We start from the raw sequence: 70,833 nt of genomic DNA, 5'->3' as shown, positions 1-70,833 counted from the left end.
TTTCAGAGTAGCAGCCGTGTTAGTCTGTATTCGCAAAAAGAAAAGGAGTACTTGTGGCACCTTAGAGACTAACCAATTTATTTGAGCATAAGCTTTCGTGAGCTACAGCTCACTTCATCGGATGCTGTAGCTCACGAAAGCTTATGCTCAAATAAATGTTAGTCTCTAAGGTGCCAGAAGTCCTCGTTTTTTTTTTGCGAATACAGACTAACACGGCTGCTACTCTGAAACATGAAGTATGAAACTATTAATAGCGAATCTTTAAGTGAGGGGTCTGGTTGATTGCAGCATCGTACACCAAGTCTTTTTGCCTTCATTTCAAAAGTGGTGCGTGTGCGTGCTCTCTCTCTCTCTTTAAACATTGAGCTAGCAATTATTGTGTAAAGCTAGGGAACAAGTCACAGGTACTAGTACCTCAGTGTAGCCAGCTGAAGTCAACCTAAATCCTGCCACCTGGGTTTGCCACTAATAACTACACCTAGGTAACAAGTATCGGGTAGCCGTGTTAGTCTTCATCCACAAAAACGAAAGGTGTCCGGTGGCACCTTAAAGACTAACAGATTTATTTGACCATTAGCTTTCATGGGTAAAAACCCCACAGGTCACAGGACTGCATGGGGAGGGGAATCTGGTAAGTTAATGTTTGAATGTAAAATATCCCCGAGATACATGGGTTACTGCTGCTGAACAGTACACTGTAGGAGGAAGAGAGAAACTCGACTTCTCTATTCTGTGGGGACTGGTTACATGGCTGGCTGCTAATGCAAACTTGGGGGTAATGTATGAACTAACTCATGGGGTCTGTCACGTGGGGCTAGAGCTGATTAAATTGAATGGGGAAGGCAGGAAGTCATTTCAGTTCTTCCTGGCCTGAATGCCTCGGGCAGTTAACTAATTAACAACATCAAGAGAGCTTTGGTGATGGGAGACTCGCAGTCTGACAGATAATGACCTGCATTGTGTGTGTGAGCCAGGAGAGTTTGAGTCACATTAAGCATTTTAAAAAAAGAAAAGGAGGACTTGTGGCACCTTAGAGACTAACAATTTTATTTGAGCATAAGCTTTCTTGATATAAATACATATAACATGTTTTCTATGTATATAAATCTCTCCACTGTGTCTTCCACTGAATGCATCTGATGAAGTGAGCTGTAGCTCATGAAAGCTTATGCTCAAATAAAATTTAGTCTCTAAGGTGCCACAAGTCCTCCTTTTCTTTTTGTGAATACAGACTAACAGGGCTGCTACTCTGAAACCTGTCATTAAGCATTTAAAAAGCTTTCAGAGCGAGCTACCAAACAGCCTGGGGCTCACTACTCCAGCGGGCCATTGTCACAGTGGATTTTCCAGCAGGGGCTTAAGAGTTAGATGGAACAATTTTTAGCAGAAATCAGTAAATCTAGTCATGAGCTAAATAGCTGGAAATGGCTCCAAGATGTCTGAGGCATGAGTGCTCATGATTCTGGTTCCTGACTTGACCTTGACCAGTTTGTCTTAAATGAACTGATAGGCTAGCTACTAGAGGCACTTAACAGACTGATGTGGTTGACAGCTGGCCATATAAAATTTGGGGGTTCTTTGGCAAGTGTGAAAAATCGGGATGGGATAATAGGCACCTATATAAGACAAAGCCCCGAATATCGGGACAGTCCCTATAAAATCGGGACATCTGGTCACCCTGTTCTTAACACCTGGAGATACTGATGAGTTCAAAGTCTGTCCTTGTCAGAGTGAAGGTGTGGATTCAGCATGGAGCTGTGGTGGTGGGGTTACTTTAGAATTGGTATACAATTTTACAAGTGTGCATTCTATAAGAATGCTTCCTACAATGGGTGAGTAACACAGCTGCTACTCTGAAACCTGTTACTTCTACATTTTCATTGGTAGGTGAAGTATTGTGTGTTGGCAGCATTTCCCATCAATACCTACTCGGACAACTCACATCTGCTCTAACTGCATTAGTGTAAAGATCTCTCCTGGCAAACTGGAGAGAGATATTATGTAAGACCGGAGGTCAGGTGATGCCTAATTGCCATTCCTGCTGTAGTCATGAGTCATGGGCAGAGCCACAGCCTGTTCCCTGAATAGCAATCCTGCCTTGTCCATTACAGCAATTTGCTTTCTGCTTGGTAACTTAATATAGTACTTCTGCAGTCGCTTACTGACCAAACCATTCAGTGTCGTGTTTTGTTTAAAAAAATAAACAAAACAAAGGTGTGTTTAATGTTAGGCAAAATCCATAAGTCTGACTTAAAATGAGGTAAATGTTTTACAGTGCCTGTTAGCATTTCAGGGTCTTGATTTCAAAAGTGAATTTGTGCAATGAAAGATACAAGCACAAATGGCTGGTAAGTGTGCGGACTTAAGTTGCTGCCATTCAAATGGCAGAATATCCCTTGTGACAGGAAAGCTGAAAGGCCAGGACCGTTTCTGACGCTCTCCTCATACCCACTCCAGGATACTGAAAAGCCAGATTAACTACTGGTTGTATCTGACTGGTTTTAAATGATCACAAATGTCCCACTTTTGCTGCATATCAAAAGAAGACTTTGCAACTTACAGACTTGTTTGACTTTTTAAGGAGCACTTTGTTTAACTTGCAAAAGGTGAAGCTCTTTCTGTGAAGACCCAGCGTCCTATCTGGGTTCAAAGTGTGAACTACTTAAGGACTTGTCTACACTGGAAAACTGCCTGGGATAGCTTCCTGTGTGGACACTATTTTGGAATACAGTATGAGTGACTCCTACTCCAGAACTGAGTGTCCAAGCAAGGAGCTGTTCTGGAGTAGCTGTTCCAGTCAGTTTCCCCATGTAAACAAGCCCTCTCCATTCACCTTCTGTGGTTGAGCAGAATAGCCCCCCGGTAGTCCAGCAGCTGGCTTGGAGGTGATGATGCAGAGTCCCGAGCAGCAAGATGAGTGGTACTGAGAGGAGACGTTAGCTGAGCCCGAAATCTGCCAATGTTTCTTGTTGCACTGAGAACTTTTTTGGGAGACAGGTACTCCCTCTTCTTGCTCCTGGCTCACTGCTTGTCTCTTTAAATCTGCTCCTTTTGCATTTGTCCTTGGTAAAAAGAAAAGGAGTACTTGTGGCACCTTAGAGACTAACAATTTTATTCATCGGATGAAGTGAGCTGTAGCTCACGAAAGCTTATGCTTAAATAAATTTGTTAGTCTCTAAGGTGCCACAAGTACTCCTTTTCTTTTTGTGAATACAGACTAACACGGCTGCTACTCTGAAACCTGTCCTTGGTAAACTTCAGCTACCCCTCCCCCATCAGCTCTCCCTGGCTCTAGCAGTGAAGTGCCTTTTCTAAGCAACCAATTTACTGTAATTGCTGTGCTCACTGATTATAGCACAAAGTGCACCTTGCAGGGGAAGTTTGGTTTTTGGCTAAAAATATTCCGTGCTTAACTTCTTACTAGCGTCACGTCCCTCTTTATAAGACAAATCCCCGCTCTGCTTTTCCCCACTCTCCTGTTGGTAGAGCAGAGGTGGGAGAGTCCCCCAAATTGCTGATGTCGGTCAGGCCCTGTGACACTGCTCAGATGCAGGTCTACCATCCCAGTAGGGCAGCAAACTCTGAGCTCTCTGCAGTTTGGCCTTGCGAAGTATAACGCCTCTGGCAACTGCTTCTTGCTGTGAAATCTGCAGAAATGTTGTAAGCAAAAACTGGAGGAGAGATTTCTTCCCCTTGCATGTAGTCTGAGTGTCCGTGTGCTCCTGGGTTCACTGGGCAGCATATTCTCTTCCCTTTTCAATCCCCCTGTTCCATGCTTCTCACCTGACATTTCTGAGATGTAAGAAAGTGGGTGATTCAGTCCCAACTATAACGTATGCTTCCTGCTTGTCAGCATCAGGAAACTAGTGGACACAGGGAGCTTATTCGAGACTCTGCTTACCAAATAGCAAGAAACAAGATGCTGTCTACATTGTGTTCAGGTTACACCTTCAGCCTCCTGGAATATCACCTGCCCTGAATGAATAGGGGTTTAGCTACTACACCAAACGCTGATATTCAGGGCTAGCGAAGAAGTGGAACATAGTCCTTAATATCCTTTGAGCTGCAGAATCCTACACCAGTATGTAACCTTTGTTAAAGGCAAACACACAAACTTCTAGCCTCTGTGATTGTGAACAAATCCTTGAATGCACACAGCACAACCTCTGGATGCAGGCAGCCTGAAACAATTGCTCTGAGAGGTTAAGTCTGAAACCTCAATAGGGCAACTACTAAAGTTAACCTTGGTGTTCCTCCTGCTCCCTAGTTGTCAAACTCTTCCTACACCTTTTATATTGATATAAAATTCTGCAGTATGTCCACAACTTACTTTGTGGGTGGGGGCGGGAAAAGGGGAGCAACGTGAAATGGAATTTGATATGAAAAGAACACAGCGGAGAGGGTGCTGTTCGAGTTTTGAATTGAATTCCATATGAAAACAATTTGCAAATGAAGCTGCCGCTGAAGTCAGGTGCTCCAGAACACTGGGCTGGCTTGCTGTGCACTACACAGGACTCTGGTGACAGTTTGTCCTGAATTGCTTGTGGCTCTGCATGGATTGCAGTCAAAGTCAATAATAGGTGGCTGGAGAGAGGACAAGCATTAGTTGCCAAAACCCTGCCAAACTGACTTTTGGCATCTTTGTCCTGATGAAGAAGTGGGCAGCACAGGTGGTCCTGTTCTGGAGTTCTAGCCTCTGACCTGCTCTTCCCCTGCAACTGGTTCTCTGGCTAGTAGGACCATTTGTTTTCTCTTGAGAACCTAATGATACCAACCATCCTGTAAATGGTCCAGGATACTGAATGTGAGAAGCCTTTAATGGAGCAGGGCAGATGGCCTTCTTTTTGCTAGTTAAATGATGCTTTGAGCACTGACTTTAGGGCAAGGCCTCAAGGACAAGTTGATGGTGACTGGAGTGGCACAACAGCCACCTGCTCTTCTCCCCCCCCCTCCCCCGTTTTGGGTTTGTATGACCCTGAAATCTCAGAGTCACAGCTCCTTCAAGCTGTTTGCACTGCTTCAGTAGCACAAAGGGGCTTCATGCAGCAGCTAACTAGCCTCATCTAGGGCCTAGCCTAACCTACTGGCTGCAGGGGGTGTCCTGGTATGTGTGTCAGGTATAGGCTGGGAGCCAGGCCACTGATCCTAGTTAGCAGAGTGGTATTTTCAAGACTCTTGTCGGTCAGTGTAAGTTAGAGCACTCCCAAGGCTGCTCTAAACTGTTCAGGTGGCCAGTTTGGCCCCAGCAGCCTCCCAAGGTTGGGAGGAGGAATGTGAAAGCCACCAATACCTCCTTTCCAGGAGGCCTCTGGCCCTGCTCTTGTGCTTCTGGGGATTTGTGAATATTGACATCAGGTGGATTTTGATTTAAATCACATTGATTTTAAATCACTAGTCAGGAAGACTCGATTTAATCATGGGTTTCTACATAAAAGTGCATTCTTGTTGGTTGTTATAACCTTAATACATATTCTTCACCATTCAGAGATAGATGTGGGTTTCATTTTTAGAAGGTACACACTATACATTTTTAAACAGTGATTTATTCTGAAAACTTTTCAGATGAGTTTTACAGATATATCAGAAAATGAAGGATTGTTTGGTTATTTAAAAACATTTTTGCTGTTAACAAGCATGTTATCTCTGGAGAGACGCATCCACAGTTTGAGAAACTGCAAAACTAAGCATCTCTGACGGTATCTTTTTAGACTGAGTACAGAGTCCCATTGGGTAGATAGAAAATTTAACCTAAATAAGTGTTTGTAATTTAAACCTCTCAGGGATTTCTGTATGCCTTTGGGATGGTCTGGTTGGCTCTTACAGGAGCAGGTATGGTTAGTCTGTCTGTCCAATTGCTGCTAGACAGTATCTGTGTACCTAGGGCAGAGGTGGGCAAACTATGGCCTGTGGGCCACATCCGGCTTGTGGGACCGTCCTGAGCTCCCGGCCAGGAAGGCTAGCCCCCGGCCCCTTCCCTGCTGTTACTCCTCCCCGCAGCCTGAGCGCACTGCGCGGGCAGTGCACTGGGCGGCACGCTCATGCAGGGCAGCATGCCAACGTGTCTGGCTCTGGCATGGTAAGGGGGTGGGGACTCCCAGGGTGGCAGTCAGGGGACAGGGAGCAGGGGGCAGTTGGATGGGTCAGTGGTTTCATAGATATTAAGGTCAGAAGGGACCATTCTGATCATCTAGTCTGACCTCCTGCACAGCGCAGGCCACAGAATCTCACCCACCCACTCCTACGGTTCTGGGGGGGCAGTCAGGGGACGGAGCAGGGGGTGGTCGGATGGGGTGGAAGTTTTGTGGGGAGGCAGTCAGGGGACGGGGAACAGGGGTGGTTGGATAGGGCATGGGAGTCCCAGGGGGCGGGGGTGTGGATAGGGGTTGGGACAGTTGGGACAGGGAGTGTGGGGGGGAGTTTGGATAGGGGGTGGGGTCCCAGGTTAGGGGCGGGGGTCTCAGGAGGGGGCGGTCAGGGGACAAGGAGTGGGGGGTTAGATGGGTCAGGGAGTCTGAAGGGGGCAGACGGGGTGGGGGCCAGGCTGTTTGGGGAGGCACAGCCTTCCCTACCCAGCCCTCCATATAGTTTTGCACTCCTGATATGGCCCTCGGGCCAAAAAGTTTGCCTGCCCTTGACCTAGTGAATCGAGTGCATTGCAGGGAGCCAGGAATTTCTTGGGGCTTATCTACCCTGGTACTTTACAGTGCTGCAACTTTCTTGCTCAGGGGTGTGAGAAAACAACATCCCGCTGAGCACTGCAAGTTTCAGTGCTGTAATGTGCCAGTGTAGGCAGTGCCCCAGCGCTGGGAGGCGCGCCTCTCGCGGAAGTAGGTGTCTTTAGAGTTCTGCGCCATGACCGCACAAGGCAGGTCAGAGCTGCCGTGGCAGTGCTTTAATGTTGCCAGTAAAGACGTGCCCTTCTAAACCCCGGTTCTTGACTCAGTTGCTCTTTGGCCTTGAGCAAATCTCTTAAAGCAAATCTCTTGAGCAAATCTCTTAACTGCTCTGCCTGAGTTTCCCTATGTCTAAGATTTACTTCATTTAGGGAGGGTGTGGCACTGTTAGTGTATTTACCCTTAACATTATGAGGAATAAGTAATTTGTCAGAAGTGAATGTGACAGTTCAGAGATTAATTGGAGCTCTTGCTCTGTGTGTGTGTTTAACTGGTATGTCTTCGGGCATGGCTACACTGGAAAGTTCAAAGCGCTGCTGTGGGAGTGCTCCCGCGGCAGTGCTTTGAAGTGCAAGTGTGGTTGCACGCGAGCGCTGGGAAAGAGCTCTCCCAGTGCTCCTGGTACTCCACCTCCACGAGGGGATTAGCTCCCAGTGCTCGGAGCATGTCTACACTAGCGTTTTAAAGCGCTCAGACTTGCTGCGCTCAGGGGGTGATTTTTCACCTCCCTGAGCCAGCAAGTTAGAGCCCTATAAAATGTAAGTATAGACGAGCCCTTAGTATTGCTGGAATCTCTGCTAACTAGCTCAGATATGCATGATTGTGCTGTCATACTGACAAATGGATTTGCTTCCCAGTAATACTCCATATGGAGAGCGAGACTTTGACTTGTGTAAAATACACTCTCTGCATGTGCAAACACCTCCGCTTTGGGTAGCGAACTACAGAATTTGGAGAATGATTTTAATTACGAAATTGACAACATCCCGATTTTGGAGTCACTTCAGACGTATTCTGTAAATCTCCCTGAAAAGCTTTTTTTTCCCTCTTGAGATCATACATTGAGTAGGCTGTAAGATTTCTATTGTGCAAGAACAGGAGAAACCAAATCTGACCAGGCATGCCCTAGGAAGTGAAGTGGGAGTGTTCCTGAAACTGTCTACTCCACAGGCTCCCAGAGATGCTCTCCCTCCAGGGTGTGGCTGAGAGTATGACTTTGGGATGACTAGCACTGGCTTTAGTGCTGGTTGAGGTTTTTGAGCAGAATTGCATATGCATCAACAGTACTGGATTCGGAGAGATTTAGAGAGCTAACTGCTTCTCAAGGTACAGAATGACAGTTAGCACTTAACCTCCCCTTTATACTCGCGTCTTTACAGATATGTGAAGAAGTAAGGGGTGTATTACGTCATGCACTGATGGTACATTCAAAGCTTGCTCTGGATGGTTCTGAAGCCCCCTTTGTGCTCACAACCGCATCCATGTTGACTGAAAGGCCTGGGAGCTGACCTCCTTTAGCTCTCCCACAATGGGAGTGGCATAGGCAGCAGCACTGCATGCTTCCTTATCTTGCTGATGCTCAGCTTTCAAAGGTGCCATCGCATTGTTCTTAACCAGATTCAGCCGGTCTAGGTACAGGAGGGAGAAGGGATAGAAGGAAGAATGACGTTATTGAGGATCCAGCCGAACTCAGAAGCTGTAGGGTTTTTGGTTTTGGCTGTGCCTGCTTCATCCCTGCTTCTGTCTCATGTCCTTTTCCACACAAGAGCTGCTGCTAGTGTGCATTTCTTCTCCAGTATCCCAGCCCCATCGGACCTCAGTGGCCAGAGGAGGAGGGGGTAATTGGAAGAAGCTGGTACTCAAGTGCTCCGTAACCCCTTTGACCTTTCTCTGGAGAGTCGAGATGCTAGCATTTAGAGTTCAGGGCTTGTCTTGGGAGCATGCAAAGAAGTCATGAAATCCAGAGTTTATTTGTACAGAGAGAATATAGAAAAGACACCACACGATACCAAGAGATTTTGTAATGTCTGAAAGCCCATGTGGTAAATCTGCAGTATCTAATTCTTGCTGTCATGTGTGAATCGCTTGCAAAGAACCGAGAGAAAACAGTTCAGACTAGTGACCTTCTGTAAATTTCTTCTTTCTTGTTGGATATTTGTAAACTGAAACTTTAATTATGGTCTGGGATAGAACCACCAGATAAGGACTAGATGTCCTAGTTAATACGTTGTATTACTCATTAATGTTTCATGAAGGCATAGGATAGCATGCATAGTGTATGTGGTGACATGAATGGAGATAATTCATAAAGGACACCTACACCTTAGCTGTGAGACTTGCTGTTGGGTTGGGCAGAAAGCTGGGGGAATCAGGATTCTTTTTAAAAAAAATAAAATAAAATAAATGAATCTTATTTAGTTTCTTCAGTAATTTTGCCTAGACTAGCTATTTTGTTCTATGTAGCACACTTCTTACCTGCACATAGTGCTCCCAAAAAGTTCAGTGTCAACACAGCTATCTCCTGAATCTCCTTTTTCAAGGAAAAGGGTAGCAATACTGTGTATTCCTCAGGCAACCAGTTATAACAGCCTGTTATCCACTCCTGTACCCGATGTAGAATGCATGGCTATGATGTTCTTATACATCTTGTTTGTTCCAGTTAGTATAAGTTAGAGCTGCCTTTAGACTACTCTAACGTGAATAGTGGGACTGCCCTGGTGCACAGCCAGCCCAAGATCAAGGGAGTACAAAAAGGTAGTTTTAAAGCCACCTTTGTATTTCTCTTGTCCTTTCCCCAACTTGTGCTGTGTGCTCCTCAGCTGCAGTTGAGACCAGATGACTCATTTTCCTGGCTGAAGTATTTTTGTTAATAAAATGCAATGAAAATCTGTTGGCAGAGTATTTTAATCTTCAGAATGACCACTGATTCTTTACCACTGTAAATTCTTCAGTCACCTGAGTTTTATTCAGGTGGAGTAATCTCCCCTGCTAGCATGGGAGGGGGAGGGGAATGGATCGCCCTCTAAAAGAGGGGATTAATAAAAGCAATTTCTTAACATGAATAGTGTATAAAACCTGCCTCACTTATCCTTGATGGTGGTTGTATTTCTGTGCATCAAGTCATTGTAATAAAAAATGCTTGCTTGGTAGCTTGCCTTTTGCTTGTGATGTCTGATGTGAAGCCTGCCTGTAGTAGTATAGGACAAACAGCATGGGTTTGTTCTTTAAAAGTAGCTGGACTTTTTAGTAATATATTTATTACAAAGTACAGAGGCCAGTTTTGAACTGCGTACACTCGTAAGGTTCTGGAGAGGCAGTGATAGAAGTGGCTGTTGTGGATGTGGGAGAAATGTGCCACTTTTTTGTAAATGTTTTGCAGTGTAATGCTAGCTTCTCAGGAAGAGTATTTTAAATTGTAGTATTCGGACAGCATGTTCTCATTTGCTGGCAGGAAGTGTTGTAACTTGCTGTTTAGAATTGCAATTGTAAGAGGAATGCTGGATTTCCAGATTAACTTTCTGGGCGTGGGTCTGGGTGAGGTGCCATTAGTCCCGGGACTATGCAAGAGAGCAGGATTGCTCTCCTCTCAGAACAGGAGGAGGAAAGGTAAGGATGTCTTATTCCGTGAGCCAGCGTTATAACCTCAGCTTGCGTTTACTACATTTCCTGGTAGCCCTGGATGCTGGTAGTTTGTATATGAATTTGTGCATGTTTGAGAGAGATACCTTTCCCTTATTTTTTGTAGTAGCTTCTGATGCTTTAGCCAGATATGCAAAGCGAGTAGCTTTAGCTGAAGAAAACCAAATCCTAGCAAACATGGTTTTCATCTGTGCTCCTGATCAAATGTCACTGTATGTTAGCTGTGTCTCTTGTTTGTTTTGGAGTGCTGTGATGTAAATATAATTCCATGTTCATTAGTTGTCTTTGTTAGAGAGTAGAGTGACTAGACACAACTTTTTTAAACTAGCTGGTCTGTGGTCCTCCCTTCCACCCTCCCTCGCAAGCACTTACTGTAGTTTAATAATTTTAAATGGCTTTCTGCAATGTTGAAATGCTAGTACCATTTAAGCTTGCATTCCACTGTAACTTCCTGAAAGGTGCTAAACATTTAGCGCTGGTAGCTCTATGCATCTGCTCCTATATATGAAGGATCTAAGCAAGAAGAACAAGTTTTGAGGGAGTATCTGGGAATACTATTGGCTCTGGAGTCCAAATGCTCTTTTTCAGAGGATTACAGCAAACTGAAGTCAGTACCCCTCTGATAATTTGTTTAAATACACATTGCTGGCATGATATGAAACAGTGCTTTAGTGAATGGAAGGCATCTGGCATTGTAGGTTAGGAAGTGTTGATGTCTGAGGCTGAAATACACTAATCTTCCATAGAAGTTTCTTAGTGAAAAATAGCCCTGTGGCTTATTTGAAAGCCATAATAGACTAGTTATAAATAAAAAGAAAAGGGGTACTTGTGGCACCTTAGAAACTAAATTTTTTTTTCTTTTTGCGGATACAGACTATCATGGCTGCTACTCTGAAACCTGTAGTTATAAATACTTAAACAGAAGCTGTCACTTTGCTAATGGTGCCTGTCAAGGTTCCTTCCCCACTCTGAACTCCAGGGTACAGATCTGGGGACCTGCATGAAAACCCCCTAAGCTTATTTTTACCAGCTTAGGTTAAAACTTCCCCAAGGTACAAACTATTTTACCTTTTGCCCTTGGACTTTATTGCTGTCACCATCAAGTATCTAACAAATAAATATATAACGGGGAAAGAGCCCGCTTGGAAACGTCTTACCCCACAAACCCGACACCCCCTTCCCTGGGGAAGGCTTGATTAAAAATCCTCACCAATTTGCATAGGTGACCACAGACCCAAACCCTTGAATCTTAAGAACAATGAAAAAGCAATCAGGTTCTTAAAAGAAGAATTTTAATTGAAGAAAAAAGTAAAAGAATCACCTCTGTAAAATCAGGATGGTAAATACCTTACAGGGTAATCAGATTCAAAACAGAGAATCCCTCTAGGCAAAACTTTAAGTTACGAGAAGACACAAACACAGGAATATAGATTCCATTCAGCACAGCTTATTTTCTCAGCCATTTAAACAAAACAGAATCTAACGCATCTCTAGCTACATTACTTACTAAGTTCTCAGACTCCATTCCTGTTCTGTCCCTGGCAAAAGCATCACACAGACAGACCCAGACCCTGTGTTTCTCCCCCCTCCAGCTTTGAAAGTATCTTGTCTCCTCATTGGTCATTTTGGACAGGTGCCAGCGAAGTTATCCTGGCTTCTTAACCCTTTACAGGTGAAAGGGTTTTTCCTCTGACCAGGAGGCATTTTAAAGGTGTTTACCCTTCCCTTTATATTTGAGTGCCATTTTCAGTTGCAGCTAGCAAGAGCTGTTAAGAGTAACAAGAAGGGTTTCTTCAGGTATGTTAGCAACAAAAAGAAAGTCAAGGAAAGTGTGGGCCCCTTATTGAATGAGGGAGTCAACCTAGTGACAGAGCATGTGGAAAAAGCTAATGAACTCAATGCTTTGTTTGCCTCTGTCTTCACGAACAAGGTCAGCTCCGAGACTACAGCACTGGGCAGCACAGGATGGGGAGGAGGTGACCAGCCCTCTGTGGAGAAAGAAGTGGTTCAGGACTATTTAGAAAAGCTGGACGAGCACAAGTCCATGGGGCCGGACGCGCTGCATCCAAGAGTGCTAAAGGAGTTGGCGGATGTGATTGCAGAGCCATTGGCCATTAACTTTGAAAACTCATGGCGATTGGGGAAGGTCCCGGATGACTGGGCAAAGGCTAATGTAGTGCCCACCTTTATAAAAGGGAAGAAGGAAGATCCGGGGAACTACAGGCCAGTCAGCCTCACCTCAGTCCCTGGAAAAATCATGGAGCAGGTCCTCAAGGAATCAATCCTGAAGCACTAAGAGGAGAGGGAAGTGATCAGGAACAGTCAGCGTGGATTCACCAAGGGCAAGTCATTCCTGACTAACCTAATTGCCTTCTATGACAAAATAACTGGCTCTATGGATGAGGGGAAAGCAGTGGACGTATTATTCCTTGACTTTAGCAAAGCTTTTGATACGGTCTCCCACAACATTCTTGCCAGCAGGTTAAAGTAGTATGGGCTGGATGAATGGACTATAAGGTGGATAGAAAGCTGGCTAGATTGTCGGGCTCAACGGCTTCATGTCTAGTTGGCAGCTGGTATCAAGTGGATTGCCCCAAGAGTCGGTCCTGGGGCTGGTTTTGTTCAATATCTTCATTAATGATCTGGAGGATGGTGTGGATTGCACCCTCAGCAAGTTTGCAGATGACACTAAACTGGGAGGAGAGGTAGATATGCTGGAGGGTAGGGAAAGGATACAGAGGGACGTGGACTAATAAGAGGATCGGGCCAAAAGCAATCTGATGAGGTTCAACAAGGACAAGTGCAGAGTCCTGCACTCAGGACGGAAGAATCCCATGCACCACTACAGACTAGGGACCGAATGGCTTGGCAGCAGTTCTGCAGAAAAGGATCTAGAGGTTACAGTGGACGAGAAGCTGGATATGAGTCAACAGTATGCCCTTGTTGCCAAGAAGGCCAATGGCATTTTGGGATGTATAAATAGGGGCATTGCCAGCAGATCGAGGGACGTGATCGTTCCCCTCTATTCAACATTGGTGAGGCCTTATCTGGAGTACTGTGTCCAGTTTTGGGCCCCACACTACAAGAAGGATGTGGAAAAATTGGGAAAACATCCATCGGAGAGCAACAAAACTGATTACGGGACTGGAGCGCATGACTTATGAGGAGAGGCTGAGGGAACTGGGATTGTTTAGTCTGCGGAAGAGAAGAATGAGGGGGGATTTGATAGCTGCTTTCAACTATCTGAAAGGGGGTTCCAGAGAGGATGGATCTAGATTGTTCTCAGTGGTAGCAGATGACAGAACAAGGAGTAATGGTCTCCAGTTGCAGTGGGGGAGGTTTTAGGTTGGATATTAGGAAAAACTTTTTCACTGGGAGGGTGGTGAAACACTGGAATGCGTTACCTAGAGAGGTGGTGGAATCTCCTTCCTTCGAGGGTTTTAAGGTCAGGCTTGACAAAGCCCTGGCTGGGATGATTTAGTTGGGGATTGGTCTTGCTTTGAGCAGGGGGTTGGACTAGATGACCTCCTGAGGTCCCTTCCAACCCTGATATTCTATGATTACCTGCAGATGTGGTGGATGCTCTGTCAATTGAGGCTTTTAAAGTTAGAGCAGCTCTCCTCGAGGCATGCAGCTGGAAGTTATGGGTTTGATGCAGCAATCACTGGGTGAAATTCTCTGGCTTGTGTTATATAGGAGGTTAGACTAGGTCATAATGGTTCCTTTTAGCCATAATATCCATTAACTTCTGGTGCATATCACAAAGGTTCACAGCTGCCTCTCTTCTCTGCAGCAGCAGAGCTTGGCTGATCTTGCCTTGGGCATGACTGTGTTGGCAAGTATATTCCCTTGGCTCCCTGTGCCTTTCCTCCTTTTTGTAATTAATTTACTCTAGGGAGGAGAGTGGAACGCCCTGCTGTCTTCAAGGAAAACTTAATTTCACTACAGCAGATACAAATTTAATTTCACAAAGGTTTGCAATCTTTTTGGGAGGGGGGAAAGGCTGGCACAGTTTTTCTGCTATTCAGTACTTCAGTCTAACCTTTTTTTTTAATCTGCTTCGATTAAAGATTCTGTCTCCTCCTTAATAGCCTCTCTACAGTAAAGGAGCATTGTTGCTCTTTCAGTATTGTCCTCCCCGCCACTAATCTTGAGAGGATTACAAAGAAGTGCTCAGTTGTGTGTGGTTGGGTTTTTGTTTTTGTTTTTTAGAGGAACCATCCTAGGAAACTCTTCAATGCAGGGCAAGAAGTTATTTCTCTTTTTGCTTTCATTAGTTCTTTCTGGTACCAAGGGGAGAGAATTCTTTCTATTGACTGAATGGTCTCTTCCCTCAAAATCAAGTTCTTGTTTTCCTCCCATATCTAATCTATGCCCTTTTGATCAGCGTCTCTCTCTAGTAAGGAAAGCTGTCAGCTGAAATTCTTCTTGGTTATGATGCTGGTCTCTTGGGTTTCACAGTGGCTTGTTTCTAATTCAGGAATGTATTCAGTGTGAGGTGTTTTTCTGTTAAAATGTATTGTTTGTAATCTGCATAATGGGTACAAATCTCTGATATGGTGGCATTTCGTTCCTGGCTTTACAGCTTGAAGACTGCTTCTGTTTGACTCTCAAATTGATCAGATGTTTGGAAAAATGCTTGGAGAGTATTTCTATATTTCTGAAGAGGGTTACACAAATGGAGACATGAAAGCAGTTGCTGAAACTTGCTGTAGTCTAACTCCTTTATGGGTCAGGAATGGAACAACACTCAGTTATGACTTAAATAAGCTTGTTTGCAGGGATGGGGTAAACAGTGTCTATATGTAAAGCGCCTAAGGGCTTGTGTATGTTGTGCCACAGTGTGCTCAACAAGGCTGAGCATTCAAGAGAGAGCACGACACATTAGAGCCATGGCCCGGTCTAGACCGTGCTGGCACAAACTGGAAGATGTCTAGTGAACATTAACGTAGCCCTGTGGGATCTCTGCGTTGGAGAGAACATGCTCCGAAGTATGGATAAATAAAATCAAGACCTCTTGGGTTCAACCCATTGTGTTTGCATGTGAGTGTAACCCACAGGCTGGTCAGTTCCCCCTTGTGCCCCCGTTCAGAAAATAAGAGTTACAGCCCCCAGCTAGAGAGCCTGGCTCAGTCTCAGAAGACTCATGTTTCTTGCTCTGGAGTTTCCTGGTGTTGTGCTCTCTAGAATTACATCGGAGGAGCAGTGCTTAGTCTGGCTTCTTGTGAGCCTTTGCAGAGGCAAATTTCCTATCTAGAGACCAGGCCGTGCTAGGGTATGTTTTTGTGGCAGCTCTGGGGGTGGGATGGGGAGGACAGGATTGGGGGAGGCAGTGTCCTCTCATTCCATAGCCATAAAGAATAAGTTCCCTGTACACTGAATGCTGGCCAGGTCAAACTGGGGAATCTCCAGGGAAGAGCAGCTGCTTGGAATCCAAAGGGTCAGGAAATGCTTAGGCTCTGATGCGAGGGGGCCAGAGGCTTCTGGGAGCAGGCAATGTAGTCTGACTCACCTTTGTCAAGGAGGGAAGTGCCTGTATCACACAGCATCTGGAGGCCCTGCTGTGCTCGGTGTTCTCCGTACACTTAGTCAGAGAGGCTTCCTGCTCGAACAGTTTCCATTCCAGACAGATGCTGGGAGGAAGGAAACGCTCTGCCCACAGAGGGAGAATGAGACTTGCCTAAGGTGCCATAGTGAGTGTATGCTAGACCCAGCACCTGTTGAATACCAGCGCCTTAACGACAAGAACATCCTTTCCCTCTCTCCTCCCTTCCCACACTTCACCTGAGAAAGGAGCTGAAACCTGGTGAGATCAGGTGTTATAAATTCCAGACAGAATCAATGGTTTGTCTCCCCACCACACACACAGCTATGGGAGATGTCTTGAAATGAGCACCTGCTCCTTGCAGCACACGAAGCAATTATTTGCAGTGTCATGAGTCCAGTTAACAGGAAAGACTGCCACTGTATTTTCACAGTTGATATGAATAATTCTTCTTGTAATCAGGTATCAAGGAAACCAATTTATTTTTCAGATGGCCCATGCATTAATGCGGGAGTGGCTCCTTTGCTAAAATATAGATGTTAGCTAAACTATAATGTTTTGGAAATAGTTGGCAAGCAGGTCTCTTAAGATTGAGTTAGAGCAATAGTTTAACTGGCTTCTGCTGCATGCTATACAGATTCTGAATATTTTGTTTATAATGAAGTTTTTGGAATATGATCGTCCTACCACTTAACATACTAGATTTATTTACAGTTAGCAAATGATGATCTAACCTATTCATTCTATCTTCCAGTTATTTGTGGAAACAGCTCCCTTCCTTTCAAGGTAGCACTGTCTGTACAGTCCGTACAGAACCCTTTTCTCTATTCTTCCCCAGTGCAGGTGTTCTGTTGAAGGGCTTGTCTACACGACAGGTTATGTCAGTATAGTTTGTCGCTCGGGGTGTGAATAAGCCACCCCCGGCATGATGCAAGTTATACTGAGCTAAGCCCCGCTTGCAGGCGGGGAGTCATGATGCCGACAGGAAAGAGCACTCCTCACCAGATAGGCTCCAGTGGCTCAGCGGTGCTGCTGCGGCATGTGGCCCCTGCTTCAGCTCCTGCTTGGGTGGGCGGTGGTGGGAAGCTGTAGATGCTGTTGCCGTGTGTCTGTCTCTCCACTTCCCTGCTTCGCCTCCTCTTATGCAGATTGATTTCTGTCCCCTGGTCCAGGCTGGTCTCTGGGTTTAACTTTTCAAGGGGTTAGCATGAGTCTTAATAAACAGGGCTGTAATTGGTTCCTGCATAGTCAGCTTCCGCCGTCTCTCTAGCACGCTCCTGTCCCTCTGCCACCAGGGTGGGAAAATTATCTGCATGCTGTTACCAGAGGGGCCTGCTGATAGGAAACGAAGAGAGCTTTTACTGGGAGGCCAAATCCCCGGGGGGTGGCTGGCAATCTGGATCTGGCTGTCCCAAGGACTGAGTCTAACAGATGCAGCCAGAGTCTCTTTACCTTTGAGGATTCCTACCTGACAGTGCTTCATCCTCCCCTTTCTTTCCAGGAAGGGCCAGAGATGTGGTGGTGCCATCTGTAAGGCAGGAGGTGATGAGGTAATACCGGGACACGTATCTGTAGCCCCAGTCTTCATTTTTGAACAACTGCTGCTTACCCCTAGGTGCAGCCTCCTTGCTCTCAGTGTGCCAGGTGAATTCCCCCAGGAGAGTTTCTGCTACTCCACGTTTGGAGTGAGCAGGGTCCTGTCCTGCATTGCGTGTCGGAGGTAGAGCACACAGCACTGCCCAACCTTCTCTCCTTAACCTCACTCTGTTTTCCATCTCTGCCAACCAGATAAATAGCTGCTGTGAAGCTACAGATTGCATGCAGCAGGTGTGACTGATCTCTCCTCCGACTTCCCTGCCTCTGACAACAGCACAGTGGGGGTGTTAGGTAGGCTCTGTGGCTACGTTCCCAGTAGTAATTGTGCTTTTAACATGAGCTTTATTAACTACTTAATTGCTCAGGTTGGGATTTCCTGCCAACATGCTAATGCTAAATGTCTCTATGCCTAATGGCTTGAGTTTCACAATCTCCAGCACTGGACCAACCTTGCTGATTGTATAGCCAATGGATATAGCTGTACGTTGGCACAGCTTGCTTGTGTTATAGAAATCTTTGAGTAATAGGAACTGTCTGAGCCCTTCCTAGAATAAGTGGTGGCAAGTCTGCCCCCAGCCTGGGTTTTCTCCAAGACAGCATGGAGAAGCCAACACTCCTTCTTGACCAGCTCCCCAAAGTGAGGATTCTGGACTTACCCAATCAGCTTTTTGTTTTTATCTCCTGGGGATAAGTTTGCATGGGGAGTTCCCAGGAACATCTGAAAAAGCCTGTTTGCAGCTCACACCCAAGAGGGCTTGGGGGATTCCACCCTTTGGTCTCCATCCCTCCATCTCATACTGCCCCAAACAAATCCTTGTTCTTGAAGGAGCCTCAGTGCCTCCACTTCAACACTGCAAAAATCTCTCCTGGGTGGAAAAGCAAGCTCTGGTAGAAACATCCCAGCAAGAGTTATTTCCATAATCCCCGGCTGCTGGGGGAAAGTGTCTGCATGGTGGAACTCCTGCAGCGCTCTGTCCCACAGTGACGTGTCTCCAGATCCTGCCGTGATCCTCTGGCAGGGCTTGCCGCGACCAACTCCAAACTGTAGTTCAACTCCCCCGATGAGTTCGGCAGATCCCCCGGATCTAGCGCTATGGTGCCGGGAGCAAAATATCTTCAGTCTACGTGCAAATCGGCAGAGCAGCAACAGAGCATGCCTCTGCCTCTCGGTGTGCTTGTCTTCAACGGTTTGCCAGCTGCACCCTGGCAGGGTTCATGGAAAGGTGAGGTTTGTCAACATGCTCTCGGTGACCTTATTGGATTTGATTCTCCTCTGGATGCTCCCTGCCCGTGTGTCCCCCACACCACTTTCACCTGTGTGCCTCTTGGGGCACGTCTACACTGCAGTAAAAGACCTGCAGCATGGTGTGGCGTGGCACATCACAGCAGGCCTTTGTTGGCTGACTTGAACTGTGGCTGTGGGGCTAGACACTGGGGCAGAAGCACAGGATATGAAACCCCATGACCCAGGCTCCAGCCCATGCCTGAATGTCTAGGCTGCTATCTTTAGCACTGCAGCCCAAGCCCTATGAGCATGAGTCAACTGAGCTTGGCCCTGAGACTGGTGCCGGGTGTTTTATTGCCGGGTGTTTTATTGCAGGGTAGGCATACCTATGGAGAGCTCTGGGAGTCCCTGCATATCTGGCTGGAGACAAAAGCTCCATGTAAACAAATCCAAGTACTTTTATTCCCATTGTGAGAGTACTTCCTAGTTCCAGGAAGCAGGAAAATTGGGAGTGGGTGAAGGGGGAGGGAGACAGTTGGGACAAACAATGGGATTTTTTTTAAAGTTTATAAATTGTCCCATAAACCAAGTTCTAATTGACATTAAATCAGAGTTAACCATCTGAGCCACTGCAGAAACAGGGAGCAGTGGATTTAAAAAATACAGATAAGCGTGGAATTCAATTTAGAGCTGGCTCAGCATCTTTAGAAGAAACTTCAAATGGTCCCGTGCTGCTCCGAGGTCCCTTCTGACCTTGAAACCTGTAATGACTACTCTGTTGTTCCTTTCCTTAATGGGCTCACAGGGAAAAGAGGACTGCCTGCATTGGCCGCAAGATGCTCGCAATAGCTAGGTGTTGGAAGGATGATATTTTTAGCAGTAAACATTGATTTCACTGAACACACAGATGCGCGCACACATACACAAAAAAACATTTCCACTGATAGCAATTTTACAGATGGGCAAAGTAAGAGCAGTGCTGCTTGGGAACTTTGAGTTGGATTTAAGAATATATACTTGCTATATTTTGACATGTGATGTTTACAGATTGTTTTAATGGTTTCAAAGCTTTAACTCTTTGAATCTTAAAATCTGTCATTAAATAACTAATGGACACACACACCCCCGCCCCAATTTCCTGCAACTGTGAAAATTTTAAATTGATAATGCTGAAATAAACATTAATGTACACAATTTAAAAAAATATATAAATTTGAACACTTCCAGCTCTAACTAGTGCTGGTAGAAAACATCAGAAATGAAGGTAACTATAATAAAATCTCATGCTTCAGAGCTTTGGCCGATTGCCTGCAGGGGTCAGGAAGGAATGTTTCTCCCTGATGCACAGTTGGGTACATGCATTTGATTTTCTCACCTTCCTCTGAAGCATCAGAGATTGGCCACAGATGGACATAAGATATGAGGTGGGGTGGGTCAGCACTCTGAGGCAGTACAGAAATCCTTTTTAGATGCCCAACTGGTGTCTTGCTCATATGCTCGGGGACATACCAAGTGGGGGCCTGCAGGGATCAGTTCTGGGTCCGGTTCTGTTAAATCTCTTTCATTTATTTAGATAATGGCATACAGAGTACACTTATAAAGTTTGCGGACAATACCAAGCTGGGAGGGGTTACAAGTGCTTTGGAGAATGGGATTAAAATTCAAAATGATCTGGAGAAATGGTCTGAAGTAATTAGGGTGAAATTCAATAAGGACAAATGCAAAGTACTCTATTTAGGAAGGAACAATCAGTTGCTCACATACAAAATCGCAAAAAGAAAAGGAGTACTTGTGGCACCTTAGAGACTAACAAATTTATTAGAGCATAAGCTTTCGTGAGCTACAGCTCACTTCATCCGATGAAGTGAGCTGTAGCTCACGAAAGCTTATGCTCTAATAAATTTGTTAGTCTCTAAGGTGCCACAAGTACTCCTTTTCTTTTTGCGAATACAGACTAACACGGCTGCTACTCTGAAAAAAAATCGGAAATGACTTCCTAGGAAGGAGGACTGCAGAAAGGGATCTGGGGGTCCTAGTGGATCACAAGCTAAATGTGAGTCAACAATGTAACACTGTTACAAAAAGTGTATTAGCAGGAGTCTTGTAAGCAAGACATGAGAAGTAATTCTTCCGCTCTAGTCCACTCTGATTATATGACCTCTGAGGGAAGATTGAAAAAACTGGATTTGGTCTAGTTTGTAGAAGAGAAGACTGGTGGGGACATATCAGTTTTCAAGTACATAAGAGGTTGTTACAAGGAGGAGGGTGGTGAATTGTTCTTGTTAACCTGAGGGTAGGACAAGAAGCAGTGGGCTTAAATTGCAGCCAGGGAGGTTTAGGTTGGACATTAGGAAAAAAAACTTGCTAACTGTCAGGGTGGTTAAGCACTGGAATAAATTGCTTGGGGAGGTTGTGGAATCTCCATCATTGGAGGTTTTTAAGAGCAGGTTGGGCAAACACCTGTCAGGGATGGTCTAGATAATACTTAGTCCTGCCATGAGTACAGGGGTCTGGACTGGATGACCTCTTGAGGGTCCCTTCCAGTTCTATGAATCTGTGATTCTATACTGACCAACAGATTTGGGGTTGGGAAGGAATTTCCCCCCATGTTGGATTGGCAGAGGCCTGGGAGATTTTTGCCTTCCTCCGCAAGATGGGGTGCGGGTTGCCTGAGGGGATCATCTGGGCATTTCTTACCTAATGAGTTCTCTGCCATGGCAGGGGACTCAGCTGTTGGTGGTAGCTTTGTCTTTCCTGTTCTCTGCCCGTGACACAGCAGGTCATTCTTCTGACACCTGATCTGCTTTAGTCTAACTAAACTCATTGGACTAAACTTAGGGGTAACTGGGTGAAATTTAATGGCTTGTGATATACAGGAGCTCAGATCAGATGGTTCCTTCTGGTCTTAAGCTCTACAAAACTTCATTTGGGAACAGAGCTGAAATTCATAGACCTGAAACTTAACGTGCACTATCTAATGCAAGCAGAATTTTGTTTCTCTGATAATACTCTAGGGATTGTTTAAAGCACTTCCAAACAACGAAGGGCCAGAAGTACAGTGACTGTAAGCAAAGCTGTACCTGCACAAGAATGAGTGCTTGCTTAACGCTTCGACACAAGAACCAATCACAGAGGAAATGCTAGTCAGGTCGCCAGAAACTTTTCCCATTTACACATGGACAAATGCAAGATTTCAGCCTGCAGCTGACCCTGTCCCTGGAGAGTCCATGTCACTGAACATAAGAATGGCCAGACTGGGTCAGACCAAAGGGTCCATCTAGCCCAGTATACTGTCTTCCAGCAGTGGCCAGTGCCAGGTGCCCCAGAGGGACTGAACAGAACAGACCACTGGTTTTCCTTTCCCCAAAGCTAATAGTTCAGTTTCTCTTTACGTGCCAGCAGCCTAGGACCTTTGAGTAATCCTGCAGTAACAAATGAATGTGCCCCTGCCAAGGCAGGGAAAGGATTTGGTAAACAAGGAAACACACTGTAGGCTTCAGACTTCCAAATAGCGATACCAAGAATGAGAGGACAGGTCACATAGGTTTTCATGTGCTGGCAACGGCTCGCTGACCGCCTCTGGTGTCTGGGGAAACGAGCGTCTGATCAATCGCATGTGCAGGGCAGAGCTCCACGCTCTCATGGCAGGATCGATCTTGTTGGCAATAAAACCCCAGAGAATTCTCTCCGGCTGGACCTGAATCAAAGGAATCTGTGGAGCCTTTGCAAGTCTGTGCTGGAATTGCTGGCAGCCAGGGGGCAAACTCTCCCCACCCTCTGAGTCTGCAAACATGGCATTTAACCTCTGGCCCAAAGCAACAGCCACCTCCCCAGAGATGTCATCTTCTACTAGGCCTCTTCGCACAGCACCCAACCTCTGTCTGTGATTGAGTTCCTCACACACCTGGCTCCTTTTTAGCTGAGAGGAATAGAAAAACCGAGCTTTCAACTTGCATCAAATACTCAGCTCTTTTCCATGTCTGTACATGTGTGTGGATGGTAGCATCAGTGCTGGCTTTTCTGACCTAGTATGGCCATACGAGGGGTAAGCTGAACCCCACGGCAGGAGGCTTGAAAGCCTCAGAGATGTGACATTTCATTGCTGGGGAAGGGAGAGAAGCCTTCTCAAACTGCTCTGTGGAAAGGCCTTTTGCCCCAGATGGTTGAAAAGACCATGTGACCATCCAGGCCTGAGCAGCCCTCTCTCTAGAGTTTCCGAGGAGATGGGGAAGAAGGCAGAGCAATGCCCCATCATCCTTGCCACGTGGAGAGAAGCTTCTGGAAAGGGCCTGTGCTCCTCCGAGAAGATGGAGGTACGGGAGGCGGTGTAAGTCGCAGCAGGAAACGCAGCGGCTAAGGCTGGGAGCTGAGGGGAAGGCTTTCTGCAATGGCTGAGCAGCAGGGATGCCTAACAAATTAATGGCAGCTTTTACTGACGCCAAGCATGAGTGAAAGGGCAGAGGGGGAGAAGCAGTGCAGGGAGTCGCTGGGTTACAAAACTGGAAAGGGCCGTAGTCCATTACCATGCAGCTGACTAATGAAGAAAGAGGGGTGTGGAACCAGCTGGCATGCTGTCTATGCGGTCACACATTCAGGGTTGAAGTGCACTAATGAGTTTGCTAATATGGTCTAATTTTTTTTAATGTATGTTTGTTTGTTTTGTTTTTCTTGTGGAAACCACCAGACAACTCAAAATCACAAGTCTCATTAGCAACATGCTGCTCTCTTCTCAGAGAGCTATTGCTCTTAGATGAGTCTCATTGTATGGGGCGGGAGAAGGTGCATGTTCCTTCCTTACTGCTTGTTTACGCTTTAAAATCTCTCTCCATGTTTGCTTACTGGAGTAAATGGGTAAATGCTGGCTTCCTGCTAGTTTTTACCCTGAGGTACTAAGATGACGGGGCACGTTTAGGAATACTGGAGTTGCCTGGCTTTTAAACTAGCCTATAGATGCTAAGAAGGCAAATTCCACAAGAAGCAGTTAGAACTTGCTTTTCACCTAGAGCCGGAAGTGTTTAACGTGGGCTGTCAGGACGTACGTTGTTGCCTTGTACTAGAATCTCAACATTACAATGTTGTGCAGAAATTTTAGTATTGCAGAACTTTTAAACTTCTGATATTAGCTCCTTGCCTTAGCCCAAAACGGTTAGCAGGCTTTTCTAAATCCTGCTGTGCCACAGATCCAGGCACGCCCAAAGCTGAGCCATTTGTTTTTAAACGGGGCGTGCACATTTTCACGTGGCTAGTGGCATAATGCTGCCTGGAACTTCCAGCTGTCGTAGGAGTGGCTTGTCCTGTTGGGGAACTGTTTGGCCATAGGTTCCTCCAGCTTGGTGGAGGATTCCTATTTCCTAGGTTAAGTCGCAACCTTAAAACTTTGGGGGGGGGGTGTGGTTCTGTATCCCATGTGCTCAGTGAAAGCTGGTGACTAATCACTCGTGAATCATGCTAATGGTCTCTAGTAGTTCAGCCGTGAAAATCAGAACTGATCTCTCCACTGTGGCTTTTGGTGAATCACCATCATCCAGGAGGACAGGGGCCCCGTTGCCAAGCTCCAGCCCCACCTGACCCAGCCCACCCTGGCTCTCCCACACTTGCTGTGCCTGGTGCTGTCTTTTGCATTGGAACTGTGATGGCTGTTGCCCCTCCCTCCACCTGCAAACCATCCCTGCCCACAGATATCGCTCTCTTCCCATCCCCTTCAGAGAGAGCTAGGGTCCCATTCTCCCCCTCGTGCTCTCCCTGCCTCCATAAACCTGATTTTGACCCTTCAGGGAAAGTCGGGGCTGTGGCCGGGTAGATCTGCTATGCCCATCCTGACAAGGTCAGGCAGACCTGCCTTACTGCTGCTCCTGCCCTCCCCAGGAATGTCTGTATGCAGTAGCCACTGTCCTTTAAAGACTCCTCCTAACCCAGAGCCTGAGGCAAAGGGCCCCTGGATCCTGGCTGTGGGGGTGCTGTATGGAGGGGTGGCCCCACAGCCTGTCCCCCCCACTGCAGGGAAGATTCTGACTGGGAGGTGGCTGGAAGGAAGGGCAGGCTTAACTTTCTGATCCCCTGCAGGTGCTAGTGAGGAGAGGGCCGGACCGGACTGCTCTCCCTCGAACAGCTGGGAGGTGTAGCAGGCAAGCTAGCAAGCTCAGGTGGCGTGTGAGGGGATAGGGGTGAGCTTGGGAGTGTGAGGAGGGGGCTTCTGAGTGAGCGTAGCCTGTCTAATCAAACCAGTCAGACCGACCTGGCTTCAGAGGGTCAACCTGAGTCTAGCCGATTTCCCAGGGCTCTAGCTAGCTACGGTGAAGAGCAGGGCTCTGAGGGGGTGTTTGCTGGAGCAGCAAGGAGTGTTAAATAGCTCTTCAAGACCAGGCCAGGTGTTTAACAGCTGTGAATACAAATCCCAGGGTACCTTTGACCTTGTGTGGCTAATGCCATAACTCCCTGGCTCAGTGTCTGGTGCATTTAGAAGTGGTACACTGTTTGACACAGAGTTTTTTGACCCAGTGAACATCTGGGGAGTGACTTGGCACGGCACCAAGTGGCAAAGTCATAATGGGGCAGCGGTAGGAGGTACTGGTCTGCCAACTCCTGGCTTGTATTCTGTTGCCTTGGCCCCGACGTGCCGTAGAAAGGCATGCTCTCTCCGGGCCTTCCGTCTCCAGCTGGGGAGGGCTGCTTAGGCCGGAGTAGTTCCGTTTGCTTTCTCCCGTTCTGGACGATTGTGCTAATGATGTAGATGAACCTGGAAAAGCATGTGAACCAGTCACTCCTTGATCTGCACAAGCTGGCAACTGACAAGAATGACCCTCATTTGTGTGACTTCATTGAAACTCACGAACTAACTGACTCCTGTATTTTCCATCTGCAGATCCTGAAACCGCTCTATAGCACAAGTCTCCGTCGGGCCACAGTCTGCTCCTACGCAGCCCTGGCTGGGACATTGACCCCAACAGAAATATAACTCGGTAGGTAAGACTAGCATGGCAACTGGGGAAAGAGAAGACTAAAGTGGGGGGGAGGGAGGGAACGAACAGGAGTGGGGGGAGTGCCCCAGCAGACAGGGCACTGTACTGGAACTCTGGAGGAGCTCGATTTTAGCCCCACCTCTGCTGCGTTCTATCCCTACATCTGTGACTGGCTTTGTGCCAGCAGGCAGGTCACCACTCTGCCTCAGTTTCCCTGCCGTTAAAGCGGGGATGGGGCCTCACTGGTAATTTGCCTTGCGCAGTACAGATGAAAAGCGCCGCACAAAAGCTAGACGTTCACTCTGATTTGCGGGGCTGTCTCACATAAAGGACTTCCCTTGCTGCCCCGTGCTCATGCTGTGTCTGCTGTGTGCAAGTACTCTGCCAGGTCGGGTTAGATGGCCAGCTCACATGCTCTGACTCTGATTAGCAGAGCCTTCTATTCGTGTCTTCGCTGCCTCGGAGGGGGGTGGGATTGAGCTAAAAAGAAGCTCAACTAATGTGCATTAGCTATTAATTAATTCGCTGTCCTGCTGTGCAGCTTTAATGGGGCTCTTTCACCTCTTACTGGGAGAGGTCAGCACTGTACCTTTGCCCACAGATGACCTCTCCTACCTATCACATGGTAAAAATGCCAATTTTCTCTCTCTCTCAAATCCTTGTGCAGACGTGGCACCGTTAGGCATTCGTTTACCCCACTGTCCAACGCGCCCTTTGGGCAGTGTAGACACAGCTTCAAACACTGAACGTTTGATCGTTCAGGCAGATGCATGGCCAAGCCCAAACCGTGTCCTCATCCAGAGTGCTTTCTACGCTCCCTCACTTGGAGGTCGCAGGAGCTGGCATTTCAGGTGTAGTGTCAGTCCCAAGCATGCTGTAAAAGTTTGCTTTTACTGTGTCTGGCCTTTATCTGGCTAGGTCTGAAGTGTCCGGAAAAATAGCCTACCCCTTCTTTGTGCTGGGGTTTGTCTGGTGCCTGCAGGACACCTCTTCTCTGGTATACCATGAGGCAAAATGCACCATAACTGCAGGTAAGGGTGTGAGGTCCAGGGGACTCTGTCTAGCTGGTGACAGCTTGGAAGGGAGCCCACTGTATTATATTCCATAGCGCCAGTGGGACAAACTCTAGTGTCACGGGCAACTCGTATTCTATTTAGGTAGTGTAGCTGAGAATGCAAGGCAAGTGCTGATGACCAAGCCCCAAGAGCAGCAGACTTTCTGCTGATGTAACGCAAAGAGGGTACAGCAGTCTTCCCCATCCCTCTGCGTTCGAAGCAAATATACTGGTGACTTCTAGCTCACTAAATGTGGGCTGAATTACACCCAGATGAGAACCTTGCAAAGCCACACTCATCCAAAGGGCTAGTTCCTGCAGAGTTTTTGGGGCTATGGTTTGGTAGAGCAGTTAAAACTAGCTTCAAATACACTTCCAGTCAAATGACTTCTATAAATTCTAAAACAAGCTTGGTGCAACCTGAATGGAATTTGCAGGGACATTGTCAGCTTGCAACCAAGATAGAGATTTTAACTTGACAAGGAAACTCAGACGTGGGTGTGGCACTTAAAGCTTACTTTCAAAAGCTGTCTTCTGTTGATGGACCACTAATTGCTTCAGATGCAGTTAGTTTTTTTTATAGGTACTGTCCAGAGCATCAAAACTGTACAAACAATCAAGACTTTAGCAGTGGTTTTATTCAACGCTATTTGTAACAAGACCAAGTATCAGGGGGTAGCTGTGTTAGTCTGTATCCACAAAACAATGAGGAGTCCGGTGGCACCTTAAAGACGAACAGATTTATTTGGGCATAAGCTTTCGTGGGTAAAAACCCCACTTCTTCAGATGCATCAAGACCAAGTATTTGCAGCTTAATTCTTTGGTTCAAATTCCCCTCTCAAGTACCTAAACACTCCCTTGTCAGCACACGTATAAAGAACAACCTGTTTTTCGTGTAGTTTTCTTCCTCTCCTGTCGTCATAAGACCCACAGAAATGACTGTTTCTCCTAAAGCATCAGTGACATTGAACATATGCAGTATTGAGTAGCTGTCCCTTACATGCAGCCCCTAAGATCACATAACAGTAGCTAAAAGATTTTCATTCAGATGTAAGTTGTCGACATTCTTTTTGAATACTAACGTGGTTACATTACAAACCTCTCAAAGTGCTTTTTAAGGAAAGTCTTAGCAGAACCTTACAGTGGTAGAGCTGTACAAATAAAAGGAAAAGGGAAGGATGGTAATTCAAGGTAGGAAGTCTCCTAAATCTACAGTAATTTACAAGAAAACTTCTGTTTATGCAGAATAAAACCTGAAGCTTTTTCAAGCAATAAATCTGCACCCTATTAGAGTTTCTGGCATTCTCACTTCTGAGAGTACTCTGTGTTTGCTCCCTCAAATTCAAGATTCACTGTCTGCTGAAGCTCCTGTTCCTTTAATGAGTACAGTGTGGCAGGTCAAACACTCAGCTTTCCGGGCTGTGCTTGCCAGCTGAATGACCTTGTTGTGATGTTTATAGAATTTCAGCTACATGTGTAATCAGTACATCCAGGAATATATTAAATTTATACTTCAAATCAACTGGAGGTAAACGTATATTAGCCACAGCACAGGTAAACACCAGCAGCCTGTGAGTTCACTCTGAGAAACAACTCCCAATCTCTGGGGAAAAAGCTCAAGTAAAAGTTTAATAGCCAAATGAAATCTCAGTCTGATGTGTACAGACTAGACAGCCAGAGAGCCATTACATGCATTGAACAGGAGATTGACAAACCCTCAGTCTTTGCTGACTGTTTGGCATTGATATTAAAGCTTGCTGAAGTTTGGATGACATCTTGCCATAGCATTTGCCCCTGTCACTGTGCTGTACTTTCCCCCTATTTCCTATAGTCCAATTACTGACCTCACTGAGTGCTGCCGTTGATGCAAGCGGCATCATAGATTCCTAGAATATCAGGATTGGAAGGGACCTCAGGAGGTCATCTAGTCCAATGCCCTGCTCAAAGCAGGACCAAAAGCCCAACTAAATCATCCCAACCAGGGCTTTGTCAAGCCTGACCTTAAAAACCTCAAAGGAAGGAGATTCCACCACCTCCCTAGATAACAACAAATTCCAGTGCTTCACCACCCTCCCAGTGAAAAAGTTTTTCCTAATATCCAACCTAAACCTCCCCCACTGTAACTTGAGACCATCACTCCTTGTTCTGTCATCTGCTACCACTGAGAGCAGTCTATATCCATCCTCTTTGGAACCCCCTTTCAGGTAGTTGAAAGCAGCTATCAAATCCCCCCTCATTCTTCTCTTCTGCAGACTAAACAATCCCAGTTCCCTCAGCCTCTCCTCATAAGTCATGTGTTCCAGTCATTCCTAATCATTTTTGTTGCCCTCCGCTGGACGCTTTCCAATTTTTCCACATCCTCCTTGTAGTGTGGGGCAAAAACTGGACACAGTTCTCCAGATGAGACCTCACCAATGTCGAATAGAGGGGAATGTTCACATCCCTCAATCTGCTGGCAATGCAGTCAGTTGCCCTGCTTTTTACCTCGACCTCATCCCCATCTGAAACAGTGAAGACACGGATGGCAATGCCCCTACTTATACAGCCCAAAATGCCATTAGCCGCCTTGGCAACAAGGGCACACTGTTGACAAGTATCCAGCTTCTCGTCCACTGTAACCCCTAGGTCCTTTTCTGCAGAACTGCTGCCGAGCCGTTCGGTCCCTAGTCTGTAGCGGTGCATGGGATTCTTCCGTCCTAAGTGCAGGACTCTGCACTTGTCCTTGTTGAACCTTATCAGATTTCTTTTGGCCCAATCCTCTAATTTGTGTAGGTCCCTCTGTATCCTATCCCTATCGTCCAGTGTATCTCTCCTCCCAGTTTAGTGTCATCTGCAAACTTGCTGAGGGTGCAATCCATACCATCCTCCAGATCATTAATGAAGATATTGAACAAAACTGGCCTGAGGACCGACCCTTGGGGCACTCCACTTGATACTAGCTGCCAACTAGACATGGAGCTATTGATCGCTACCCATTGAGCCCGACAATCTAGCCAGCTTTCTATCCACCTTATCGTCCATTCATCCAGCCCATACTACTTTAACCTGCTGGCAAGAATACTGTGGGAGACAGTGTCAAAAACTTTGCTAAAGACAAGGAATAACGTTCACTGCTTTCCCCTCATCCACAGAGCCAGTTATCTTGTCATAGAAGGCAATTAGATTAGTCAGGCATGACTTGCCCTTGGTGAATCCATGCTGACTGTTCCTGATCACTTTCCTCTCCTCAAAGTGCTTCAGAATTGATTCCTTGAGCACCTGCTCCATGATTTTTCCAGGGACTGAGGTGTGGATGACTGGCCTGTAGTTCTCTGGATCCTCCTCCTTTCCTTTTTTAAAAGATGGGCACTACATTAGCCTTTTTGCAGTCATCCGGAACCTCCCCTAATCACCATGAGTTTTCAAAGATAATGGCCAATGACTCTGCAATCACATCTGCCAACTCCTTTAGCACTCTCAGATGCAGCGCGTCCAGCCCCATGGACTTGTGCTCATCCAGCTTTTTGAAATAGTCCTGAACCACGTCTTTCTCCACAGAGGGCTGGTCACCTCCTCCCCATGCTGTGCTGCCCATTACAGCGGTCTAGGAGCTGACCTTGTTTGTGAAGACCCAGGCAAAAAAGCATTGAGTACATTAGTTTTTTCCACATTCTCTGTCACTAGGTTGCCTCCCTCATTCAGTAAGAGGCCCACGCTTTCCTTGACTTGCTTCTTGTTGCTAACACACCTGAAGAAACCCTTCTTGTTACTCTTAACATCTCTTGCTAGCTGCAATTCCAGGTGTGATTTGGCCTTCCTGACTTCACTCCTGCATGCCTGAGCAATATTTTTATACTCTTCCCTGGTCATTTGTCCAATCTTCCACTTCTTGTAAGCTTCTTTTTTGTGTTTAAGATCAGCAAGGATTTCACTGTTAAGCCAAGCTGGTCGCCTGCCATATTTACTATTCTTTCTACACATCGGGATGGTTTGTTCCTGTAACCTCAATAAGGATTCCTTAAAATTCAGCCAGCTCTCCTGGACTCCTTTCCCCCTCATGTTGTTCTCCCAAGGGATCCTGCCCATCAGCTCCCTGAGGGAGTCAGTCTGCTTTTCTGAAGTCCAGGGTCCGTATTCTGGTGCTCTCCTTTGTTCCTTGTGTCAGGATCCTGAACTCGACCATCATGGTCACTGCTTCCCAGGTTCCCATCCACTTTTGCTTCCACTACTAATTCTTCCCAGTTTGTGAGCAGCATGTCAAGAAGTGTTCTGCCCCTAGTTGGTTCCTCCAGTGCTTGCACCAGGAAATTGTCCCCTTTACACTTTCCAAAAACTTCCTGGATTATCTGTGCACCGCTGTATTGCTCTCCCAGCAGATATCAGGGTGATTGAAGTCTCCCATGAGAACCAGGGCCTGCGATCTAGTAACTTGCATGAGTTGCCGGAAGAAAGCCTCGTCCACCTCATCCCCCCTGGTTCGGTGGTCTATAGCAGACTCCCACTAGATATCACCCTTTTTGCTCACACTTCTAAACTTAATCCAGAGACACTCAGGTTTTTCTGCAGTGTCATACTGGAGCTCTGAGCAGTCATGCTGCTCTCTTGCATACAGTGCAACTTCCCCCACTTTTTCTGCCCTGCCTGTCTTTCCTGAACAGTTTATATCCATCCATGACAGTACTCCAGTCATGTGAGTTATCCCACCAAGTCTCTGTTCCAATCGCATCATAATTTCTTGACTGTGCCAGGACTTCCGGTTCTCCCTGCTTGTTTCCCAGGCTTCTTGCATTTGTGTATAGGCACTTAAGATAACTCGCTGATCATCTCGCTTTCTCAGCATGAGGCAGGAGCCCTCCTGCTCGTGCCTCCTCCCGGTAACCCACATCCCCATTTAATTCCGGGCTTTGGTCTCCTTCCCCCAGTGAATCTAGTTTAAAGCTCTCCTCACTAGGTTAGCCAGCCTGCTTGCAAAGATGCTCTTCCCTCTCTTCGTTAGGTGGAGCCCGTCTCTGCCTAGCACTCCTCCTTCTTGGAACACACCCCATGGTCAAAGAATCCAAAGCCTTCTCTCCAACACCACCTGCGTAGCCATTCGTTGACTTCCACGATTCGACGGTTTCTACGCAGGCCTTTTCCTTCCACGGGGACGATGGACAAGAAGACCACTTGCACCTCAAACTCCTTTATCCTTCTTCCCAGAGCCATATAGTGTGCAGTGATCCACTCAAGGTCATTCTTGGCAGTATCATTGGTGCCCATGTGGAGAAGCAGGAAGGGGTAGTGATCCAAGGGCTTGATGAGTCTCGGCAGTCTCTCAGTCGCATCGTGAATCCTAGCTCCTGGCAAGCAGCAGACTTCTCGGTTTTCCCAGTCGGGGCAGCAGATAGATGACTCGATCCCCCTGAGGAGAGAGTCCCTGACCACGACCACCCGCCTCCTTCTCTTGGGAGCGTCGTGGAACCCCCATCCCTAGGACAGTGCATCTCATGCCTCCCAATCAGCGGAGTCTCCTTCTGCTCCCTTCCCTCAGATGCATCATCTAGTCCACTCTCTGCATTAGTACCTGTGGAGAGAACGTGAAAACGGTTGCTTATCTGTATCTGCATTGCTGGTACATGAATGCTCCCCTTTCTTCTGGAGATCACATGCTGCCAAATTTTCTTCACTGTCCTCCTGTCTGCGCAGTGCAGCCTGCTCTGAATCTTCAGAACGTTGTGCCTGTAGAAGCGCATCCTGACGTCTGTCCAGGAAATCTTCAGTTTCTCTTATGCAACGCAGGGTCGATACTTGTTTCTCCAGACCTTGAACCTTCTCTTCCAATATGGAGACCAGCTTGCACTTTGTATGGAAAAAGTTGCTTCCGTCCTGTGGAAGAAAGACAAACATGGCACATCCTGTGCAGGTAACAACAGCTGAACGCTCCCCATCCATATTACCTTCCTTCTACGAGCTTCCTCAAGTGCTGTCGTAACTACTCAGAGAAGTTGGCAAGATGAAAGCCTCAGTGGGCTCTCCCCATGCGAACTCCCTCTGTTAGCTCTCTGCTGTTCCGCGCTCAGCTGGTTTGCAGCTGACTGGCTTTTTATAACAGTCAGACCCACTTTCAGAATAAGGCTTCTCATGCTGCCATAGTTAAAGGACTGTCAGCCGGTCTGTGGCCGCAATATTGTTAGGGATTTTTATAAATGAGTGTAAATAAAATTCCATCTTCAAATTCCATCTACTGAGAGCTAATAAATTAACAAGTTGCTCCCCTGCAAAGTATGTTGCAATAAGGCAATGGTGACTAGCTCCCATCCGCTTTGCTTTCCCGTCAGTCTGCCTCTGCCCAACCTTTCTTGCCTTGTTAAACTGTTTGGTTTGGGGACAATAAATAGTTTAACAAGGTAAAACTTTGTATCTACAGCCCCAGGCAAATACACATTCTGAACGTTCGAATCCCAATGAGCCATGCTTAGGAACTGAACTGTTATATATGCTTATATATAACTCTCTGTAACGAATGAGGTTTGCAGATCAGAGTGCATGCTCAGGCTTATTGGGTCAAACGGCGCTAAAGTGGAGCACGACATTCTTCTTGCCAGCTGACAAAATGTAGATTGAGCTCCCTTCCCCTCCCCCACCCCCTGGCTCATGGGGGCTGCTCCACTAGGTGGGGGAGAAACTGTTCTGTTTGGATCTCTCCAGTTGATCGCATTCAAAGCTGCCTTGTCATGTCCCCAAGCCCTAGTGGACATGGGGCCTCTCTAGTCTAGCGTGTCCAGCTGGGGCAGGATTCAGGCAGGCAGAGGTACTGTCAAGTTGTGCCTAGGCCACCAGCCCCTGACGCAGTGAGAACCTTGGCTCTTGTAAAATAAAATCTGCCCCGGCTCTAAACCTTGTAAATATTTAACCAATGAAAAGGAGCCACACAGCCTGCCAGCAGGTCTGACACAGGGCCCTACCCCAGTATCTCCAAGGTGTTGGCACCGCCCAGCAGAGGAGCCTGGTGTGTCCTCCCTGCTGCCACTCCTTCGGGACTCTGCTGTGGGTGGCAGCTGATCCGGGCCGGCGCAGGTATTTACTTGCAGCGTAGGCATAGTTTATGTATTCCATTGCCTTGCCCCCTTCTTGTGTGCGCCTCCAAAAATGCCTTGGGCGGGGGTCAGCTGCAGCCCATGGAGAGGCACTGCTCAACTCTGTGCTTCTGAAATACACCCAGGGCAGAGGAACTGTCATTAGTCTGAACAAACTAACACTTAGTTTCCATATGCTCTTATGTTAAGCATGGTATAGAGCCCCTTGTCCCTCTGTGTGCTCACCCCGTCCCATGCCTTGCAGAACCGTGCTGCTAGGAGGCCTGTGTCAGTGGAAATTAGCCCCTGGCTCATCCGTTCCTCCTCAGGATGCTGACTGCTAAAGACAATTGATGCTTTTCAAACCGGTTTTACAAAGTAAAAATGGCCTCTTTGTGGCAGCAGTTTTTGTTTGTGCCATTTTGGGTTTTTTGCCTTGTCTGGGGACTTTTTTCCAAATATTTTTGAATCTTTTATTTTGCCAAAAACCAGGTTTTGGTAAATGAAAAATTTTGATAGCAATTTAATAATCTGCTTAATTGTTTAGATAAACGTGGAAGAAAATAATATTTTGAAATTGTACTGGGGATGGGGAGGAACGTAGGTGGTTCTAGTTTCGGGTGATTTGAGATTTTTTTATGCAACTAGCTTTCCATTTTTCAAGCAGCTCTGACTATGGCACACACCTGAGACAGATGCTTTAATGGAACATGAAGAGCAGTTGCAGTGTGGGCTGCCACTATTAAAACGAACACACAGATGGATAAATATTAATAAGGCTGGCAGGGCTGTGCATCCCTTTTCATCTGTGCTCAACAGCTGTTTATTTTGCCGCCTAGAGAAATTCAACTACAAGACCTACTGAGATAAGTTTTTTGGAAGAATAGCCCTCGCCTTTATCTGCGTGCAGAGTTTTTTGTAGCATAACTGCAGAATCAAATTCACATGAACAAAACTTCTTTTTTCATGAACTCTCCTCTTTCCCTGCAGGTACTTACTAAGTTCGTGAGATGGCCAGCACCACGCAGATCTCCAAAGATGAGCTGGAAGAACTGAGAGAGGCCTTTGCCAAAGTTGGTAAGTAGCTCTTCCTGCTTTCGGTGTAACAAGCAGCTTAGAGATGAGATCCTACCACCTCGCTTGCATCTGCACACTCAGAGCCACCAACACAGACTGATGGGTTTGTTCTCTTTGCCAACAGCAACACCAGGAAAGTGGCAGGTGGGCTTTTGGTGCCATTTTAGTGCCTAGCCATTGTACCCCTTCATGTTAACCATTTAACAGCACCCCTCATGGTGTCGTGGGCAAGCCAGTGGAATACATGCAATGCCTGTTCCTTGGGCAGTCCTGTCTTAGTCAGCAGATGCAGGACTGCCCCAGATCCCTTATTGGCCAGGTTCTTCGTTTTCTCCTGACAAGGGCGGAAGTGGAATTCTTCAAACAAACAACATTATTTTACAAAAAGAAAAGGAGTACTTGCGGCACCTTGGAGACTAACAAATTTATTAGAGCATAAGCTTTCGTGAGCTACAGCTCACTTCATCGGATGCATTTCCTTCGCTTGGCCTGGGTGATGTCTTAGCATTTGTAGGCCTGCCACGTGCTGTAACCAACTTCAGAGAGAAACCCTCAAGCACAGCACTGAACCTTTTGGACTGGCTAAAACATGAGGGCATAACAAAACTGGCAAGAGGCCTCCCTTGTAGGTAGTTTCATCTGGGATCCTTCAACACCTGCCAGGAGGCTTTGCCATCCGAGCAGGGTCCAGCACGACCTGCCTGTTCCAGGATAAGTGACGCTGCAAAGCTGCATCTCCTGATGGGAAGCGTTCCTCTTGGCATGCTTCCGTTCTGGCGTCTTTGCTCTTTCTCCCTGGCTCACGCTCACTTCACCCTTGCTAGAACTTGGGCACAACCTGGTGAATGTCCATGCTAACTTTCAGTCCTAAGGGGACGAGTGAGACATGACATTTTAGAAAGCAGGTTCCCATGACCTTTGGGATTAGGGTTGGCAGGAAAGCCACAGCACTAAGGGTCTGGTCACAGCTCTTAGAGCATGAATCGGCTGAGTGGGGACACCAAACTTGTGGCTATGGGAGGACTAATTCTTTGGTTAGAAAGGTTGTCATATTGTGACTCTGGTGTGAGTACGCTGCTGCCCTCTGTTGGATGGATGTAGGCCTGCTAACGCACCTTTTTTAGGGGCCAGGGTAGTCTACAAAGATCCTAGTGCTAAGTGACAATGAATTGCGAAGGTGAGGAGGTCTGAGTCCATCTACTTTTTAATTGAGTTCCCTTGGAAGGTAAGGAGAGTTCAATCAACTAGGAAGTCCCTATTTTACACATGCTTCAGTCTTATTTCAAAGTAGGCAGGGATCAAATTCTTCTTCTATGAAGACCGGACTAGTGTTTCACTTCCAGTGGTGGTCCTATAAGCTTTCTCTGTTAGCTCATGTTTAAGATCAGTCAGTATGAAATCTCTCTGCTGTATGAGCATAATGAAATTTTGGTCTAAGGCATTTTATTTACTGATGGAGGATTCATTTAAAGCAAAATGACTTAAATGACTGATTTTAAACTTTTTTTTCGCACTTGTACTTCTTAGCTCTTTTCCTAAAGAGAGGGTCTAATGGGTTACTACTGGAGAATCAACATATTGGTTTGCAACTACATAGAAGTTTTACACTGAATTTGGAACTCTTTTGCTAATGAGAAGGATCCACAACATCCATAAACATTTAGTTAGCTAATTATGTAACTTATTATTCACGTGGCTAACTTTTACATTTTTGTGTTAGAAAATGGTGAATGATGCATTTATTTTACAAGATCAGGTTTTTTTTTTATGCATGATCTGTTTCAGACTGCACTTGGATGGAAATTGGAATTCAATTAAAAATGCACAAAACCAAAATTTTATTAAAACAAAACTACCTTAAATGTGCAGGATCTGTAAGAAACAAGTAAGGCTTTCAAAAGATGCATTTGAATTTAAAACTGATTTACTTAAACAATGAATTTAATTAATTGAACTGATGGATTCTGGTTGTGTCCTTTTTTGTGTTTTGGGGATTTGTTGTTCTCATCTGCTCACACCTCATTTTCCCTCTTCCAGTCTCTGAATAAAACAAGTTTTCCTGCTTTTTCAATACCCAATTGATTCCTCTGCTTTAATGAAGTAGTCACTGAATTGAGCTAGTTCAATAAATGGAAAATGCGCTTCTCTCAACCTGCAGAAGAGATTGCAGCTGTCAAAAGCTGGCTGAGCTCTTCAACCATCTTTGGTTCAAAGTGCTTAGTCAGTGACTTCCACTAGTTCAGGGCTTTGACTTTGGCAGCCACATGTACTGCTTAATATTTTTATTTCATGGAAATGATTTTAATCATTTTAGTTTAGTTTAGGCCTTAACACTGGTTGTCATAATTTCAAATTTCATTTTAAATGTTTTTAAAAGTAAAATGTATTTAATTGTAAATAAAAAATATTTTTTGGGCTTTAAAAAAAATACCAATTGGGTTTTTTTTGTTTTTATTTTTAACTCCACTATATTTACTGATCATTTCTATAAGAACAAGCTGTGGGGAAAGGGAAATTTAAGAGAACAAACCTAAAGTCTTTCAGGTATGTGATGCAGAGATCTCTTCTCTTCTGTTTTATTTCATCACATATTGTGTGCCGTGAGTCAGTTTTACTTTGACCAACCAGAAGGCGGAGGCTTGAACAAACTCAAAATGTAGACATACCCTAAGACAGAGCCAGGCAACAAGGAGCGTTACGTACATAATGGCTTTTGTCGTGAGCTCGCTGCTCTTTGACGCCTTCCAAAATGTTTGAGTTCTGGTCTGCAGAAATGTCTATTTTGGATGGTGAATTTGTGCATTTTCCCATCTGGTTCTTTTAGCCCTACCCCCAGATATGCTCCAGGTAGTGGGGCAAAAGGACTAATTGTTGCTGAGCTGAATTTCCAAGGGCACATGTCCTTACCACTTTGGGTGTAAATCTCTGCCATGTGATTGCACCAGGAGGGGGGCGGCCAAAGGCCCATGCATTGTGTGATCTCAGATCAGCTCCTAACAAGAGTCCCCACTAAAAGGGAGGATCGCTACACTGACTCACCACACAGTAAAGCCTTAACTCTCTTGTATGACCAGTGTGTAAGAGCTTGTCTACACTACTGCGCAGGGTCGATCTAAGATACACAACTTCAGCTACACAATTCACATAGCTGAAGTTGCGTAAGTTGAAGTACTTAAATCTACTTACCGTGGCGTCTTCACTCTGGTAAGTCGACAGCTGATGCTCTCCCGTCGACTCAGCTTGCACTCCTCGTTCTGGTGGAGTACTGGAGTCGATGGGAGGGCGCTGAGCGGTCGATTTATCGCTTCTATACTAGACATGATAAATCGATCCCTGCTGAATCGATCGCTGCCCACCAATGAAATAAAACAGAAGCCCTAAGAGGTGATCAGAATTAGATTCCATTCCTAGTTTACAAAGGCAGCCAAAGACTGAGGGATCCAAGTCAAAAATTATTTTATTCTGGGAGATTCGAGGTCATTGGTAATTCACTTTTTATTAAAGAGAGAGTATCTCCAGACTTATAAACCTTTGAAACATCATCGCTATCTTAAGGCAGTTACAACAAGGGTGACTTAGGAGTCCTTGTCCCTCAGTAGATTCCTTTTGATTCCTTCTTGTCTCTTTTCTAACCATCTTGTCTGCATAACAGTCTGGTTCAACAATGAAAATGCCTGAAGCTATCTGAAATGTTTTGAAGGTCATGGGTTTTTTTTGGTTTTTTTGGCCTCAGGATTTATGACTTGTAAAAGAAACTGAAGAAAGATTCCCAGAAAACAAGTATGAAAGTATGTAACTCTCTTTCCAAAGAAATCCTCTTCTCACCATGGAGAGTCCAGCTACAATCCTTGAACATGAGTGCAAATGTAGCAAAATTGAGCTCTTGGGGTTTTTAGAAAGAGTGTGTGTGGATGGGGAGAGGAGGAATTCCATGGAATGACTGATAAGCAAATCACTCTGCGGTTTTGATACTTGACTTTATGAGCATCCTGCCAATGAAGTGAAACTACACTCTGTGTCAGAACCACTTTGATTATAGCATCTAGCAAATCACTGTTCCATTTCAGTGGACTTCCATTTATAGTGCTGGTGACACTAGCTGCAGATGGGCTCACCTCGGCTGAGGTGTGGTTTTGATAGCCTTATGCTCTTAAGAGCTCCTGCGTGCAGTATTGAACAAACATAACATCTGGCACTCGTCACTTTTCCAACCTCTCTCTCTCTTGCTGCGTCGGTAACTCGTAGCAGATTCTTATGTGCTAGGCTGTGAACACCAGGCATGTTTTCATGAGTAGCTATCTTAACTTTCCAAACCAGCAGCTTTCAGTGCTCCTTTCCAAGGCAGAAGGAGCATTGGTGATCAACCCTGTTCTCAGTCACTGTTTGTTTGTCTTGTCTACCCTCGAAAATTAGGACAGCATAATTATGTCGCTCTGGGGTGTGAAAAATCCACAGCCCTAGCAGCCTAGTTAAGCTGACCTAAGTCCTGTGTAGACAGCACTAGGTCGAGGGAAAAATTCTTCTGTCGACCCGCCTACCGCTTTTCACGGAGGTGGATCACCTACGCCAACGGGAAAATCCCTCCTGTTAGCATAGGTGGTGTCTACACTGAGGTGCTATAGCGGAGCAGCTGTATTGCTGTAGTGTTTTAAGTGTAGACAATATCTTAGCTTCAGTTCTGCTGGTGAGTGTCAGAGATCTCTCCTTGCCATAAAGAAATCAAGGAAGGAGGTCACCTGTGAAAGGTTCTCTAAGAACTGGGCAGGTGGTAGTAATCTGGTTGCTCTGGTTCACTGGCTTCATCCAGATTTAAAAGGACTCGCACCCTGGCCAGCTTCACTGTGCAGAACTGGTCCTGTCATCTCCTTTCTCTTCAGACCAGCCAGCATCTGAGGGATGCATGCATGCTGTCAGCAAAGCCAGCGTGGTGGGTGTGCTCCACCTCTGACTCTGCCACACAATGGAGGGGAAAGGCAGTAGGCAGAGGAGAGCTGGGGTTTGTTTGGAATGTGAAAACAAAATGAAGGTTGCTACCGTGTGGACAAACAGCCCTACAAAAACAGGGGCTGCTTTTGAGGGAGGTGTGGGAGGACAGAAGCGAATGGCAGCTTTGAAGGGACCAGCGGCTGAAAGTGCAATCTTTAAAATGGCTCCTTATTGATGTGCTTGTAATGCAATAGCTTATGGCAATAACTTGATTTGTGCTGCTGAAATGTTGTGCCCTGACTGGCTGTGTTTGCATTTTGGATAATGCATAGTGCTTGGGACTTGCTCCAAATCTCAAATAAGGGCAGTCTCGTAATGTTGGGTTCTTTATTGGTCTGTACTTGGATGTGAGCAGCATTTCTTCCCCCCCGCTCCCCCGCCCCCCAGGAGACAGGTACAGAACAAAATCTGTTCAACTTCTTTTCTCCCGATTTTGTGTACTTCTACAGGTGATGGCCCTCCTACTTGGAAACATCAAGGATTTAACATTTGTAATTTACTTCAACACTTTTTTGCTTGCTTCAGCAAGGCAATAAAAAATGCTCTAGAAAGTATATTAAAGCAAATAAAAAGAGGATTTGTGATCCAGAAGGAATTTGTCACGCCAAGAGCACATTTCCTTAAAAGGAAATGTGTGGGTTACTTTCCCCTCTTGCATCCTGTTATTTAATCTATTTTAAGTTTTTGTCTGGAGGAAGCTGAGCCAGAGCTGAAGTGGCTTTGATTTTTTCTTTGCTTGTGGTTTTGTTGCGCCACCTGCATATGGGCAGAGCCTGGTGCCATACATCATCGCAGTGACCTTTGCGGGTGTGGAGACTCCTTCAGGAGAAATAGGAAACTTTGGATGAGCTGTAGTTTCCTTTCCATCAAAGTGTAATGCTCACAGTCTGTAGTTTGCCCGTTAGAATGATTTCATATTTGCTTTCTTGTAGTCCTGGCTCTTCTGGTGCCCAAGAGTTGGTTCTGGCACAGGCTTTCTAGCTTGGGACCTTCAGCCAGTGAATAACCTTTACTCCACTAATAATGAGCTGATGTCAAGACAACCTCCGTCTTAAGTCTGGCCAAATAGTAGAGGGCATCCAGAAATTCAGGAGATAGCATGCAGTGAATTTGTGGAGAGGGTATACAGTAGCCTACTAGAACTTGCCAGCACACAATAAGGACCCTTGTAAACAAGTCTTGAATCCTATGTGCTGTTGTCATCTTGAAAATATCTGTTGTGCAGTGCCGGAATGAGTATGGAGTAAGCCTCTGGAAGAGTAAATGTCCTGTGGTTGAGGATCTAGAGCTCTTTGTCTTTTTATCGGAGTTACTTTCATTGGATCACCACAAGGACCTGCTGAAATTTGAAAGGAGAAGGTTGTTTCCAGACCATATAAATTAAGGTTGTGTATATGTTCGTTCGTTCGTTCGTTCGTTCGTTCGTTCTCTTATCTCTCTCTCTCTTTCATTAAGGTTGCCAGACTGTATAGCCCATAGTAATATGCATCTCCATTCTGCTTATCCGTTCCCCTTCCCAAACTCGACAGCCTCTCTTCTGCCCATATCTCCACTCACTTTTCTCCAGAACAGGTGTTCTATATTCAGTTGGATTGCTTGAATCGCATTGTAACTAAATGGGAAACTTCACCTACTACACAGGAGCTTAAAATTAGGTCTGAGCAATGGTGACCATGCCAATGAGGTAATAGGCCCCTTCCATGAAAAGGTAAATTGTAGACTTACTGCTTTCTATCACAAAGATGGTCTGTGGCTTTCCCCTGCCCAGTAAAGACATAGTAGCTTTCCATAAACGATTTTTAAGGTGTTTCAGATCCAGTCTGCAGTGTTATTCTCAACCGTTTTTGTAAGTGCTTGGGTGCTTCTCAGTTATCCAGTTAGATGCTATCAGGGCATTCCTGGGTTCCACTCTGACTGCATTAAAACTATTACAATTCTGGGGCGGTGTATCCATCCGACTTTAAAAACCTAAATCCACTGCTCTGTTGCCAAGGAGTTCAGACTGAAAATGCAAGCCTCTGTGTATTGTAAACCCTGTGCTGTGCGGCCTGGTGTCTTGCAGCTGGGGCAGCAGAAGAACTATTTAAGTCGTAAATCCCAATAGCAAAGTAGCTGGGACACTGATATAAAACAAGGTGCAAAGGCAACACCATAATGCAGAGTCTTAAAATATGTTGTTTTTTTCAGGTTTTTGATCAGAGTAGTAAGCAGGAGATCCTGGCATATCTCTGTAAATCATTGTAACTGCAATCAAACTCAACAGAGCTGGGATAAGATTTAAATAACACTAACTTGAGCTAAAAAGGGACCGTGGGGCTTGTTTACACAGTGCATTAGTCCACATGAGTGGGGTGCAAATTCTAGTCCTCCCCAATGCAATGTGCACTAACTGGCCCGCATGGACCCTGCTGGTGTGCACTACAAGTTTCCCGGAGTGCATTAATGGGTACTGTTTGATATGGGACTTAACAAGCACGAGGGAGCTGTTAGTGCACACCAGTAGGATCCACACACGCCAGTTAGTGTACAACATGCTGATGCCAGCTAGAGTTTACACTCCCCTCATGCGGACCGAGGTGCTGCCTGAACCTGTTATCAGGGTTGTGGTGGTATGTGTTGCGCTCCATGGTTGTGTGTTACTAGTCAGTGTGTAAAAGTGCTGAGGATGTGAGACAAAGGGTAAAACTTCGAAAAGGGCCCAAATCCTATTTTCCCAAGTGACCGAGGTGCTTAGGCTCCTCGTCCTTCCCCTGCTGCAGGGAAAGGTTCTGGGGGGTGTGTGTGGGGGGGGGGGGAGGGGGGCAGCAGGGAAAAGCAGAGCCTTCCCCCTCCCCCCACTGCCTCCCATCTGCCAGAGCCTTTCACCAGCAGGTGTAACTACGCATGGCTGTGCGGGCGCAGCATGTAGCTATGTGTATACTACACGGCTATCCCCGGTGGTGTGTGGTAGTGTAGATGTAGCCTGAGTGAGTCTCAACAGCAATTAAACACCCACATCTGTATCAGCTGACTCACGTTTGTGGAGCTCAGGCTGTTGGGGCTGTTTAATTGTGGTGTAGACATTTGGGCCCGGGCTCCGGGGCCCTTCCCTCTTGTGGGGTCTCAGAGCTCAGATTCCAGCCCGAGCCCAAAAAGCTACACTGCAATTTTACTGCCCCACAGCCTGAGCTCCCTGAGCCGGAGTCAGCTGAGACAGGCCAGCCGTGGGTATCTAATTGTAGTGTCTAAGTGTCTAGCAGTGGTCTGTCTGCTTCCAGGCTAAGGAACACATAAGTGTTCTGAGAACCTGCTTAAGAGAATGTGCCATTAGGTTCATTTGAAATGACCAGCCGTTCAGGATACGATTGGTGATATAAATACATTTTTATTTTTTCCCCCCAATAAGCAGATATTTGATTTATTTTGGAGTAATTTTTGATCTGCAAGAAATCCCAGAGTAAATGATTATCAGAAGCATGAGGAATTCTTGTTAGTGATTAGCTTAAATGGTGGTGTAGTCAGCTGAAATGTCTCTGTTAAGTGAAAAGAAAAGGAGTACTTGTGGCACCTTAGAGACTAACAAATTTATTAGAGCATAAGCTTTCGTGAGCTACAGCTCACTTCATCGGATGCATTTGGTGGAAAAAACAGAGGAGAGATTTATATACACACACACACACAGAGAACATGAAACAATGGGTTTATCATACACACTGTAAGGAGAGTGATCACTTAAGATAAGCCATCACCCACAGCAGGGGGGGGAAAGGAGGAAAACCTTCCATGGTGACAAGCAGGTAGGCTAATTCCAGCAGTTAACAAGAATATCAGAGGAACAGTACTCCTTTTCTTTTTGAGAATACAGACTAACACGGCTGCTACTCTGAAACCTCTCCTTACAGTGTGTATGATAAACCCATTGTTTCATGTTCTCTGTGTGTGTGTGTGTATATAAATCTCTCCTCTGTTTTTTCCACCAAATGCATCCGATGAAGTGAGCTGTAGCTCACGAAAGCTTATGCTCTAATAAATTTGTTAGTCTCTAAGGTGCCACAAGTACTCCTTTTCTTTTTGCGAATACAGACTAACACGGCTGCTACTCTGAAATCTGTTAAGTGACTAGCTTAAAGTAGCATTGTATGTCTAAAGAAAAGGAGTACTTGTGGCACCTTAGAGACTAACAAATTTATTTGAGCATAAGCTTTTGTGAGCTACAGCTCACTTCATCAGATGCCACAAGCCCTCCTTTTCTTTTTGCAAATACAGACTAACACGGCTGCTACTCTGAAACCTGTCATTGTATGTCTGTGATCATTGCCTTTGGGCTGGAGTTGGTGAGTGTTAGAATAAATCGTTTGCCAAGAGATGGTGAGCCAGACCCTACAACTGAAGTTCTATATTATCTGTCTGCATCAAGTTGCCCTTTTGTTTTTCTTATAAGGCTGTCCACATTCCAAAATAAAAGAAGCTTCCACGTGTCTGTCTGTCTCTCTCTCCCTCCCTCCTCCGTGCCTTTCACAAGAGAATGAGCGGCCATTTAGTGAAAATGTCTTCTGTAATAAAGCACTTATGAGGGCAGAGCTTTTCTTTCTGGTAAAACTATTCTCATCTGGTTTTAAAGGGAAATCTAATCTATTTGAAAGCACCTGATGATAGGATGTGGAAAGCAGTTTGTATAGATTGGATGGGATTTCAAATGAGCAAACCAGGGCTTTAGAAACAAACTAGTTCAAATAATTACTCTTGTGGCTAGTCCTTGCTTACAGTATCTCCTCTAATTGTGGAAATGGTGGTTTCTGTTCTGTTCTGCAAGAAATACGGGGGGGAAACATAGTGAACCCACAGCTGGTGACATCCCTGAAGTGGTATGTGCCTTTAGGGGAGAGGAGGATTTGCTGGACATCTGACTTAGGCCTGAGCTCCAAATAGTGCCAGCTGGCATTAAAGGTTTTCTCCTCTGTGATGCAGGGTGGGGATCCAAAGCAGCTGGCCAGCACTGAAGGTTGGCTGGCCTTTCCTGAGCTCTAGGGTTGAGAACTTTGAAAGTAAACTTCCTCACTGTCTTCCAACAAGCTTCCCATCATGTGAACTCACATTCGTCACCTGTCCCGGGACACCTCTGGATAAACACAGATGTGCTCCAGGCAAACCTGGGTTGCAGGTACTTCTTTATATACAAATTTGAGGTGTCAGAAATGGAAAATAAATGAGGAATAGAACTAAAAATCACAGCTGTCCTCCTGCCTTGGCTAAGGTCTGTATTTAAAGCTGCAAGGAGGCAGCGTTTTGTGTACTTGGCCATTTCCTTTGTAGAAAATGGTTGGCAGTCGTGACTTGGACAAATGTTAGTTTAGGATTCAGCAAAATTCTGCACAGGTGTCTCTGGGCTTATCTGACTTATTTGGCACAAGTGCAGAAGTTCTGGTGGGTCATTGTGAACCGAGACTGCAAGACTTTGCACTGATTTGGGGTGAAATTGAAGTACCACTTAAGGCCAGAGCTGGCCCTCTGCACAGGAGTGAATTGCTTCCTTTATGCATTGGGCATTTTCATTGGCTTCTAGGCAGTGAAAGGATCTGCCTTAAGGAGCTAGTTTGTGCAATGAGACATTTTAATGAAAGAAGCTGGGATTTATCTCCAGGGGAAATAGCTTGCTGATGACATCGGACTGCTGGGCTTAATAAAGCTTGCTTTGTAAGCTTATATTTTTGGAATAAAGTTCTAAATTTGAAGGCCAGATGGCAGTGTTTTTCACTAAAATTACTCTTTGGTTAAAGCACGTTGTATTTCGTCAGCATTACTGTAAGTGCTGAAGTTGTGTATAGGATTTTAATCTTTTAGTAATTCACTTTGGAATACTTTTGAATGTGTTGCACCTTTTTTGGAAGAATTTAGGAGTGACTACAGGGTATACTATGGTACCCTTGGACACCTGCCATTAAACCATTTGCATTTCATTTTCTGGTGAAATTACTAAAATGCTTTAAAATACCACATGGAACTGGGAAACGGAGCCAGCTGGGGAGGGGTTTCTTTACTAGAACACTTGCTAGGCAAGATTTAATCAGGCTTACAACTCTGTTAAATTAACTAACATTTAGGTAATGGATCAGGCTTTTCAGTTATTTTAACGTGCTGTTGGTTTTTCTTTGTTTAAAGGTGGTTGTCTGTGTTAGATCAGTAAAGACTGACCTAGGTTATTATTTTTTTGGCTTGGTCTTTGCTGGGGAGGGATAGTTCAGTGGTTTGAGCATTGGCCTGCTAAACCCAGGGTTGTGAGTTCAATCCTTGAGGGGGGTCATTAGGGATCGGGGCAAAAAAATTGGGGATTGATCCTGCTTTGAGTAGGGGGGTTGAACTAGATGACCTCCTGAGGTCCCTTCCAACCTGATCTGAGCAATTCTGTTTGTTGCCACAATCCAGTAGAGTCTATAACAGCCTGGCATCTGAATGTGCGCTAGTCACAGACGTTGCTTCTGGGGCAGGCTGTTTTAAAAATTCTGGGCTCTCGTAGGAAGGCAGCTGTGTTGTGAGTAGAACACACATTTTGTCACCCTCACCAGAAAGAGAGTATGTGGAGTGAAGACTAAGGGTGTGCTTGTTGAGCTTAAGGCAGAAGAACTTGCGTGTGCGACTCCCGCAGATGCATTTGGCTGAATCCAGCTGAAAATACCTGTGGCTGTCGGAGTTGCTAGGCGTGTGGTCTCTGTTTTCTGCAGCAGACCAGCCCTCTGGGGGAGGCAGGTTTGGCAATACACAGCGGATGTGGACCGGTGGCTCTAACTGCAGAGCTGTCAAGGGAAAAGAATTAAAGCCGACCGCCCTAATGCCCTGTACTGGGGGAGGGGAGGAGGGAAAGAGAGATGTGGGGCAGTTGCTTGCTCTCAAACAAGAGCAGCTGCTGTATCTAGGAGACTTGCTGATCTCTGCCGTTTTCCTCTAGGACCAAGGCCCTTTGGTTGTTTCAGAGAGTGCTTGATGATGCTAACTGACTATTTTGCTCCTGAGGAGGGCCAGTGGACAGCACTGGAGAGGGAAGTCCTTCCTTCCAACTCCTAATTCCACATGGGCAGCAGATCAGCTCTTACCCTGCCTTGCCCCGGGTCTGGTCTAAATGCTATCCAGGGGGTCACTGGTGCAGTGGCCCCCATCCCCTAGGAACTGGATTAACCCCCTCTTCCCCCGCACCTTGCATTGATGTAGGGCACAGTCAGTTAATGACGCAGAGCTGCTGGGGGCCTCAGTGGTTTAGTCCGCGAAGGCACTGTACACTCCAAACTGTGAGGTCGTCAACCTTCAGGGGGTTGGTTTTATTAATACCTGGTAAGTGTCCTCCTAAGAGAAGCGGTGCACAACGAGGAAGAATGGCGCGTGAGTCAGGAGGTGGCACTCTTTGCTCTGCTGTGAACCAACACCCCTCAGGGGCTGTGGTGGAGGAGCAGTCTTCTAGATGAGACCCGTAGGGAGTGCTAGACCCAGCACCTTTTGGTAAATTTTAAATTGCACAATTATGTTCTGCTGATCCAAGCTACTCTTAAGATTTCTGTGGGATGCAGGATAATTGTTTCTTGTCCTTGAACTGTTGTATAGTGTGTTGGTGTTAGTTCTGACATACAACACCTCGTATGCCTGTATTTCGGTGGCAGGGAAAACATTTGCTACATGCCATTGTGTGATTATAAAATACGCAGGATCCATTTGTATGAAAGGCAATAGATCAACTGAAAGTCTTGTCCCTTGTCCCTGTCTTTTTCTTACCCAAGTAGGTGTTTACTTAAGCCTATTACTGAGTATCCAGTGGTGCTGTAACTTGATAGCTGATTATCAAACCAAATGTCATTGCATAGCACTCTTTGGCAGCTCACAGTAAATGGAAATGTTACCGAAGTGATTTAATCAGTTCTGTATTTGATTTTTTTAAAACATTTTTAGATTCCAAAAGCATGGAATCTACACCAATAATTTAAATTAGAGGGAGGTGTTTAGGATGTACATTCTTACTCAGAAAATATATTAAAATGGGTTTTATACAAGACGTGGGTACTGGTACTACAAAGACTTTTATGCAATTCAAAACCTTGTGCATGGTGAGCAATCCCATTCAAATCAAGTCTGAAGTCAGATGGCTTACGTACAGCATGTAAAGTCAAGCCTGCTAGTCCATGCAGGATCGGCGCCTCACTGCTTGTGCTTGCCTGCTAAATTTAAAGTCTATGCATTGAATGCAGGACCTCCAAGTCCCAGGTCTGACCCGTCATGCACAGAATGACATGAATGAGACATCTCACAAAAAACATGATGTTGTGTTGGCTGGCTCCTGTCAGCGTGGGCAACCTTTCTTTAGTTCCTGCTGTTTAATTCACCTTCTTGGTGAATCCAGTTACAGTTATGAACAGCAAGTTTGTGACACAGGGTAGATTTGGATCTAAAATGAGTAGACTACTTAGGATATTTATCTCATATTCAGTATCCTCACATCTCTGTGCCTACAGAAATTAACAAAACAAATGATTATACCCCTTTTACGTTTCATTAGGCATGTTGGGGGATTTGGGGTTAATTTATTTTGGTGACAACAGGGATGTACTTCCAGAAGGATTAACTTGTTTCTACAATTCTCTCCTTTTTCCTCCCCACTATGATGTAAAGATCTCAACAGCAATGGATTCATTTGTGATTATGAGCTGCATGAACTCTTCAAGGAAGCTAATCTGCCTATCCCAGGATACAAAGTGAGAGAGATCATTCAGAATCTTATGATTGATAGTGACAAGAACAAGGATGGGAAGATTAGCTTTGAAGAATTTGTGTTTGTAAGTATATTTCTGCATTTCCTGCAATTGAGCTAACCGTATTTTTGCTATAGGGTTTTGTGACAAATAGTCTGAACTGCCTTAGATGAAGTCTAATAATAATGGGTGTAACTTCTCGTCACTCCATTCACCCTGATCAGACTGTCTGCTTTGTATTAGGGCTTGATTTTTTTTATTTTTTTTAAAGACCGTTTGCAGTAATTCTTGTGCTTCTAGAAACACTAGCTGAATAGGCCCAGCCTTTCGCACCAAAGTACTGGCCTTCCCAGGGGAAAGAGCAGGGTTACTTTTGAAGGAATGGATCGGGAGAACGTCTCTCAACTTATGAAAACTGTTGGTCTTGGAGAGGCTGAAGGGTCGTTCCTTTCTAGGTGACTTGCTGTTGTTTTCTGAGTAGAAGGAAAGGTTCTTTCACTTATCAAACCTCAGAAGATACTGACTTGAAAATCAACTTGAACTTTCCAAACACTTTTTAGGTCCCTAACCAAACCAGAACTAATATGATGGGATCTAGGCACTCATGCCACTTCACAGTCGCTAAGGGCCTGGTCTCCACTAGAAAACTAGGTCAGCATAACTACGTGGTCAGGGGTGCAGAAAATCCACACCTCTGCAAGTCGGAGTTAAGCCGACCTAAGTCCCCGTGTAGACCGCAGTAAGGTCGTCAGACGAATTCTTTCATCGACCTATCCACCGTCTCTGGGGAGGTGGATTACCTACACCAGTGGGAGAATTTTAAGTGTAGATAAGGCCTTAAATTCTGTCCTAGTTCCTGGATTGTGGCTATTAATGCTTGGTTCCCCAGACTAGTGGAGCAGAAGGAAGGGAAGTTTTTTACCTCAAGTGCATGTGTCTACAAATGACTTGAGAATCTTCTCTGTTTGTTACAAATGAGGTTGGGAGGCGGGTTTATAAGGTACATTTAGAGGTTAGTTCTAGGTACTGGTCTGATTGATTTAACTTTCACCATTGGCCTGCTTTTCCCTTTGGAGGAGGAGTGCAGAGGAGGATGATCTGGTAGACAAATCTAGAATCTGGCCTTTGACTCTAAAAAGGGATCAGAAAAAGTGTGGTATTTCTGGCAAAGGCTTTCTCTGAAAGACTGGTTTTAAATGCTGCCCTGTATCCCTTACATTCTAACAGTGATGTTGTGACAGCAATGCCACTAAATGTGTGGTGTGAGAAGGACAGCTGTTTTTATGTGCAAACTTCTCTTGATTTCTTTTAACTAGCTTTACCTTTTGTTCTCAGTTATTTTCAGACCCTCTGAACTCTTGAGTTCGGAGCGAATAGTAAGTTGGAGTTCATTGCAGTTTGTGAGCACTTGCATGTTGGGTGCATGTTTCAAATGCCAGTTTGCACTGGTTCATAAGTCTAACTTGCACTAGAACACAGTTTAAAAGATTCTCATCCACATAAGTGAAGTGTTTAATAATTTTGTATGTTAATAATATGAAAATCTCCTACCAGCAACTAACCTCTGCGGGGAGACCATCAGATTTAGCAACAATTCTGCTTATAAAGTTTGTTTATAAAAGTGTAGAAAGAGGGAATGTTACAGCTTCAGTATAATTACTTGGAGAAATAATATGAAGGAGGAGGAAGACTTATCTGAGGTTGACCAGATTCATTGCCAAAAAAGTGGTCTTAAATGAAGGGTTGGCTAGCCGTGTTCATTTGAATGACTTAAACACAGTAGGGTACTGGAGAAGCTCCTTGACTGGTCGTTGAAAATAAAATAAAAAAACACCTAGGTAACTTATAAAATGAAGTAATTCATCTAGTGAACAGTTTGTTACTTTTCAAAAAAAGTTTGCAGACGGTCGTAGTAAATATGCCATCTGAAGTGCCGTGCTTTTAAGAGGATTTAAAAGATCCGTTTGAATAGTCTAAAATACTTCACGTGTGAGTCTGCACGTTTCCAAATTCGTAATAAAAAGAACTGTGGCACAAACTCACTCCTAACCCGTGGAGCTTGGATCCTCTGGTCCAGCCAAGCTGTCCCTGGCGCAGGAGCAATGCAGGGAGGGGCAATGTTGCTGAATGCCATCTTTGTGCTACCCATCCCGGTGGCAGCAGGGGCTGATTCAGCATGGTGTCTAACGCTGTGCTGACTGGCCATGTCTCCGGCACTGAGAGCTTTAAGGAGTAGGGAATGGGGACACAGAGCTAGCTACAATCACTCTGCTACTGGGGCTTCCCTCTGCTGCCTGGTTAAGACAGGCTTACGGTCCTGTTCTGCAACCAGAGCTGCAATTCAAGAAAAAGTTGAAAAATAGATTGGGCCACTAGAGAAGTGCCTAGTCCTGCCCTGACAAGGGATCACACTATGGGCTGTACCAGAAGAAGGGGGATTGCTGAGACGGGCAAGGGACAGAGAAGTTCTAGAGGGAGAATGGTGAGCACTGGGGGCAGGAAGGAGCTTGAGCACCAGACACTGAAATCTGAGACGGTAATTGAGAGCCTGCCAGAGCCTTGCCACTGAGCCTCCAGGCAGAGGCTGAGCACCATGCGAGTTTGTCTGACACCTATGCGATAGAGAGCATTTCATAGACTGATGTAGGTGCCCCTTGATGAAGACTGAAGTCAGTCCCCTTCAGGGGGGTTGAAATCGATCGAGAATAGTTGGGTAGGGATATGTTCTGACATGCACTTCCTTTTTTTCCTCCTCTCCCTGACCTCACGAGGAGTCCCAGCCCTGAGGGCATTTAGAAAGGTGCTCTATAAGCAGCCTTGTTCTGAGATTCTGACATTACCCCAGGTCTCCTGGACTTGCGTTCAGTGCGCCCGCAAATGCAGCCTTTGGAATTCTGAAATGCTTAGCAAGGCTGCCGGCTGCCAAGAGCTGCACACAGGAGTAAACATTATGGATGGGTTTGAAATCCCGACAGGAGACTAGCCTGCTGCCCTCTTGGTTAATCTGTGGTGCCCATCATATGGCACCCTTGAAGTAGTAGCTTTGAGTTAGCCAGGATATGGCAGGCTAGCTACTGTGTGTGACTAATGCTACTGCTCCAGCTTGGTGTGTGGAATTTGTGCCACGCTGGGACCGGATTGTTACAAGAATTGGGGGCTTATCTTCAGCTCCTCAGTGCCAAAACTGTGCCTTTTACACAAGAGAAGCAGAAGGTGCAGTATTACTGCTGGGCAGAGGGGGAAATGTGTGTACCTAATAACTGTAAAGAGGAAAAGGAAATACGAGAAGACGCCGTGCATCTTTAATGCACCAGGGAAAGAGGCAAAGCTATCCTGCATGGAGAGCGTTCCTCTGCGGAGCAGAAGCTGGAGTTGAAAGCTTTTGGGTGCTTTTCCAGTAGGATGTGCCAGCTGGGGAGCTTTCAGTAAGAGCGCAGAAAAACTGGATGATTGTGAAAACCCCAAGAGGATGGCTGAGTCTCTCTTAGGCAAGTATTTCATGGAAGATGCAAGGTGTGATACAGAGATTGCTGTAAACCCACACGGAGAAGCATATAGGACTGGGGCTCAGCAGGGACTAGCAAGAGGAGAGCAAAATGGTGAGCTCTTGGAGGTTTGGACAGTTGATTAGGTTACGATAGTTCTAGGCAGAGGTCACCTCTGAGGAGATGATTTCTTGATGTTTAATTAGTTTTTCTTTTCTAATCATTAGTTCAGTAGGCATTAATAGTACATTAATATCTGCAAAGAAATCCCAGCATAAACTTTTCCATGCTGAAGATTCTCTCTTGACCTAAAACATAAAGAGCATGTATTGATTTGATCTGTTGAAAAGTTTGTTACCTAGCAATAGCCTAATATGGTAGGAAAGTCACTGCTGCGGTCCATCTTAGAGAGTAGTTATTTTACACTTGCTCAGATGTGCTTTAAAAAACTCAGATTTTTGTCTTTATGGGGTGTGGGACAAAGTCACATCTGTATGAACTAAAGACACATCCCATGAGCTGTCCTGCTTACACAAACTGGTTACAATTGTGCAACAGCTTTCTGAATTGTTTTGCTCACATGGAGACTGCATGTACACTTGCTTTCAGACTGCAGAGTTTTGAGCTCTTCTGGTAGCCTCTTGAAACCAAACTAAAATGATAAATGTATGCAAGTTACTGGCTTCTTAAGGCTTCCATTTGAGTAAGTGTTTGTACTACTTAACTTGATTAAATCTAATGGAACCACATTGTTTTCCCCCATCATAAATTTAGATCCAGCATTATTTTGCTAGACCATTCTTATGTTTACTGATTATACTACAATGTTTGCTTAAACACGTGTTTTCCAGTTTATAAAAATGAATGTCTAAACAAAACTTTTTGAACTGTAGATTTTCCAAGAGCTGAAAAGCAGTGATATTGCTAAAACTTTCAGAAAAGCCATCACAGAAAAGAGGGGAATTTGTGCTATTGGTGGAACATCAGAGCTCTCCAGTGAAGGAACACAACATTCTTATTCAGGTATTACTCTGACATTCGAATGCTTTCTTGAGTAAACAGACCAAACCCTAGAACTAGCAAGTTTAATGAACTGGCAGAAAACAAGCTCTTTTTTCCCCCCCACCCCCACCCTGAATAGTTAAATTGAAACAAGAGCAAGGCTAAATATCAAGTGATACTACATTAGCTCTGTTTAAGTTGAGTGGTTGAGTATGTCCACATTCCTGAGATTTGTCTTGCTAGCATTTTCAGTTTGCTGTTATAGTCATATTGCATTTGGCTATAGCCAGCTCAGTGAGTGACTTGTAGTATGAAAATTCCTCTACTACTACAGAGGATAAAAAGCTCTGAATTTGACTTTTATGACCAATCGGTTCTTAATTTGTAATGATAGAGGTGCCGGGGCTCAAGCAAGTTAGGTGCCAGGGCTCACGTTGTTTTTTACATTCATAACTGATGCAGCAAGCCAAAGGTGACTGGGCTCCGACGGCCAAGCCTAGAGGTGCCGGGCTCAGCCCTGGCACAAATTAAGCACTGTGACCATAAGTGAAAATGTAGTACAATAATTACTGTGCACAGTTCAAACGTATGCTATGCTGTAAAAAGCTGCATTTGCTTTACGATTGCACTTGTTTTAGAGGAAGAAAAATATGCCTTTGTAAACTGGATAAACAAAGCCTTGAAAATGATCCCGACTGCAGGCATGTTATTCCAATGAATCCAAATACAGATGACCTGTTCAAAGCTGTTGGAGATGGGATTGTACTGTGTAAGTCTGTTTCCTACAGAAGGGTCCTGTCATTCTTTGCCTGTATAAAAAGCGGTACGTATCACTTCAGACTTTCAGTGCAAGAGTGTGCTTTTGCTTTAGTGCCAGCTTTGATGATGTGGAGGAAACTGGGGTTATATATTGTCTGTAGATTCTCGCTTCTCTTTGGATCTTGTTACACACACTGACTTCAGAAAAGTCTGTCCTACAAAAACCCAGCTACATTCATGGATGCACAGAAATGTGTGACAGTGACCTGTGGGGGCATGTTCTGACATCAGTCCAGTTTCCTTGCACACCTGCATCTCGAAGCACTATCGTATCCCTTGTTGGAAGCCTCAACAGAGGCTAAGGATGAATGCGTCTAGTAATAGGATCTCCGAATACCCGATCTACTTCCCATTGGCTCTAATGATAGCTGGATTAGGCTCTAGGACTGAGGTGGAGCCCATTAGTAGGGAATCTTGCTATGCTGTTCACTACAAAATTTGGAGTCTACTCTCCAGGGCCATCAAACAGCCTACATTTTTACTCTGTAGAAACGGCTTTTAGATTTAAAAGCAAAGTGAAATGGTATTCCAGCAGCACTGTAGCAAAAGGCTGAAGATCTGCTGTAGGTTAGGCATTGCGTATTTTCACTTTGACGATGTCTTTACCTGCCATGTTTTGACACCTGCCCATCTATGATCTACAAGTAGGACCAAGTGGGGAATAATTTATAATGTACAGCAAAACCTTTACTTCGACTCCTCTTGCCTGTAGAAGCATTAAACATTGCTCTACATGCTGAGTAGTAGAAAAACCCATTCTGAGCCTTTTGTGAATTCACTTTACATGCCATCTCTTCCGAATGTGTGCACTGTCTGGGTTTTTATTTTGGAATTCATATTTAATATTAGCAAGGTCTCTCCCTTCTAAGTATGCTGAAACATCCAATGTGGTTAAATTGGAAGAAAAATCTTCTCTTTAGAATTTACAGCAGAATAATGGGTCTTCACTAGTTTGCTGATGGTATTTTGAATAATTCATGTGTTTTTACTCAAGCAACTGGTCTAGTTCAGTGGTGGCTGTTACTATGTTTAAAGTTTCATCAGGCTTAACTATAAATTGCAAATACATTCTTGATGTCCCAAAACCTTTTATTTTAAACAACTGAGTACAAAATGTCTGATCAAATCTCATTATTATTCTATTTATTTGCAACAACTTGTGTTAGGATTAAACGCTTAATGGTGTTTGAATATTTTTGTCTTTGTCAGTAAAATGATCAATCTTTCTGTTCCGGATACAATTGACGAAAGAGCAATCAACAAGAAAAAACTCACACCATTCATAATTCAGGTATGGTATAATATACTTTCATTATCTCTTACAAAGATTGAAATCATACAGGGTTTGTGAGGGGAGATTAATACAGCAACTCATGGAATTAATTCAGGGCTCTGGTCCAGAGCAGAGATCAGTTTTAATTGTATTTAATAATTTAAAGGAACCTCTGTACTGTGCATTAAATGGAAATGTTAGTGCAAAGGGTAATGTTCTGTAAATATTCATAAGGGCAAGAGGAATGATGTAATGCCAAAAGCTGCTAAGGGTCCCCTTCACAGACTTTATCAAAACTGAAATGCTGTAGCAATCTATGTACCTCAAGGTTTATGCTGCTATTATCAGAAGGAAGGCCGATAGGTGTGCATGTATGTTTGTATTAGAATGCACAATGTACTAAATTGATACATGTTGTAATACACAAACTATGTACCTGTGTGTGCACATATAACATTTTAATTCATACTTTGATTTTCCAATCTTAATCTTGTTGATGCCACTAGTTGTGACTCAGAGGCTAAAACTAAAAAGAGAGACTGAAATTAAACCCTAATTGAGTCTAATTCAGTTCTTATTAATTCAGTCCACTTCCATGAGACTTCCTTTAAAATACTCCCTTGGAGTCTAATGCAGCTATAGTTACTATAAAACTGCAAGTTTTCTTCTACTAAAAGCAGGGAAGTCCCCAGGCTGTCTGCACTGAACAAAAGACCTCTCTTTGAGCAGAGACCTCTCATTTAGCTGTCTTGTTTACAGGAGAACTTGAACTTGGCATTGAATTCCGCCTCCGCCATTGGGTGTCATGTTGTCAATATTGGAGCAGAGGACTTGAGGGAAGGGAAACCACATCTGGTGCTGGGGCTTCTCTGGCAGATTATTAAGATTGGCTTGTTTGCCGACATCGAACTGAGCAGAAATGAAGGTAGTAACACACTGTAAATGATCGTTTATCCTTAGTCAAGCCTAACATTAGAGTGACCAGATAGCAAGTGTGAATTGGGATGGAGGTGGGGAGTAATCGGTTTCTTATATAAGACCAAGCCCCTGGTCACCTGATCTGCCTGATCTTGACCTACCGTCCCGTGGGGAGGGGGAATATCTGAAAGAGACTTGAAATTACTCATTTCAGCGGCATTGCTCAGCCTGACGGACATTTGTCTTTCAGCAGCAGGTCCTTCATGCCACATTCTTCTCATCCAGCCAATCTACTCTTCATTTTTCTTCCCCTTCTCTGCAGAAGGACTTCTTTCACTTTGATTGTGAAGAACCTGCTTTGGGCTGTCAGACTGAGAGGCTATTAACCCTCCCAGCACTTTATGGAGTTGGCTTGAATAGGCTGGATGGCATGCGCGGGTAGCGTGGGCGCCTTTCAACTGTAGCAGTAGCCACAAGGTTTTCTTGTCACTGGTCCACCTTGAGCTAAACCAGTGCAAGCTTCGAAAGGTGTGAATGAGCACATGTTCTTTGAGCAATGATAAATTCTGACTGGGAATGGGGGAATCGCTAAATGTCCATAGACCATTAATTAGATGTATTTCTATCTGCAAGTAGATGTTCTCAAATCACAGGGCACCATTGTGTGATGCTTAGAGCTGGTCAAAAAGCATGTCGTCTTTTTCTCAGATTTTTTGTAACGAAAACTTTGGCTTTTTGACAAAAACCTCTCAAAATTGACACTTTGTTGCTCTTTTTTTTTTAAACCAAATGGAAATTTTCACAAAACATTTTTTTGTCAAGATTAAATGAAAAATATTTAACCCGGTCTATTAGTGTCCACTGTGCATATCCTGAATATTGATGCTAGTGTGCCCCCTTCTCTAAAACACCAGGCATCAAAGAACAAGTGCATTCGCTCTCTTTCGTTATGTCCTGGTGCACCTCTCCAGCTGTTGAAGTTTGTTACAAGACCGATCTTGCTTACTGAATATGTAGACAGCTGACTAAAATAAAGGTGTAATCTTTAAATCATAATCTTGAAACTGGGTTGGATGCTAAATCAAGCAAAATTTCTGGCTGCCTGGTGGTTATGGCACCTGGACTTGTGACATCATCAGCTCTTCTACACGAGGCAGAATTGGACCACGCCAGAACTTGGATGGGAGCCCCCTCCCTGCCAGCAGTGGTGTTAGTGATTCGGCAAGTGGCATATCCTTGGTAGAGCTCGAAACGCTGACTCTTAGGGAGAGACTTCAGAAGATGTTTGCATCATAAATAACTGCACGTTGACCGTTTCCCATCTTGGACCACCTAAATTCCCCTGGCATCTTTTGGTAGGGTAGCTTAGTTTTCCTTTCCCTTGTCAGAGACCATACAGTGATGCAGCAGGATGCCTGCCGCATGTAGCTGCTAATGAACAGTAGCCTCATCAGTGCAAGTGATCCCACCAGTCAACAAGCTCTGGGATCCTTGTGGGCGAAACGTCACACAAAGGCTTCTGTGTGACTTGGGTTTTCTTTTTATTACATTTTCCCCTCCCCCATTGCTACCAATGTAAGTAGCATTTGGGGATAGAATTTCCAAATCCGCTCCCTAACATGCACCAGTAATGGACTTACAGCAGTGGCGTATTTGTAGTTGTAGTTTATTTTTCAGAAAAACATCTGTGAAATTGTGTAAAAACTGAATTTTTTTTTTTTATAATGGAAGGGCATGTACTAAATAAGCCAGTTAAATTGCCTCAACCTGGAGGGTTGTAACTGGAGCTGATCAACAAATGTAAGTATTTTCTGGAGGGGAAAAATAAAATCCCTTCTAGAAAAATGTTGTATGGAATATTATGATTTTTAAAAATTATTTTTATTGGAAATACCAAGGTATGTTGGCAGAATCCAAAATTATTAGAGGAAAAACTTGGATATGGTCAGTCATTTTTTGTCCAAAAATACTTGGGTGAAATTTTTTTCAGCCAGCTCTAGCTGTAACTTTAGAATAAGTCCTCTTTTTAAAAAGCAATACTGTCCTGTATTTATGCACATCTGTTTTCTTCCAGCTTTGGCTGCCTTACTTCGCGATGGTGAGACTTTGGAGGATCTTATGAAACTGTCCCCAGAAGAGCTGCTTCTAAGATGGGCAAACTTCCATTTGGAAAATGCAGGGTGGCAGAAAATCAATAACTTCAGCTCCGACATCAAGGTAATTGGAGCTCTGCTTCTGTGAGGCTCAGCCAGGTGCATCTGAGCCAGGTTGCTGGGGTGAAGTGTGTGTGTGTGTGTGTGATTGATTGGGCAGTACTTGCTTCTTTCCTGAATTCTTACATAAATTGTTAACCAGTTGGGCCCTGGTCCTGCAAACACACACATGCTTTTAACTTCACTGCCCTGAGTTTGGTTTCAATGAGACTCTCAGGTTGGTAAAGCAAAGCATCTGTTAGTGTTTGCAGGATCCAGGGCTGATTTACTTCAACATAAGAGCTGACCCTGTCCTCGTTCAGTAGAGAAATGACAACTAGCGTACTCAGGGGTTCTGCCCTTGAATCCTCTCTGCTTGGTACTGATTCTCCAGCCATAAAAATGAGTTTGGTGTGTCTTTGTTGTTTATGGATGCCTTCATCTTCAAAAGCTGCAGATACCAGTTCAAAAGCCCTTAAGGGTTTTTACTGCATGAACGGGGAAGCAGTACATAGCTAGGATGCTTTCATGTGGCTAAAAGGCACATTCTCAAGAGGGTTCTCTTTCAGAAGCTGTTTTCAAGGGTCTGTAGAACGCACTGGACTAGAACTCATCCAAAAACATGGGGAAAATTTTCACAAAATATTTTGACCGTTTCTGCAGTGGAGAGCTCGTTCGTTGTATGGAAATGCTAACCCTTGTCAGCAAACACTGATGTTTTACCCGAGATGGCACAGGCTGAGGTACTGCAGAGACATCGAGTCCTGTAGTCTTCACATGGGACCTTGTGCAACGGAGGGTAGGTGGGAGAAGACATGTCTCCTAGAGGGCCTCAACCCTGATGCTAGTGGCTGATCTTGTGGCTTCCTTCCAGCTAGCAGCCCTCCTGAGTGTGACGACTTGTGAACTTTATACAGCAAGGGCTCCAAACATGCCTGGAATCCAGCGACATGCCTACGGATTGGGGGATTAGAAGCAAGTGATTTATGTGACTTTTTAAAAATATTTAAAACTTTCTTCTGCCTAAAGGGAGCTTCCTTTGGTACAGGGAGTAAATCGATGCTTAACGCTGGCCGGGTATGCAGAGAATGTTGCAAAAACTTTCAATTTTTTCCCCCCATTTTCAAAATTAGAAAAACTCCAAGTGCTCTGCCCAGACAGCTCTGCTCAGTGCAGGCTCCCAGCTGGTAGGCTCTTGTGGGACACTTCATGGTTCAAGAGAAAGTGTTTTAGTTCTTGGTTTTTTCCTCTCTCTCAAAAAAAACAAGCTCAGGCCTGTATCCCCCCGCTTCCCACTAGATGAAAGGTTTGTACCCCCAAATCATCTCTGGAATGGCTAAAACGTTCATGTGAATACACAAAACTCATATCTTGTTTTGGGATCTGCTTTAAGAGAAAAACCCAAACCCTGCATTGTGTAAATGTGACGCAACGAGAAAAACCTGCAGGCTCCATGTAGTCAAAATATCAACAACGCTGTCTTCTCTTTACTGGTTTCCTTTAGCAACATGGTAGCCCTACAGAAGGATCCCTTTCTGATTTGAGGTGGGGAGGATGTGCCAATACGCCTGAGAAAATATATCGTAATTGGCATCAGGAGTATGAAGCTACTCTAGAGGTCAATCTATATGGGCTGTCTACTGGATCTCTGCAGGCAGTTGTTTAAGACCAGGACCTCCAACTTGCCTTTTTTTTTCAGATTGTGGTGGTGTAAAATATTCAATACTGACCAGTTATTTTTGACCTTTTTAAGTGCTGGTTTATGTTCTAATGCTGGCTTAATATTTCTAACTTTGTTCTTCTTTCCGCTCATGCCTCCGGGATTTCTGCTGAGGTGCTCTTTCCCTTTTTGCTCTTTCTTATCTGTCAAGCTCACTGGCTTCAGTAATTCAGTCAAGGTATTGTATTCGGTGACCTGATTCAGACAAGTCTGCGATGTAATGTTCGTGTGTGTTCAGCACCATGTGGGAGAGTTGAATATGCCACTTAATCCATTTCAGGATTCGAGAGCCTATTTCCATCTCCTCAACCAAATTGCACCAAAGGGACAGAAAGAAGACGAGCTGCAGATTGACATTAACATGTGTGGTTTCAATGTAAGTACTCAGTACATCTGTCTGGGTTTTTTCCTTGTCCTTATGCTGTAAAACTGAAAGCTGGGTATGGACTTTGCAGGCTGCTTATGGCCTCTTGATCACCTAGTGATTGTCAGACTTTGAATAAATAAAATATCAGTGTGGGGAAACGGACACACACACACACACACACACACACACACACACACACACACACACACACACACACACACACACACACACACACACACACACACACACACACACACACACACCCCCCCCCCCCTCTGGTATCCAGTTAAATGAGGACCTGTTTAGACCTGGGCATTAACAGCCAGTGCAACAATTGGAGTAAACCAAATGTCTGAGAATTCAGTCGCTTTTATACCTGGTGATATATTTGCGAGCATGCTGAATCACGAGTTCTAATTATTATTCTAGCTGGCTACTATAAAGCTTGAGAGGGGCGCTTTCTAACCAAGCGGGTAGATGGTGACCAGTGCATCCATAATGCTATGGCTTATTACTACAATATTTATTCATTGCTTTGCTTTTATTCGGCCTAGTTAGTCAATGTCCTATGCCTCCTGAAAGCAGGTGGACTTGTGTATTCAGTCCAGCAAAGGCAGTGGTCAGAAAGAAGTTCCTGCTTTTTATAGTTGAGTGACGTCCTCCAAGTCTGCTGGTTATTCATGCTTCTGTCACCCCAACAGGAGAAGGATGACTTGAAGAGAGCAGAATACATGCTTCAGCAGGCAGACAGACTGGGCTGCAGACAGTTTGTTACCCCTGCTGATGTTGTCAGTGGAAATCCCAAACTGAACTTAGCCTTTGTTGCAAACTTGTTCAACAAGTATCCGGCGCTTACCAAGCCAGAAAATCAGGACATCGATTGGACGCTACTGGAAGGTGATAAAACTTCTCTCCTATCATGATGTGTGAAGGAAAAATACCCAATGGAAATGGTTTATACCACAAAAGGCTTTTAGCATTCTGATGAGCTATCAGGCTTTTAAGAGTGCTAGTAACGAAAGATTCAGCACGATGATGTTTCATTTTCAGCGATGCTGTTTACCAATGTGTGCATGTGACCAACTCTTCTTGCATATTGGCACAGGGGTCAGATACCAGGCTGTGCACTGAAGTGTGAACGTAGAGTCACCTATAATGTGCTTTAAAGAGACTAATCAACCCGCACAACAGTGCTGAGAGGCTGGGAAGGTAGGAATCCATGTGTAGATGGGTTACCTGAGACACTGAGCTGTTGCTTTTAGAGGCATCGCTGAAAGCACTGAGCTGCCTGGTTCTCGGCCATTTATTATTAATGCTAAACTCTCACTGCTGTGTAGTCTCACCTGGGGTATTGCACCTCTTACAGGTAGTGCATACATCATAGTCCATTTTATTGACCCTAAACTCCTTAACTTCCCAAATTCTAGTTAGATCTTTCAGTGTTGAGAAAAGATGTCCAGGTAGCTGCCCTACAAGTTGGTCTTTTTATGAATTGTTATGGAGGCAACTGTTTTTCAACCTTAAATATAAGCTACCTGGTACAGAACTTCCTGTCAGGGCAGGTGGGATGCTCAGTGTCCCGAAGGCATGATTTCTTCCCAGATTGGCGAGAGGCACCCATACCTGCATTATAATGTCTGTCTCCTTTAACGTAGGAGAGACACGTGAAGAAAGGACCTTCCGTAACTGGATGAACTCTCTCGGTGTGAATCCACACGTAAACCATCTGTATGGGTAGGTTTTCTGCATCTTTTTTCCACTAGATCCGTTGGCTTTTGATCGAATGCAGCTTCAGTTCTTAATCGACCAAAAAAGAAATGCTACATTTAAATGAACTAAAATAGGTATTTGAACCTGTTCAGATCTTTTTAAGGATATGTTAGGACACCTAGAGCCTCGGATAGGTGTCTGTCTTTTTTCTTTTTAAATTAAAACAACCTAAAACGCGTGGTCCTCAGTAAAACTGCAAGACTAGTCACTATATCAGCTGCCAGTCACTCTGGAGATGCTCTGGAATCTAGATTTGCCATATGATAGCCAGGGTTTATGTCCCCATGTCAGAAGGTGGGAGAAGTTTGATATTTTACTCTGGGGTGGTTGTTTGCTTCTTTTTTGCACTGTTGTAACATAATTAGTCATAACATTAAATGTAAACTTAAGAAAAGTCAAGATATGCTTCACTCTCAGAACACGAGGGCTAACCAATGCTAATCCATTCTAGTGACCTGCAAGATGCACTGGTAATATTGCAACTATATGAAAAGATCAAAGTTCCTGTAGACTGGAATAAGGTTAACAAGCCACCATACCCCAAGCTTGGTGCAAACATGAAGAAGGTGAGAACTTTAGGTTACTGTAAGAACAATAACAAGTCTAGGTTAGAAATGTAAGATTTGGAAGCCTCGTTGTACATGCATAGCACATTTTGTTTGTTCTTGTACATATTTTTTTTTCCCTGTGCATGTAGCTTGAAAACTGTAACTACGCAGTGGATTTGGGAAAGCATCCAGCCAAATTCTCTCTGGTGGGCATTGGTGGACAGGACCTGAATGATGGAAACCAAACACTGACACTAGCTTTAGTCTGGCAGCTAATGAGGAGGTACAAAGCTTGTTTAAAATACCTAAACTTTGGGAATGCAGTATTTGAGTGTAACATAGTATATCCCATGCTCACTGCTCTCCCTCCCTCTATGGGGGAGACCACAGATAGAGATCTGACAAAATACTTCTAGAGCTCAGAACTTCTCTCCCTCCCCTTCCCCCCCCCCCATCGAAAAGGGAAAAAACCGCAACAAATTTCAGTTTTTTGAAACTTTTTTTAATTTTTTTGTTCTGAAATTGTAGGGGTAAAAAGCCTCCCCTCCCCACCCCCCCACCTTTTTTTCTTTTTTAAACCCCCTATGGCAGAGGTGGGCAAACTACGGCCTGCGGGACTGTCCTGCCTGGCCCTTGAGCTCCCAGCCAGGGAGGCTAGCCCCCGGCCCCTCCCCCTCAGCCTCAGCTTGCCGCGCCGCCCGCGCTCTGGGCAGTGGGCAGCGGGGCTGTGGCTCCTGCCGCTCTGAAAGGAATGGTAAGGGAGCGGGGGGAGGGCGGGGTTGGATAAGGGGCAGGGAGTCCCAGGGGGCAGTGAGGGAACGGGGGGGTTGGATGGGACAGAGGTTCTGGGGGGGGTTGGGATGGGGAACGGGGGGGTTGGATAGACATGGGAATCCTGGGGGGCCTGTTAGGGGGCAGAGGTGTGGATAGGGGACGGGGGGGTTGGATAGGGGGTGGGGTCCTGGTGGGCGGTTAGAGGCAAGGGTCCCGGGAGGGGCAGTCAGGGGACAAGGAGCGGGGTGGGGGGGTTGGATGGGTTGGGGGTTCTGAGGGGGGCAGTCAGGGGGCGGAAAGTGGGACGGGATGGATAGGGGCACTTTTTTCCCCCACTAAAATGAAAACTTAATGACAAACTCTTTACTAAATGGAAAAAGCTATTTTCCAGGAATTTATTACAATTAACTAACTTTTTAAACCCAGCTCTAAATGATTCTAGTAAGATACAAAACTGAAAATATGTACTGTACAGATTGAATGAGACCACTTAATAACATTCAGTATGCTAGCCAATATTTTCATTAATGATTTGGATATTGGAGTGGAGAGAGTGCTTATAACATTTGCAGAGGACACCAAGCTGGGAGGGGTTGCAAGCATCTTCAGGGATAGGATTAGACTTCAAAAGGACCTTGACAAATTAGAGAATTGGTCTGAATTCAACAAGATGAAATTCAATAAAGACAAATGCAAAACTACAAATTGGGGAATTGCTGGCTAGAGAGTAATTCTGGAAAGGATTTTGGAGTTCTAGTGGATCACAAATTGAATGAGTCCGCAATGTGGTGCAGTTGTGTAAAGGCAAATGTCATTCTGGAGTGTGTTAGGAGTGTTGTGTATAAGACACAGAGGCAATTATCCTGCTCTGCTCAGCACTGGTGAGGCCTCTGCTGGAGTTCTGTGTCCCATTCTGGGCATACGCTATAGGAAAGATTTGGAAGAATTGGAGAGTATCCAAAGGAGAGGAACCAAAATGACTAAAGGTTTAGGTAAACTGACCTATGAGGAAAGGTTTTGAAAAAAAGGGCATCTCTAGTCTTGAGACAGTAAGATTGAGAAGGGACCTTCTAAGTTTTCACCTATGTTAAGGGCAAAGAGCTGGGATCCATTGTCCTACTTTCAGTGCACATGGATAACCAGAAGTAAAGTAATCTGCACCGAAGGAGATTTAGGTTAGATATTAGGGGAACGTTTCTAACGCTAAGGGTAGTGAAGCACTAGCAATAGGGTTCCCAGGGAGGTTGTGGAATCTCCTTCATTGGAGGTTTTTAATGGGTTAAATCAGTGGTTCTCACTCTATTTATCATTGCGGGCTGCATATGCGTTATCTGGGTTGAGAACCACTGCATGCCCTACCTTTCTGTGATTAGCTCTAAAGAATTGTATCTGCCTTTTTAATAATGTAAAGCTTTAGGCCTGTTACCCCTCTGAAATAACTCTTCTCAACCCCAGTACAGTCACTAGCTTCATCTGAACTGATGGTAATCACACAGCTTAAAAAGTGACTAAAAACACGACATCAATTCAGTGTTGTTCAGGGTGTCCTAACTGGTGGGGTACATTGAGAGGATGTTGGACAGCAGCATCTTTCTCTTCCCTTGTCCATCAAAGGTAATGTAGAGCAGAGGCTGAAGTCAGGGCTCCCAAGATGGGCCTGCAATTGTAGGTTGCTCTTTTTTTTGGCTCAGTAGCCTGAATCCTAGACTGCATTGAGAACATGGCTTTGTTCCTGAACCATATCTACCCTGCACTGTAAGGAACTGTCTCCCACTCATTCTCAGATACACCCTGAATGTTCTCGAGGACCTTGGTGATGGTCGGAAAGCAAATGATGACATCATAGTAAACTGGGTGAACAGGACACTGAGAGAAGCTGGCAAGTCAACCTCCATTCAGAGCTTTAAGGTACCAGACTCCTTTTTCCAGTGGGAGGGGGACTGGCATCTCCTTTGCAATGCATTGTGCTACAGTGTCGGCCACAGACTGGGGCACCTCCGTTGCAGACCGTTGAGGGACAAGGATGGAGATTTCCTTCCTGCAAACCAATTATTTGTTTAGCACAGTTTAAGCACTTAGCCGCAGCTAAACAGAATAATAATGGTAATGCGGCATTGTAACTGGCTTGGAAAGGATCCCCGGGGGAATAATTATTAGTAGATGGTAGCAATTTTGTGACTGTTTAAAAAACCCTTAGCTTTGTTACCCATTCCACAATCAATTCCACTGTTGTGGAATCAGAAACCAGACTTGTTGAATCCTACTGTATGTCACTGTGTTCTTCTAGGACAAGACTATCAGCACTAGCTTGGCAGTGGTGGATTTAATTGATGCCATACAGCCTGGTTGTATCAACTATGATCTTGTAAAGACAGGTGACTTATCAGAAGATGACAAACAGAATAATGCTATGTAAGTGTCTGTAGTCTGTGAATGGTGCATTTTATTGCAAGAGTACTGCTGTCCTATTCATGACCTTCAGGCTGCAGATGGGTGTGCTCCAAAACCCACATTCTCAATCTTTTGCCATACTGGGATAATCCAGTGACACTGTCCCATTTAGCATATCAGAAGGGCAGGCTTCTTGTGATGCTGGCTTTTGGAAGGAATAGAGAACTGCTTGAACAGTTCCTAGCAGTGTGCTCCCCTATCCATTAGCAGATAGCCCTGTGAACAGATCAGATTCTCTCCAGTTTGGTTCAGATTGATTCAATAAATACTTGGCCCGTATCTCAATATTTGATATTTGAACTCTTGGACACATGGGTCACTATGCCAAGTCTGTTTTCTGGTGAGAACAGCACGAGTCTTCTTCAAAATAAGTTTCTAGTGGGAGTACTGAACTGGAAAGTTGAAACTTGCTTTCCATGAAGATTCTGTAATAACTGTAACAGAAAACTTTCAGGTAACTTTCAGTACTCTGCTTGCTTGAATATTGATAGAAAGTAAATGCAAGGAGCATGAACAGAAGGAGAGAGAGTTCAGAAACTTAACTATTCACCAATAAGGGTTAGTATTTATTTATCTCGAAGGAATATTGAATAACTCAAGGTATATGTATTACACTTTCTCATCAAGTCTTTGTAGAATGGACTTGGGTTCAAAATATCAATATCATGTATATTAAAAACTGCTAATTCTCTGTAATAACCTTATTTTAAAACCAGTTGCTCTATATTAAAAATGCATGTATAAAACCAATCTACTTGCCAGATCTAAACAATCACACCTTGAAATCGGGGTTAATACCTTGTTGTTAAACTGTATGTTAGTGATCATTGAAATCGTGCTGCAATGGCTGGCTCTTTGGCTAGCAAGTTCAGGTAAAAAGGGGATTTGAAATGTTTACATGTACTCATTTCTCTTGACTGGTGAATAGGTATGCTGTGTCCATGGCGAGAAGAATTGGAGCCAGAGTATATGCTCTTCCAGAGGACCTTGTGGAGGTGAAACCAAAGATGGTTATGACCGTGTTTGCCTGTTTGATGGGCAGAGGAATGAAGAAAGTGTAAGATGCTGACACACATGCAAAAATCCCAACCTGCCACCCCAGTGCATGACTAGCTGATCAGCTGTGTCCAGGATGAAATGCTGTTGGCCTAAGAACTGTTGAAGTTTCAAGGATTCTCAGTTTTGCTTTGCAAGACTAGAACATTATCAACGTTCTCAGGGAGAGGAGTTTTTAACCAACAGATTTGCTCTTTTCCCAGAATGGAAGTTTAAATTAAAGTGCTCACGGAAATGCATTCATATCAGACCAGCAACTTAGAAAATGCTGTACTGGACCTATTTCTCAGATATTCTGTGTTTTTTCTTCTGAGGGTTGCTAAGGTGGTTGGCATGAATCTTAATAGAAACAAATCTCACTTGCTATCTAAAAGACAGTTTAACTTGTGTCTTGTGGTCAAATCTCGTGTGTTCTGGGTTTGAGCTTTTATTCCTTGCCTCTGTAACCATAAAGTTACAGAAGTAACTGGGATCTGTAGCACAATTTATAAGGTTAAATGAGAAAATTGTATTTTTGAAGATCAGTCTTCCTGCAGTATTCTCTCTACATGGTGCTTTTTTTATACACATAACAAATATTTTGATTACTTTACAAATAAAGCATAGTGGTTTTTTTTCTTGCTACCTTTTATTTAAAGGTCTTTCAAGATAGAGTATATTTGAGAATACCACCTAAAACTCAGCCTCTCTGGCAGTAGTGGACATCTCATGGCATCCGATAACATGCTGACGGCATCATTACATCTGAGAATCAAAATGAATGCATTTTTGTACGCATCTTGGTTCAATTGTGTGCACCTAGAAAACAATTTTTACAAATCCTGCATGTAAACTTCTATTACTTTTTTATTTAAAATGCTGTTGGGAATAAAACAATAAAACGTTGTAGGGCGGTTGTGAAGGGAAGAGGCAAATGTTATGAACAGCAGGGTTAAGTAATCTGAACTGCAAAGTGCCAAGACATAAAACTGTTTTTTACAAATATGCAGGAAGTGGTGTCACCAAAGAAGGAAGGAGCTGTATCCATAGGAGTTAATGTACTCTTGCTTTGGCAAGCTGTTTGCTATATTTTTGAGATCACATTGCTATTCTGAGCTATTCAAATGATGTAATATGGTGGCAAAGCATTAGTTGAAATAAAAACCTTTAAATACAAGCATTTTTTTTGCGTATTTAATATGATTCACACTTGTCAGTCTCCTTATTGACCATCCAATTTTACAACTTATTTCCATGGTTTGGACTTGTGGGATTTTTGTGCTGGTCTTTTGGTTTGCTTTCTGGGAGCTGCATAAGAACTATTCCCCCCCCCCCCGCCCCCTTTCCCTTTTGCTCAATAATGTTGGGGGCAAGGAAGGTTGACAGTAAATCTCAAACCAGTTACTTTGTGAAAATGTTGTTAGCTTTTAACTGTGTTTTCTTTCTTGTTTAAAGATGACCTGTGAAGGGAATGCTAACCTGTACAACATCAGTGTTCTTATTCACCTTGATCCTTCCATAAAGGATGCTCAGAACGCTAACCATTAGAAATCTTGTATGGCTGTCTCCCACTCCAGTGTGCCTACCCAGCATGTGCCCTTCTGAGATGTCACAGCTACCATTGAACCCTCTTGAATTAGGGACCTAGTTCATAAGTCACAGAGGCTGGGTAAATGCTGTTTAGGCTGAGGTACTACTAGTCCCCAAAGGGCGTAATAAGGTCAAATAATGAGAAAGGGAACGGGGCCTTGGATCTGGCCTCTCCTGTTTGGTAAAACTGTATAGCTGCTTGGCCAGCCCTGTGATCTAACTTCCCACAGGGATTGGTGGAGCTGTAACATTGCCAGCATGGTGCATGCCACACGTTCTGCAACAGCATGGAGAAGTTAGTCGTGCAGCCAGATGATGTGGGACCTTAAGAAGCAGGAAATTGGCCTTTGAGCAGAGGCTGGATCCTGTTGTAGATCAAGCATTGGTGTGTCGATCCACATGGCCAGCATGGATGCAAATTTGTTTGTTCGGTTTACAATCCTTTTTGCTGATACTCTGTACTTCATGCAAGCTTTTCATAAGCATCATTAGTGAGGTGGTTGAAGTCTGTGCCTTAAGAGTGAATTCAATGTTCACCAACGGTGATAGATTAACCGTAGCCCAACTTCCACAATGCAGTATAAAACTGTTCAGAGGGCATGTTGGACTAACTTTTTTTTCAGTTGTCCATAGTTGTCTCAGCTGTTTGTGAGAAGATCTTTGCTCCAGACCTGGCCAGCATGCCACATGGTTTAAGTGCACACAGATGCCTAGACCTCCGCCCTTTAGCTTTTGTAAGTTTTCATCCATAATTAAGGCTGCAAGCTAGTGTTTGCAGAATTCTGGCAACATGTGAGGACCTTGCTTTGATATGGAGCATACTGTGATCAAGTAAATATTTCCATATGGAAAGTCCAGGCGATGATGATTTGAAGATTATGATAGGGAGCAGTATTAATGTGATTGATTACATATTTAACTTCCATTATCAGAGCATCTGATTCTAGTTCGTCTATGAAGTTGCCATCCTGATGGTCTCAGGGGAGGGAGATGTGCCCTGTCAGGGCTGTTCTCTGTGTGCAGTGGGGGTTTGTGGTTTGTTTGGTTTTGCAATACTTGCTTTATATTATGAGTATTATTGTGTAAATTGCCAGATAAGGCTGTCCAAATATTTTCTATTCTTGGTGAAAGATGACATTTTTACTGTCTAGATCATTTTGTTTCTCTAAAGACTTGCTGCTGCAAGTAACTATAGTCTTTAGAGCCAGCATGGAGAAGTGTAAAAGTGGAGATTCATCTAGGAGGAGTTCTTTGCAGAGTCAGATTTATTGTGCTTGGACATAGTAATGAGTAAGCCTTTACAACTCCTCTCTGCAATTATTTGAAATAATGCTGCTAATGTCTCCTAGCTAATGTATTGTGAAGAGGTGGCTTTTATACTTCAGCAAAAGCATTTCCTAGGTATTCATGGGTATAAATGCCGTCTGACTATTTGAGTAAAGCATTCTGATCTCTCCAATTTTTCACTTTGAAACCCGTATCTGTCTGGTCTTTTTTTTTTTTGTTTTTTTTTTTATTTTTTGTTTTTTTTGTGGTTTTTTTATTTCTTAATTACTGGTTTTCTCTTTAAATTCCTGCTTTTCTTAGCAGTACGTATGTGTGTACACACACACACACACACACACACACACACACACACACACACACACACACACACACACACACACACACAGTGAGGGCTCAGCTTCACTAAGAGTTCAAAAGTTAATTAAATACTTCAGCTGCAGATGACTGACTTTCAGTGAATCGCTGTAATGCAGTTAACATCAGCCTGCATTCCTTGTCAGATTTATAATCTGTATAATGGAGACAGCAGAGCTGTATCAGGGAAACCAGAAACCTGTTCAAACTAAGCAGCATGTTCACTTTCAAAGGGCCATGCGAAGCAGAAAATGTCCAGTCAGATGTGTGTAGCTTTTGAAGCAAAGTGCGTATGGTTACAGTGTCGTGCACCTATTGATAAATGTCACCATTTTGTGAGGTACATGGGCATGAATAGTGTGATCATTTCCTCTCAGATGTCTGCCTGTCCTGGCTCCTAGTTTATTTCCCCTGCCTCCTCAATCACCACGTCTACGCTGTGACTGCAGACTGACAGCAGGGTCAGTGTCATGGCATCTTTTTATATGTTGAGAAGGTGAAGTCGATAACGGGACCTGCATCAAAGGCCAACAAGTCCCGTGTCTGTTGCTCAATGGGGAATCCAGCATGATAACTGAGGAGGAGGCTAGGCCAAAGCCCAGAGAACAGGGAGTTGGAGGCCAAGAGACCCTAGTTCTCGGCTTGGCCAAGTGCATGTGACCTGTGAGTCCTGTTTGCCGAGGTCCAGGCCGCAGAGTAGCCTGTTTCTGAGCTGTGAGAACTGTCCCTATGCCAGGTCAAGAGGAGGGCC

At 44.7% G+C, this 70,833-nt stretch overlaps 1 protein-coding gene across 1 annotated transcript; it reads left to right on the top strand.

The window, feature by feature from the left end:
* Positions 1-10,245: 10,245 nt before the first annotated feature.
* PLS3 (plastin 3) lies at positions 10,246-68,028 on the top strand. The gene is given in 18 exon segments (XM_043491831.1): positions 10,246-10,280; positions 25,542-25,638; positions 34,717-34,803; positions 48,418-48,581; positions 52,876-53,005; positions 53,623-53,658; positions 53,661-53,757; positions 55,016-55,094; positions 55,836-56,001; positions 58,069-58,211; positions 60,187-60,282; positions 60,975-61,170; positions 61,929-62,007; positions 62,495-62,609; positions 62,741-62,874; positions 65,150-65,273; positions 65,653-65,777; positions 66,745-68,028. Coding segments are annotated over 16 exon segments (1,884 nt in total). The 5' UTR covers positions 10,246-10,280; positions 25,542-25,638; positions 34,717-34,736; the 3' UTR covers positions 66,878-68,028.
* Positions 68,029-70,833: the final 2,805 nt, after the last annotated feature.

The sequence above is a fragment of the Dermochelys coriacea genome, chromosome 9 (genome assembly GCF_009764565.3).
Source record: "Dermochelys coriacea isolate rDerCor1 chromosome 9, rDerCor1.pri.v4, whole genome shotgun sequence".
Classification (NCBI taxonomy): Eukaryota; Metazoa; Chordata; order Testudines; family Dermochelyidae; genus Dermochelys; species Dermochelys coriacea.
The sequence above is the reverse complement of the archived record's forward strand: the minus strand, read 5'-3'. Positions and strand labels throughout refer to the sequence as shown.